Below are 71,261 nucleotides of genomic sequence, written 5' to 3'. Positions count from 1 at the left end.
TGGACACAGGAGCCTGGTGGGCTATAGTCCATGGAGTCGCAAGAGTCGGACACGACTTAACTAAACCGCCACCATCATCTTTAGCTAAAGTGAAAGTGTTAGTTGCTCAGTCGTGTCCTACTCTTTGCGACCCCATGGACTGTGGCCCGCCAGGCTCCTCTGTCCATGGGGTTCTCCAGGCAAGAATACTGGAGTGGATTGCCCTTCCCTTCTCCAGGGGATCTTCCCGAGCCAGGGACTGAGCCCAAATTTCCTGCTTGGCAGGCAGACAGATTCTTTACCGTCTGAGCCACCATTTCCCCCAAATGATACATTTGTACCTAGTGAGCACTGACCCCGGGCCAGGCACTCTTTGAAGCACTTTTATTGCCTGAGTAGCCTTGGGGTTCCATCCTGAAAACTCTTTGAGAATAATCTCTCTTCTGCTGCTTTTCTTTAAAGGCTAGGGCTCTACCTCAAATTTTTGACAGTTCTCATTTTCTCACCTCTTATTTCAAAATTTCATCGTGATTATTTTAAAACAGCAAACCCAGAAGGTTGACTGTGTCAATATGAAAGTGAAAGGCTCAAAGCATGTCTGGAATAAACACTCTGTTTTATTGCCTTGAGCCTTTAGTCCTCATGTACTGAAGAGAGACTACTCTAAGAGAAGTAAAAAGGAAAGTAAGAATTATATCTACCCTTGTGTTTGAAGAATTTGCAGTTCTTGTTAACTCATTCAAGCGCAGCACCTGCAATGGGAAACAAAGAATCTGTGTCAAAGCACAAGCCAGTGCCTCTCCATCAGACCAGGGGTGTGCGCGTGTCTGTGTGCGTGTCTGTGTGTGCATGACTGTGTGTGTGTCTGTGTGCCTGTGTGTGTGTGCCTGTCTGTGTGTGCGTGTTTGTGTGTGCGTGTCTGTATGTGCATGTCTGTGTGTGTGTCATGTGTGTGTATGTGTGTGCGTGTCTGTGTTTGTGTATGTGTCTGTGTGTGTCTCTGTGTGTGTGTGTCTCTGTGCGTGACTGTGTGTGCATGTCTGTGTGTGCATGTCTGTGTGTGTGTCTGTGTGTGCGTGTGTGTGCGTGTGTGCATGTGTCTGTGTGTCTGTGTGCGTGTGTGCGTGTGTGTCTGTGTGTGTGTGTCTGTGTCTGTGTGTGTGTCTCTGTGCATGACTGTGTCTGTGTGTGTCTGTGTGTGCGTGTCTGTGTGTGTCTGTGTGTGCGTGTCTGTGTGTGTCTGTGTGTGCGTGTCTGTGTGTGTGTTTGTGCATGTGTGTGCGTGTCTGTGTGTCTGTGTGTGTGTCTGTGTGTGCGTGTCTGTGTGTGTGTCTGTGTGTGTATCTGTGTGTGTGTCTGTGTGTGCGTGTCTGTGTGTGTGTCTGTCTGTGTGCATGTCTGTGTGTGCGTGATTGTGTGCATATGCGTGTGCGTGTCTGTGTGTGCATGTCTGTGCATGTGTGTGTATGCGTGTGTGTGTCTGTGTGCGTGTCTCTCTGTGTGTGACTGTGTGTGTGTGCATGACTGTGTGTGTGTCTGTGTGTGCGTGACTGTGTGTGTGTGTGTGTCTGTGTGTGTCTGTGTGTGTGTCTGTGTGTGTCTATGTGTGTGTGTCTGTGCATGTCTGTGTGTGTGTCTGTGTGTGTCTGTGTGTGTGTCTGTGTGTGTGTGTGCGTGTGTGCGTGTGTCTGTGTGTGTGTGCGTGTGTGCGTGTGTGTCTGTGTGTGTGTGTGCGTGTCTGTGTGTGTCTGTGTGTCCATGTCTGTGTGTGTCTGTGTGTGCGTGTCTGTGTGTGTGTTTGTGCATGTGTGTGCGTGTCTGTGTGTCTGTGTGTGTGTCTGTGTGTGCGTGTCTGTGTGTGTGTCTGTGTGTGTATCTGTGTGTGTGTCTGTGTGTGCGTGTCTGTGTGTGTGTCTGTCTGTGTGCGTGTCTGTGTGTGCGTGATTGTGTGCATATGCGTGTGCGTGTCTGTGTGTGCATGTCTGTGCATGTGTGTGTATGCGTGTGTGTGTCTGTGTGCGTGTCTCTCTGTGTGTGACTGTGTGTGTGTGCATGACTGTGTGTGTCTGTGTGTGCGTGACTGTGTGTGTGTCTGTGTGTGTCTGTGTGTGTGTGTCTGTGTGTGTCTGTGTGTGTGTCTGTGTGTGTGTCTGTGTGTGTCTGTGTGTGTGTCTGTGTGTGTCTATGTGTGCGTGTCTGTGTGTGTGTCTGTGTGTGTCTGTGTGTGTGTCTGTGTGTGTCTGTGTGTGCGTGTCTGTGTGTGTGTCTGTGTGTGTGTCTGTGTGTGTCTATGTGTGCGTGTCTGTGTGTGTGTCTGTGTGTCTGTGTGTGTCTGTGTGTGTGTCTGTGTGTGTCTGTGTGTGCGTGTCTGTGTGTGTGTCTCTGTGTGTCTGTGTGTGTCTGTGTGTGCGTGTGTGTGTGTCTGTGTGTGTCTGTGTGTGCGTGTCTGTGTGTGTGTCTGTGTGTGTCTGTGTGTGTGTCTGTGTGTGTCTGTGTGTGTGTGTCTGTGTGTGTCTGTGTGTGTCTGTGTGTGTCTGTGTGTGTGTCTGTGTGTGTCTGTGTGTGCGTGTCTGTGTGTGTGTCTGTGTGTGTCTGTGTGTGTGTCTCTGTGTGTCTGTGTGTGTGTGTCTGTGTGTGCGTGTCTGTGTGTGCGTGTCTGTGTGTGTGTCTGTGTGTGTCTGTGTGTGTGTCTGTGTGTGTCTGTGTGTGTGTGTCTGTGTGTGTCTGTGTGTGTCTGTGTGTGTGTCTGTGTGTGTCTGTGTGTGCGTGTCTGTGTGTGTGTCTGTGTGTGTCTGTGTGTGTGTCTGTGTGTGTCTGTGTGTGTGTGTCTGTGTGTGCGTGTCTGTGTGTATGACTGTGTGTGCTCAGTCGTGTCCAGCTCTCTGCTGCTCAGCCTGTGTCTCTTGCACCTCCTGCACCGGCACTAGCACCACTAGCATCACCTGGGAAGCCCCTCCCCCCATATACAAATCACTTTCTTGCTATAAATGTTAAGCTCTTACATTTAATGAACTTCCTATGATTCAGACCATCTTTCTTCTCATCTGTATATTAGTTTTGCTCCTCATTTTTTTTAAAAAATGGAAGTCCCTTTAAAAAAGAAAGAGGTCCCTCAATTCCGGAGCAGTCTGCCTTATGACACAGGAGGTTCGCTTGCAGTCGTGCCCAACTCTTTGCTACGCCATGGACTGTAGCCCACCAAGCTCTTCGTCCATGGGGTTTCCCAGGGAAGAGCATCGGAGTGGGTAGCCATTCCCTTCTTCAGGGGATCTTTTCAACCCAGCATTCGAACGCGGCAGATTCTTTACTGTCTGAGCCACCACAGAAGCCTTTTTCTTAACAGCACAGATGAGTTTAAAGAGAAAGCTCTTCACATGCTCTCAGGCAGAAGCCTAACCACTGAAGGGCTAGACGTGCAGGCGCTGACTAGTTCTCATCTTTGTAGACAGAAGGCAAACTTTAAGACAGAATGAAACCCAAAGGTGTAGAAGAATGTTTCAAAATCAGCTCCAGCTTAATCATGTCTATGGGCCCTGCATTTGCTCACCCTGCCTTCCCAGTTGTGGAACATAGTACAAACCCAACAAGCATTTGTTGGATGAAGAACAAATAGTCGTATGGATAAAGAAGTGAATCTTAATTTATTCGTGGACAATTAATAGCATCGGTTACTCACCGAGCAGACAAGATAATGGATGAATTCACATAATAGGAATTTGTTTTTAAATGATTTTTATAAACATTATCTGATTTGACACTCGCAGTATCCCCTTGAGATTTCATAGCTTGTATCATTTTCTCCAATAAGAATTGATGTTTGCTATAGCCCTGTTGACTTAAAAGAGGTATAATTATATTTTTCTAAGGAAGGCCTTCATCAGAGAACAACTGAGATAAAACACTGCAATCTCTTCACATATTTAAAGGGTGAGTACATTTAACTTGTTTTGTGTGATTCCCTAGAGCCTGTCAGGCTACAGTCCATGGAGTCACAAAGAGTTGAACAGAGCTGAGCACAATCAAGAGCAAGAGAGCCCTGGAGTAAAACCGGGGTAAGAAGCAGTAGATATCAGCAGATATTATTATTAACTTTCTTAACATACATGGAAGAGGACATGATTTGTGGGTGTGTGTATCTTGTAAGAACAGAAAAGTGATAAGGGAGCTAATGCTTATAGAAAGGCAAATTTTAACTCAAGGCTAGAAAGAACTTTCTAAAATATAGAGTTGTCTGATTCTTTTGTTAAAAAGCTACTTCACATTAAACTCCGCCTCATCAGAGGACTTTGCACAATCTCTTGTCTGTTGGGTCCCATGTAGACTAAATCATAGAGTGGAGAGTGGGAAATTTATGGTTTCTTCCAATTCTAAGATTGCCTGGTGACCTTCAAATCATAGCGCTTCCCAGGTGGTGCAGTGGTGAAGAGTCTGCTTGCGAATGCAGGAGGCACAAGAGACGTGGGTTCAAACCCTGGGTTGGGAAGATCCCCTAGAGTAGGAATCCTTCCTTGGTGGTTCAGATTGTAAATAATCTGCCTGAACCAAGTTCAGTCCCTGGGTCTGGAAGATCTCCTGGAAAAGGGAATGGCAACTCTCTCCATTATTTTTGCCTGGAGAATTCCATGGACAGGGGAGCCTGGAAACCTACAGTCCAGGGGGTGGCACAGAGTCAGACACGGCTGAGTGACCAACATTTCCACCTTCTTTCCTGGAGCAGGAATTGGCCCCCATTCCAGTACTCTTGCCTGGAGAATCCCATGGATTGAGGAGCCTGGTAGGCTGTAGTCCATGGGGTTGCTGAGGGTTGGATATGACTGAGCGACTTCACTTTCACTTTTCACTTTCATGCATTGAAGGAAATGGCAACCCACTCCAGTGTTCTTGCCTGGAGAATCCCAGGGACGGTGGAGCCTGGAAAGCCACAGTCCATAAGGTGGCACAGAGTCAGACACGGCTGAGTGACCAACACATCCACCTTCTTTCCTGGAGCAGGAATTGGCCCCCATTCCAGTATTCTTGCCTGGAAAACTCCATGCACAAAGGAGCCTGATGGGTTACAGTCCATGAGGTCACAAAAAGTCAGACACGACTGACCCCAAGCACGCTCTCCTGTATCACGAGGCATTCTGTTCCGTAATCTAGGGACTCGGCATGCATAGTGCCTCTGATGCTGCTCCAGTGGTGGTCCTCACCCTAATCAAAAGAGAGCATGATGGTTGAACCTAGAATTCTGAGCACTGGATTCAGGCTTTGAGTTTTTAAAATAATTGTTAACAGGATGAAAATATGAGGAATTTTCCCCCATTTGTATGGAAATCAGCAAGGGAGCTTTTTGAATTATTTGGTTCCCTTTTAACTCAGAAAAGACAAAGAAGTATTTCTACTCCAGACTCTATCTCTGCCTAACTTGTGCCCTCAACACAATGACCCCACCATCTTCCTGCCTGCAAGACCTCAGGCTTGCATGGGTGTGGACAGAGTCCCCTGCTGGCAAGCTCCCACTGTGAAGGGAGGGAGAGAGGAGGGGTACGTCTGCACGTACTCCTCCCAGGATGATTTGTAAAGATTCCCAGCTCATCCTCATTCTCAGCTAGCTCTCCCTCTCCACAAACATGAATTTATTGAGCATACGTTCTGGGTAAGACACTGGAGACCTCTTCACCAGTTGCATGGAAATAGAATAAAATTGAACACAAGAGCATTTTCATTTAGTTTTTCTTGAGTTTAAATACATTATTAAATTCTTCATGTACACCCATGGCGGATTCATGTCAATGTATGGCAAAACCAATACAGTATTGTAAAGTAAAATAAAGTAAAAATAAAAATTAAAAAAAGAGAAAAAAAGAAATATATTATTCAATTCAGGATTTGACTCCAGCCTTCCAAATTAATTTCCAATTTAAATCCAGACTGAAGAGAAGCTTTGTTCCCTCTGTAATAAGCAGAGAGATGATTAAGGTATGTTGAAAGATGTCTACTAAAGAAATAGTTTTTCTAGTCACCCAAAATTATTGGTTGAGTTAAAGCACTGGTGATCTCCTTGGGGAGATAATTGCAGAGCCTGTAAATCCTTGCAAAATGTTCTTTGTGTGTCCCACAGCAGGAAGGCCCTGGGGACCCAAGCATGCAAATTGGGGGGGTGGGTGGAGGAGGGGAGTCCCGACCTCCCCGTGGACCAGGCCGCCCTCGCCCATTTGCCTCTCCTGTCCACCCTCTGCTGCGCCCCCTCGTCCCCGGCCTCTGAGAACAGAGCTATGGGAAGTCTGCCTGTTTCTTTTTGATAGCGCCAATACGGTAGGTCTCCTCATGTGAAGGTGAACAGCCGCTTGAGTTTGCAGAGTCGGGCATCTACGTGTGGGTTAGTCACTCAGTCGTGTCCGACTCTTTGAAACTCCATGGACTGTAGGCCACCAGGCTCCTCTGTCCATGGGATTCTCCAGGCGAGAGTACTGGAGGGGGTAGCCATTCCCTTCTCCAGGGGATCTTCCTGACCCAGGGATCGAACCCAGGTCTCCTGCATTGCAGGCAGATTCTTTACCATCTGAGCCACCCAGGAAGCTGCATCTATGAAATCTCCATAACAAGTCAGGGCTTGAAATTGTTCCTTGACTGTCTGTAGACGTAGACGTGGCTGAAAGTGTGTCTGTGGCTTACTTTCTCCATCTGGGATGCACTGTTTCCTCTGGCGCCGAAGAGCACCACAGCCAGGGCGGACAGAAGACTCCAGGGAGCGAGCAGCACGTTCTCAATCGTGTGGTCGCAGCTCATCTCTTTAAAGACATCAAAGCAGAAGTGGGCATTCGCCACACTGAGGGAGCCCCTTCCCTAACCTGGGGTCCAGAAGGCAAAGGCAGAGGTCGACAGCAACAGAGGTGGAGGCCAAAACATTGCTCTTTCAGTTTGTCTCTAATGAGAGTGAGGATTATTTCTAGCTTGTGAACCCTAGATCCTCAAGCGGGGTCTTCATGGAAACAAAAAGAACACAGATTTTGGAGTCAAATACATTTCCAGCTCTGCCACGTTCCAGCTTTCTGTCCCTGGGCAAGCTACTTAAGTTCTCCTAGTTTCTATCGTTTCTTCTGCAAAAGTGGTTAAACAACAGTTTCCTTACAGGATTAGTGTGAGGATTAAATCACGTACTGTTTGTGAACCACCTGGGACTGCATATACTACGTGAACAAAGACGGCAGTGAATCTGGTCATCACTGGTGCCCTTGCTACCATGGTTCGTCCCTTCAGTTAAAGTAACGACAAAGAGGACAAGGCTGTAATATCGATCCCAATGGATACATAACCTCACTTGAGTCAAAAGTACACAAAAGGGACTGACTGAGTGAGAGAGCAAGGGCACACCATTTGAAACCCACTTCACCACTAGAAAGACATCGCAAAGTGCTTATCTCCCTTCAGTAGGCTGATGGCACCATCAACACATGTGATGGAGCGTATTATACATATATATGGACTGGCAATGGCACCCCACTCCAGCACTCTTGCCTGGAGAATCCCATGGACGGAGGAGCCTGGTGGGCTGCAGTCCATGGGGTCGCTAAGAGTCGGACACGACTGAGCGACTTCACTTTCACTTTTCACTTTCATGCATTGGGGAAGGAAATGGCCACCCACTCCAGTGTTCTTGCCTGGAGAATCCCAGGGACGGGGGAGCCTGGTGGGCTGCCATCTCTGGGGTCGCACAGAGTCAGACACGACTGAAGCGACTTAGCAGCATGGACTTCCCTGGTCACTCAGTGGTAAAGAAGCCACTGCAATGCAAGAGACCTGGAGATGTTGGTTCAATCCCTGGGTGAGGAAAAACCCTGGAGGAGGGCATAGCAGCCCACTCCAGTATTCTTGTCTGGAGAATTCCATGGAGAGAGGAGCCTAGTGGGCTACAGTCCATGGCGTTGCAAAGAGCTGGACATAACTGAAGCAACTGAGCACACACACACACGTGTGTGTATTTACATATTATTACTATTTTCTTTTCTTATATTACTATTTTCTTACATGTATCATAAAGATATAATTTGATGGTGCCATATGGCATGCAAGATCTTAGTTCCCCGACCAGGGATTGAACCCACACCCAGGAGTGGAAGTGCAGAGTCTTAAGCACTGGACAGCCAAGAATGACCTTATATTTGAAAAAATATATATATATATATATATGAGTTGCTTAGTCACTTCTGACTGTTTGTAACGCTATGGACTGTATGTAGCCCACCAAGATCCTCTGTCCACGAGGATTACAACTAAATCTTCCCCTATACTTTGTGAGAAATCATCACCAATTACGAAAATCATGGCAAAGAAGAAACAATTTAGTATTTGCATTTTTACCTTGTCTTCAGGTTGGTTACAGTTCTGCTTGGTTACAGTTCTGCTTGGTGAGCTCAGAGCTGTGTCTGCAGCACAGAGACTTACTCAGCACTCACAGCTTGCTCCTCCTGTGTTCTCAGAATTTCGTCCCACAGTCATTTCCCTTGCGTTGTGAACTGACTTCAAGTATTTATACAAAAGGGTAGAGAGTGAGCCAGCTGCTGTACGCATTGTAAAATAGACTGCAACCTTGGGTCAACAGAGTGACCCAAGAAATATATAGGAAAAAATGAAACATTTAATGGCATGGATTTTATGTAATAAATTAATTAGCATTTTAAAATTAGCTATAACGTGTATGTCTAAATCACTTGTGCCCCCTGGCTACAACAATTTATTGGTGTTTAAAAGCCAGAGAGAAGGAATGTTGTCTTGTATCAAGTTTCCATTCTGGCTCCTACAATGAGACCCAGTGAATGAAATGCTCTCCTGTCTGGCAGGGAGGCGACCAGGAACAGAGTAATCCTCCCTGAGTAAGAATTTCAAACCTACCCTCATGTTTTTCCAGTAGTCATGTATGGATGTGAGAGTTGGACTGTGAAGAAGGCTGAGTGCCGAAGAATTGATGCTTTTGAACTGTGGTGTTGGAGAAGACTCTTGAGAGTCCCTTGGACTGCAAGGAGATCCAACCAGTCCATTCTGAAGATCAACCCTGGGATTTCTTTGGAAGGAATGATGCTAAAGCTGAAGCTACAGTACTTTGGCCACCTCATGTGAAGAGTTGACTCATTGGAAAAGACTCTGATGCTGGGAGGGGTTGGGGGCAGGAGGAGAAGGGGAGGACAGAGGATGAGATGGCTGGATGGCATCACGGACTCGATGGACGTGAGTCTGAGTGAACTCCGGGAGTTGGTGATGGACAGGGAGGCCCAGCGTGCTCTGATTCATGGGGTCGCAGAGAGTCGGACACGCCTGGGCGGCTGAACTGCACTGAGCCTGATAAACACAGGGAGGACTCCCACAGGGAGTGCAGACCAGCTGTAGCTCCGACTCAGAGAGACCAGCGCGGTGTCTCAGAGTGCTAGCGAGGGAGGGGTCCTAGAGAGCATATCTTCAGAGACTTTCAGTCCCTACTAAGAACTAATTTTTATCCTGTGACCCAGGATATATCTTCAATACTGAACAAAGAATTTCACAAACAAAGCATTGAAAGCAGAACCTCCATACGGTCCAGGAGTTTCATTTCTGGGTATTTACTCGATTTCAAAGAGATAAGTGCACACCGATGTTCACGGCAGCATTATTTGCAACAACCAAGATATCACAGCAACCTAAATGTCCATGGATAAACGAGTGGCTAGAGAAAATGTGATGCTTATATGCAATAGGACATTCTAAGCTGTAAAGAGTGAAGTCTTTGGCCATTTGCAGCAGCATGAGAGGCCGTAGGCAGTGTTACACTAAGTGAAAAGGCAGAGAAAGACCAGTAAGCTGATCCCAGTCATAGAAGGAATCTAGAAGCAGAGCAAACTAAATGAAATGGAAGCAGCTCACAGTCACAGGAAACCGTTAGCCTGAGAGTGTTTCTCCTAAAGGTGTGCTTTTAAAGATTTATTTATGCAGAGTCCTTCCAACAGACTATTAGCTAACTCTAACTGGGTACAACTGCAGTGAAATCCAGGCTCGTGCACTAGCAACTTTTTATCAAACTGCACACGTACAACACACACACACACACACACACATAAAGACAAATGCTTTCAGTTTTAAAAACAGTGTCCAAAGTATAAATATATGCACAGGAATAGGAGGCTAATTAATAGAAGAAAAAGATCCAAAGCCACTTTTAAAAAAGAAAAGAGCGAGAATTTACATCTTTTGTATTTCCATTAAATGACTCTTGATTTGTGTAGGTTTAATCCCAGTGTTGAAAAGATCCCCTGGAAAAGGAAATGACAACTCACTCCAGTCTTCTTGCCTGGAGAATCCCATGGACAGAGGAGCCTGGAGGGCTACAGTCCATAGCGTCAAAAAGAGTCAGACACAACTGTACATCTAAGTACCCACACATGTGAGAGAAACGGACTTCAAAATGGTGCAAATCTTCTCTAGAGCCTCAAGGAAACATACCTTGAATCAGACTTCCACCAATTTAGAGAACTTTACATCTCTCATATGCAGTCCTGGGAAGAGCTTGGATTCAAGAACAAAAAGCAGGGAAGGGTGGTTCACAATGAGAAAGGACTTCGCAGAGACTGATTAATCTGTATAGATGCTGTTCCCCCAGAGACACAAAGAATGGTCGTTTTCCTTTTGGCGGGGGGAAGCAGTTAATAATTCACTAGCTAACTATTCATAGAACCAGGAAATTGTTTGGGAATGAATGTCTGGAGCATTGTTCAATAGTTTATGTGCTATTATTTCCTGTAAACAGTCTCTTAACCAAAGAACACTTTCTGGTTTTTCTTGCCTGTAAAGTCCCTGACCTAGAAAGGCTCTGATTAATAGCTAGGAGTGAAGGTGTGTGTCCCTGCCCATTGTTCCAGATGTTTAAAGGAACGTATCATAGGATGTGGTCACCCTGGAGCCTGAATTCCACAGAACTTGCACCGTCCAGTGGTCCTTGTCTCTTGCATCAGCTTTGCGCTGCAATGAATGGTTCCCACCCAGAATGTCCTCATTTCGGGATATGTGGCAGGGATTTTTAATGACCTGATATTTATCAGATTCTCATAAACGTTCATTTTCATTTCTTTACTAAAATTGTCCTTTTTTTGGCCACCCCATGTGGCATGCTTAAAACTCAACATTCAAGAAACAAAGATCATGGCACCTGGTTCCATCACTGCATGGCAAATGAAAAATAATGGAAACCGTGACAGACTTTATTTTCTTGGTCTCCAAAATCACTGCAGACAGTGACTGCAGCCATGTAATTAAAAGACGCTTACTCCTTGGAAAAAAAGCTATGACCAACCTACACAGCATATTAAAAAGCAGAGACATTACTTTACCATCAAAGATCCGTTTAGTCAAAGCTATGGTTTTTCCAGTAGTCATGTATGGATGTGAGAGCTGGACCATAAAGAAACCTGATCGCCAAAGAATTGATGCTTTTGAACTTCGATGTTAGAGAAGACTCTTGAGAGTCCCTTGGACTGCAAGGAGATCCAACCAGTCCATCCTAAAGGAGATCAGCCCTGGGTGTTCATTGGAAGGACTGATGCTGAAGCTGAAACTCCAATACTTTGGCCACCTGATGCAAAGAACTGACTCATTAGAAAAGACCCTGATGCTGGGAAAGATTGAAGGCAGGCAGAAAAGGGGACAACAGAAGATGAGATGGTTGGATGGCGTCACCGACTCAAAGGACATGAGTTTGAGCAGGCTCCGGGAGTTGGTGATGGACAGGAGCCTGGTGTGCTGCAGTCCGTGGGGTCGCAGAGTTGGACACGACTGAGCAACCGAACTGGGGTGGCACACAGGGTCTTAATTACCCAGCAAGTGATTGAACCTGTGCCCTCTGCAGCGGAAGCATGGATTCCTAACCACTAGACCACCAGGGACGTCTCTAAAATCGTTCTCTTTCAATTGAAATATAGCTGATTTACAATGTTTCAGGTGTCCAGCAAAATGGTTCAATTAAATACGGATTCTTTTCAGATTTCTGTCTATTATTATAGGATATTACAAGATTCATCAGACTGACCACACCGCCTACAGACTGTGAACTCCGTGACAGCTTCTTCCAGCCGAGAATGGAGCTCTTAGCAGCACCGACGAGCCTCGTCTGAAGAGGTGCACTTGGAAAGAAATGCCTTTAAAGGTGGGTCGCTTTTTAAATATTTGAAAAGCGTTTTGGTCTGTCTTTTCTTTCCTCCGTGCTTCCCTCTGCATTCTGCATCCTTTTCTCTCCCTCCCGGTGCACTGAGTGCGCATGAGCGTGTACTGCTTTGCCTAAATTACAATCCAAATTAGGCAAAAATTCAAAGGTTTTCTGAAATATATATGTTATGTATATTATTTGGGGCTTCCCTGGTGGCTAAGATGGTAAAGAGTCCGCCTGCAATGTGAGAGACCTGGGTTTGATCCCTGAGTTGGAAAGATCCCCTAGAGAAGGGCACAGCAACCCACTCCAGTATTCTTGCCTGGAGAATCCCATGGACAGAGGAGCCTGCAGGCTACAGTCCATGGGGTCACAAAGAGTCAGACATGACTGAGTGACTAAGCCCAGCATGTGTATTGTTTATATATATATGTGTGTATGTAAGCTTTTCTACTACACTTGATAAAAGTTTGCAAAAAAACATTCAAAAAAGGAAGAGATGGAGTAATTGGAAAACATAAACTAAATGAAATGGAAACACTGAATATGAAATAGAAAAAGTGGAACAAGCTAGATAAAAGATCAACGTATAGTCCAGTTGTTTTCAAACACGGCATAAACATTTGGCTAACTAAAAAATTTATGACATTTTGATTCCATTTTGACTTAGTATGAATAGAATGCTAGATTTCTAATAAAAAAATAGATAGGCAACAAGCAACAAAGGTTTGCTGTACATTACAGGGAACTACAATCAATATCTTGTAATAATCTATATGGAAAATATTTTCAAAAATAATATATGTGTATATGCATAACTGAACCACCTTGTTGCGTGCTGGAAACACTGTAAGTCAACTATACTTCAACAATATATATTCCGGAAACTTACAAGCCAAGAATAAATCTCCACATTTGTAAAAGACTAGTCACTCCAGCGTCACTGAAGCAGCTGTGCCCAGTACAATGCAGTTCTCGTCCTGGCTCACAAAGCCACAGGCAAGGAGCAGGCAGAAGACAGAGGGGATCAGAGGAAGGGCTCGTGACGCAATTAAGCTCTGAAAGTCAGCAGGTTACCGCTTTGTTAGGTAGCTTCCCTGTGGCTTTCTCTTCTCAGAAGTGCTGTTGGCACCTACAGTGAGGGTCAGTCTTATTGTTAGGCCCATGCGTGTCTAGCCATGGGTCTCCACATAGTCCAGGTAGTCTACTGGGACAGAAACTAAATGTTGGCGTCAGGAGATACGCAGGTGATTAAAGACGCGTACTGCCTTTCTCTGTTGGGTAGGGTCTGTCAGTCAGTGAAGCATGCACTGAGAGAAATTAGAAAAGAGCAGAAGATCACTGTCTTCTCTTAGAGAGCTCGTGCTTGGGGGAGTGTATTCTTAGAAGAGTTTATGTTATTCTTCCATTACAATACAAATTGTCAGAAAGTTCATTATTAAGAGAAATAATACCTAGCCATATGAAACCAACTGAATGCTGCTGCTGCTGCTGCTGCTGCTGAGTTGCTTCAGCCATGTCTGACTCTGTGCGACCCCATAGGCCGCAGCCCACCAGGCTCCCCCAACCCTGGGATTCTCCAGGCAAGAACACTGGAGTGGGTTGCCATTTCCTTCTCCAATGCATAAAAGTGAAAAGTGAAAGTGAAGTCGCTCAGTCATGCTCGACTCTTTACGACCCCATGGACTGCAGCCCACCAGGCTCCTCTGTCCATGGGATTTCCAGGCAAGAGCACTGGAGTGGGGTAGCCTTTCCCTTCTCCACCTGAAAGTCTAGATGACCCAAACATGAGAACATGTAGTATGTAATTATGAATTTGCCCAAATTTATAAGGGGTGTGGTCTTCCAGAAAAGTCTGAGGTCATCAGAGACACTTGGCGTCCATCGGTAAGCATGCTAGAGAAGGGGTGAGCCACGTGAGGTGCTGGAATGTGAGATGAGGAGACTCAGCGTAGCCAAGGCACAGAGAGGTTTGCAGTGAAGTCCAAGGCATGTCTTGACAGAGCACGGACCATCTCTGGCAGGCGCGTAATGTCTATGAAACTTACTTTCCTTATGAAATGAGAATACCAATGATAAATAATAATTTCCTCCTTACAGGTTTGTAAGGAGAGTCGAGAGGAGGTCTGAGGTCATTTTGTGAGTAATAAGCGGTGAGGGACTTCCCTGGCGGTCCAGTGTTAAGACTTTACCTTCCAGCGTAGGGGGGTGATTGTTTGATCCCTGATTGGGAAACTAAGATCCCAAATGCCTCAAGGCCAAAAACCAGAACATAAACAATAGAAGCAATATTGTAGTGAATTCAATAAAGACTCTAAAGATGGTTCACATCAAAAAAGTCTTAAAAAAGTAAAGTGAATAAGCTATGATTATGGTGATAATGAAGGTGATGACGGTATTTCTCCTCCTTTCTATTAAGAGCTGTGAGAAAAAGCTTCTTTCTGCTCCTTTAGAAATAGAAACTCCAAGGATGCTCTTCCCCTCACCTTAGACATCATCCCTCTGTTTAGGTTCGGTGTGTGTTTAGCAGAAGGCAGAATGCTCTCACGGAGCCGCTGATGGAGGCAGAAATGAGTATGTGTGGACAGGATGTGTTTTGTGAGTCGACCTGAGCGGAGATCTCCACGAAGAACATGAATGTGGTCAGGTTTTTGAACAATAAAATTACTATGGGTTAATATATGCAAATTATGTAGCCTTATGAATTTAAATCCTAATATTTAATTTTAAATTAGATGGTCTGCTTATGTAAGTATCTGTAAAAGTAACTTTTACATGTAGTAAAATAGCTACATTAACCAAATCAGATTTATATTAAAAAAAAAAAGCATTCTTTCTTTTAATTGCTTGCTTGGCCTAGAAAAGAGTGCTGGTAGTCCCACAATTCGTCCAGGGAAAACAATCACATGGTATAATTATTTTGTGTTTCTTTATTCTGATAAATAGAGAAAAAACAAACTACACAGCATATGAAATAATACGCTGTAAACAACAGCTGGCAAAAGTTAAAAGATACTAATTTAGTATTTGAAAACCTATGTACACATCAAATCTCTAGTAAGGAAAGGCTGAAAGATGTCAAGTCAAAATTATTGATGAACTATTTTATTGGTTCCCAATCCCAAATCCATAATTTTTAGCATCTAGATTAGATACTAATTTCAAATCAGATATATTAAAAGTAAATTCTGATGTCTTCTTATCTCAGCAAGGAAAAGTTATCCTTGACACTTATTTCCAGCAGCTGGATCTACTTCCTAGATATTTGCAATGAAACTAGAATATTTGTGATAACTACAGTCTCAAAAAATATCCCTAGGGCTGCTTCTACATTACTACTCTAACATTACAGGCAGAGCATTCCACAGTTCCCAGATAGTACACCCAGATCTTTGTGCAAGTGGCTATGGTGAAGACTGGTGGAAATCAATGTGGATAGAAAGACGATGAAATTAGAAAGAGGTGGGCCGGATGGTGGTAGAAATGCTAAGAGCAAGATCAGGACAATCCACCAGGTCAAGTCAAGTCACCCAAACCTCCTGCTGATCAGCGTTAGAAGGAAGTAACCGGAAAGGAGTCATCACATGCTTCCAGTTAAGCTTAAATCTCTCTCCTTGTGGTGGTTCCTTGATGTTGTTTCTGTTATAATAAAAGCCAGCTGTAGTTTCAAGGGCAAGAGACTCTGCCACTGAACAAGATGCTGTCGTCCTTCCTGATTATAAACAGGAACGGGTGATCAGCTCGGAACACACTGGACTCGGGCAGCTGCTTTTCCACGATGCTGCTTCCTGCGGCGGCAGTGGCCTCTGTGCCCTCCTCGGTGACCTCTATGTAAGACTTGTGCGTCAGCTTTGATATGTACAGACGGCCTCCTGCAGCTATACCAGAGAGATCAGCTCTGGATTCATCAAAGATATCCCTCAGCCCTAGGGCTTCCAAATAGTGCTTGATTTCATAATTCTTCTCTATCTTGAACTGAGGTAGAAACACTTCAACATACTGAGATTTCATTTTTCTTGGATTGGTCCAGTCCATTAGATTCTGAAAAGTCAGTTTGTTTTCAATCTGTAGAAATAGTTAGAAGGCAATTTAGAACCATATGTTTAAGAACCAGATGAAACAATAGCCTCAGAGGTATATGGTTTTCCATAACAATTCTCTCCTGGATATTTGCTTATAAGTATGTGAAAGGGTGCCAGGGGAGTCTGGAAATGGGAAATGATTAAAATAAATGGTTCAAATACTCTTGAATGAATCATGTTCAATTTGCTCTGCTATGACAAGGTGTGGTTTATTTGTATTGATATTTCAGGGCATTTCTGTTCTCTGCCCACATATTAACATATATAGACAAAGTGGAACAGTGAGCAAGTGAAGGAATTTGGGAATCAGAGATCATCAGGGGGAGAAAGGGACTCAGCAGTCATTTGAATCAGTGTTTCCGCAAGCCAGCGGAACCCCGGGCAGCCAACAGCAAGGAGCCCAGGGCTGTAGCCTCGGGGCGTGTGCGATCAGCACCCCCCAGCGCAGCGCCCACACTGGAAGAGCTGGGCACAAATTGGCTCCCCTAGTCCACACGTGCGTCAAGTGCAGCTCGAGACAACGTAGGGAGACGTGCCCAAGGTGCACAGCCTGGACCCTCTGTGACACAGTGCACGTGCGTGTGTGCCCAGTCGTGTCCAAATTGCAAACCCATGCGCTGTGGCCTGCCAGGCTCCTCTGTCCATGAACTTCTCCAGGCAAGAACACTGGAGTGGGTAGCCATTTCCTTCTCCAGGGGATCTTCCAGACCCAGAGACTGAACCCATGCCTCCTGCTTGACAGGTGGGTTCTTTGCCACTGAGCCAGCTGGGAAGCCCCTAATGGCAGAGTGCAGGCCACACATGTCTTTCCAACACCACTGCCCCAAAGTGACTCAACCTGAACTCACCAACTCCATAACACTGAGAATTGATCCTAGATTATTCCAGATTTATAACGGGAAAAGTTTTCATATGAGCATTGTTTACACATCTTGGATTAATAAATGAACACATGGGTAAGTGACTAATTCTGACAACTTGAAATCTTGAAGTTGATGGATGAGAACACAATCAAGGGTCCTAGACGTCTTCTTATTCCCCAGCAATGAGAGCAACAGGGTAACTTACTTGGGATAGGTCATTATCCGGCAGCATTACGTACATGCTTATACCACCATGATATCTGAGCTCAAGAACCTGCATGGGGGGGTCTTTAACGACAGACAAATTGAACTTCCGTTCCTGATGCATCATGGCCACCGCTTTCCCGGGACACTGAAAGTCAAGTTATTGGAAAAAACAGTTAAAGCCTGCCGTATTTCACTGATTGAGCAAATCCAACAGGACAGCACTGCAGGCTTTTCTTTCCAGTGGATTCTCCCCACCGTGCTGCCGGTGGTGGTCCTGTTGGTCCACATCTCGAGTGAAATCACAGACTTTGAGAGTAACTACCTGAGCTTGAAACTCACCAACTGCGTGACCTTGGAAAAGTTACTTCACCTCTCTACGTCTCTACACCTCACCTCTGTAATGGAGGTAAACAGTCTCTATTGCATAGGATTGTTGTGAAGCTTATGTGCCTTACCATAGCTAGCACTGAACATTGCCTTGCATTTAGTGTTTCATCTGAAGATGTCTATATCATGCCGTGAATAATTATTAAATAGCATTATAATTTCAAGTGATTGCTATAGATTTTTCTCTTATCTGAAGTATTATCCAGGCAAGTGTTATAAAAATTACTATTTAATAATAGGGTGTTGTAAAGCTTTTTTTTTTTTTTAATTCCTGTGAAATATTTGACAAATTAACTTGAGGGAAACACAGTAGCTCTTATCTTTAGGATACCGCTTCTAGATTTAGAAACATAATAGAGATACAATAAACTGTCTTTTCCTAAAAGATACTGTGATCCTGCAAGTTTTTCAGCATTTCTATAAAATCTCCCTTTACGAAAGAAGATCCTACTGAGGAGTATGGATAAATTTTATGCCTGAATCATGGGTTCTTCTTCCTCCGGAAAGGTTGTCCTTTTAGACCAAGAATCCAAACCCCAGAAAGAGCACCCATGACGCAGTAAGGAAAGAAGGCGCCTTCCTAGTGAGACAGGCAGGCGCCTTCTCACTGAGTCTGGAACCACGGGGGCTGAGCCGCAAAGTCTCATTTCAAGCTAGGGCAGGGAAGATTCCCACAGCTGAGTTATGCTGGAGAAAGATGGAAACTAGACTTCTTAACAAAGGGGTGATTTCACCAATTTTGGATGGAACCAAAGCTGTCAAGTGATATAGATTCTACAGCGTATTATCTTATAAGCTATATATTAGAGCTCTATTACAAGGGATATAGTCAGATTATTATAGGAAGATTATTTTAAACAATGTTATTATACCTTATGTTAATACTTACAGACTTTTTATTTGCACATACTCATATTTATTTAAATAAGCCATTACTTAGGAGCAAAATACAAACAAACAGAATGGAAATGAGTTAACAAATGCAGTCTACCAGAGGAGCTGAAGGAAAGAGTGGGGAATAAAAGCTCATTTCCAAACACCATTAGCGCTGTCAGCCCCAGTCATTAAAATTCTGTGTGTGCGCACTCGGTCACGTCCGACTCTTTGCAACCCCAGGGATGATAGTCCGCCAGGCTCCTCTGTCCATGGAATTTTCCAGGCAAGAACACTGGTGTGGATTGCCATGCTCTCCTCCAGGGGACCCTCCCTACCCAGGTGTCAAGCCTGAGTCTCCTGTACCTCCTGCATTGGCAGATGGATTCTCTACCACTAGCTCCACCTGGGAAGCCCCATTGCAATTCCGGGACTGTCTAACGCACTTCATCTTGCAAGTACACAGCTAACATCTCTATCGGACAGAGTTATGGTTTATTAGGATTTATTAGGTTTCAGTTTTTTCCCTTAGGATTTTCAAAATACTTCTATGCCCCTCTGTGTTCTCACAGAGGCACCTGCATTATCGACTTGCTCCCAAGTTGGGCTCTCCTTAGGACCCTGCAGTTAAGGACGCACAGCAGAGCTGGCCGCCCTCCATGCGGGTGCTAAAGGCCACCAAACTCCAAGTCCTCCTGGCGTCTGATCTACTCTGTGCTCAAGTTTCTTCTCCTTCCTCCCAAAGCGCTCCTCTCCCCACAGACACAGCCTGCTAGACAACCTCTTACTGCCCATCTCCTCACTCATCAGTCATCTTTGATTGCCAGGAGCTCTCAGCACTCCTGTGTCTAAAACTTCTGATGTGGAAAGGTGCAGAAAGAAGGTTTCAGTAGCCTTTTCCGCTATGTTTACACGTTAAATCTGGATTTCTGTGCTCCAACATGGAAGACTGAGGACCAAAAGGGGCTTGCTACTGCTGTGCAGCCGCAGTCGTGTCTAGCTGTCTGTGCGCCGTGGAGCGCAGCACTCCAGGCCCCCCTGCCCTCCATCTCCAGAGTCTGCTCAGGTTTATGTCCATTGAGTTGGGGATACCATCCAACCATCTCATCCTCTGTAATCCTCTTCTCCTGCCCGCAATCTTTCCCAGCATCAGGGTCTTTTCCAATGAGTCAGCTCTTCGCATCAGATGGCCAAAGTATTGAAAGGAATGTTCTGGGTGAACTAATGGAATCACTTGGTCTTACTTGTGAGAAAGACTGTGGGTTTAAGGTTCATGTGTTAAGACAAGGCAACTCCTGTGAAGCAAAGTAAAGGCCCTAACGTGGCACGTCTGACTACAAGGCAACTCCTATGAAGCGAGGTAAGGGCCCTAACGTGGCAACTCCTATGAAGCAAGCTAAGGGCCCTAACGTGGCAACTCCTATGAAGCAAGCTAAGGGCCCTAACGCGGCATGTCTGACCACAAAGTCTTTGACGTCTCTACTATACTAAGATTGTTGTGTGAGAGTGAAAGTGTCAGTCTCTCGGTCGTGTCTGACTCTTTGTGACTCCATGGACTGCAGCCACCAGGCTCATCTGTCCACGGGATTCTCCCGGCAAGAATGCTGGAGTGGGCTGCTGTGCCCTCCTCCAGGGGATCTTCCCGACCCAGGGATTGAACCCGGGTCTCCTGCATTGCAGGTGGTTTCTGTACTGTGTGGGTCACTAGGGAAGCCCTGTGAAGGCATCTTATTGGCAAAAACCTTCCTAAATTAACCAGAATTCCATACCTTGGGAGATCTGAAATGGCAATTTTGGGTCTGGCTCTTGGTGAAGGCTGACTCCCACTTGCCTTTGAAGTACACGGCGTTCACCAGCACCATCACAGCAGATGAGCTTATGGTCCCTTCATGAAAGACATCCCTGATTTTGCCTTTTGAAAAATAAGTTGAGAAAAAATGTAAATTTTAAAAAGCTAAAGACAAGATGAATATTTTTCTATCACATAAATAAAATGATCATGATATTGGTAATAATCTGTGATCAATTACTTTGTCCAGCACTTTCCATGTGCAATATTTGGTTTAATTCTCACAAAATCCCTGTAGGGAAGGCACTATTATTGTTTCTGTTGCCTGTTGAGAAATCTAGGGCATAGAAAAATAATTTGTACAAAGTCACATAAAACAGGATGCTGGCCCAAGAAGACCTTCCCTACTCATACTCAGAGACCTTCCCTACTCATACTTTCATACTCAGAGACCTTCCCTACTCATAGACACCAAACTGCCTTCATGTATTCCATTGATGAGGCCATAGCATTCCAAGTATAGTTTAAGGCCATTTCATTGAATGGGCTAATTCCTATGTTCCATGTTCACGAAAGTTTTGCTAAATGCCTTGCACTATTCTGGATACTGAACAGGACCCTATGGGGCCTTCCCTGGGCAGGCCCTCCCCCATAACCTCTCCTTTAGCCCCTCTCTTAAGTGCCCAGATGACAGTCTTCGACACACAGTTGCTGGTGGCACTAGTGGTAAAGAACTTGCCTGCCGATGTGAGAGAAGCAGGAGGCCAGGAATCTAATGGGTCTCCCCAGTGGCTCAGATGGTGAAGAATCTGCCAGCAATGCAGGAGACCCGGGTTCAGTCTCTGGGTGCGGAAGATCCCCCGGAGGAGGAAATCCACTCCAGCATTCTTGCCTGGAGAATTCCACAGATAGAGGAGCCTGGTGGGCTACCATCCATGGGATCACAGAGAGTCAGACACAACTGCAGGGACTTGGCACGCCCACATTTCCTGAGTTGTCTCGCAGATGTAAAAAACCTCCCCGGCACCAAATGGAGGATGGTAACTGCCTAACACCAGAGCCCATAGCCTCAGGCCTCTTGGAGCCTAAGGGCTGAGAATGCGAACCTCTGTGACACCACCCTGGTGCCTCAGCAACAGCCAGAGAATCCTCATGAGCTGACCGCCACTCCACAACTGCCCACCTCCCCTGGCTTTTAGAAATGCTTTGCTGAAACTCTTCCAGGAGCTCAGGGCTTTTTGGGTCCACCACAGGGACCACTTGCTTGGTCCTGCAGCAAACCTTTCTCTGCTCCAAACTCTGACGGTTCAGTTTGTTTGGCTTCACTGTGTGTTGGCCTCACGAGCCTGTACTAACAAGTGCAGTGGGGGCACCACCTTAATGCGGTGGCAGCGTCCTGGGGTCCCAGCCCTGCGCTCAGGGAGGGGAGGGAACACAGCGCCTATGGCCAGGCCACCTGCTTGAGCTGAGGGCAAGGTGAGGGCCAGGCAGAATTTCCATAAAGTTGGGACTCTTTATTCAAAACTTGAAAACTGTATTTGGGGAAAGCCTAACTTATTCTGATTCAATAGGAAGAGTAAGATTGGAAAGGTTGGTGGCAGGAGCCAGATAATTGAGCCTGGAAAGTCTGATAAGAATTTTTTGTTATCTTGAAGGCGATGGAGAAGCATTGTTCAGGATTCACTGAAACACAAAAAAGGGGGTAGTCATGATGGATCAGGTTTGCCTTTCTGAAGGATGACTCTGGCAGCGTGTGTAGGACTGAAGAGGGGGTGGAGGGAGGGGGTGGAGGACTTAAACCTACTAAGACCAGGGCAGTTTTGTTGGGACATTGGCATCATTTTGAAGTGTTCCTCCAAATAAGTATTGAGTCCATGCCCTCATCACAGTGAGAATTATTATACATAGATTTGGGTGAGAAAGGAAAAAAGGGAAATAAATTACTGCTCCAAATAAAGAAAGGATACTGGTAATCTGATACGCCAAAATACTTTAACACTGGAGGAAAGGGGACGATAAAGGATGAGATGGTTGGATGGCATCACCAACTCAATGGGCATGAATTTGAGCAAACTCCAAGAGATGGTGAAGGACAGGGAGGCCTGGCGTGCTTTAGGGTTGCAAAGAACTGGACACGACTGAGCGACCGAATAACACTAGGAAAGTAATTGAATAGGTTTGATTTATGAAGAGCATGTTTGGAATACATGGCGGCTAACGGTCAAATTAACTCTACTGAAGTAACGATGGATGATGAGCAAGTGCAGGCTGAGCCGGTGTCTTTCTATTTCCTGGAATAATTCTATGCCTTTGAATGTTTGCACTTAAGGGTGCAAGTTACATGTCTCATATTTCTGAAACAGAAACAAACTCAGCAAATATATATATATTGTTCAGAGTATAAATCAAGGCCATTTCTTAGGTAAAGAAATGACAAGCTTTGGAATCATTGACTAAGAAAAAAATAAATAAATTTCTTTATTTGTTTTGTACTAAACCAGACCATTAGCTGGAATTTCATTTTCAGCTGGAAAGAGACTTGTCAATAAAGAAATACGCTTTTTTGTGGAAGGAACCACCATTGCCAGATACGTAATTTTGATAAATGAAGAGAATTTAGAATTAATTTTTTTGACAGAGCATCATAGAACTGTGTGTGTGTGTGTCAGTCGCTCAGCCGTGTCCGACTCTTTGCAACCCATGGACTGTAGCCCACCAGGCTCTGCTGGTCATGGGATTTTCCTGGCAAGAACACTGGAGTGAGTTGCCATCTCCTCCTCCAGGGGATTTTCCCAACCCAGGGATCTAACCTGTGTCTCCTGCATTGGCAGGTGAATTCTTTACCATTGTGCCACCTGGGAATTCCCTGGACAGAAACTAGAGCAATTTTAAATGACAGCAAGCATTACTTCTGGTAAGCAGGAGCAGTTTCTCATATGTACAAGACTCCCAACTTTAAAACTGGGAGTTCTCGATATTCACGTATAACTGACAGTCTTGCAGATAAACAGGCACCGCACTCACCATGGGTCTCGTTTTCAATCCATTTGTTAATTTTGTATCTGGTGTCTTCCACATCATTTGTAAAGTCAACTCTTTCCACTTTGGCATTATATAATTTCTTAGCACACTCAATATAGTCCTATAAATATAAATGATATACAGCTCTATAAGTAATAAACACAGTTTTTGTTCTTACAAATCATCACCAACTAAGCACCATAAGAAATATATATTTGAAATTGTCCCCTCATTTCCACTACCTTACTCAAGGACTACGTTCTGCCTCAAAGGTGAAGGAACAGGCTGGGAGGGAGGACCGGAGAACTTGCAGTGGAAATCTCGGAGCAAGCACAATGAAATGTGCTGGAGATCAGCAGAGCCCGTGGCTGATACCACCCCCTCAGCCTCAACACTCTTTCTCACCATAAATATTTCAGGAGCCTCCTACCTCTTGCCCCTTGTTTGTGTCATCCTCTTCCTACTGAAAAACTGTTCAAGAAACCTAGCAGATATCACTTTAATCAAGTGATCAAAGATAACATTGTCAGCAATAGGATTAATCAAAATCCTGCCAGGGGGCAATAAGGATAATATGATGAAAATAAAACAACACCCCTGATGTTTTGTATCGATCAGATGGAGGAGTGATCTAAAGAAATGGTGAACGCCATTTTGCAACATATGTGTGTTAGCTGCTCGGTCGTGTCCAGCTCTTTGCAAACCCATGGACTAGCCCTTCAGGCTCCTCTATCCATGGGATTCTCCAGGCAAGAATACTGGAGTGGGTTGCCATTTCCTTTTCCAGGGGCTCTTCCCAACCCAAGGATCAAACCCCGGTCTTCCACATTGCAGGCAGATTCTTTACTGTCTGAGCACCAGGGAAGAATTTTACGACATATAAGAGTATCAAATTAACATTTTATACACCTTAGACTTACACAGTGTTATATGTTAATTATGTCTCAACAGAGCTGGAAAAAATATGACTCTAATTATGAAGAAACATCAAACAAATTCACACTGAAGGGCCTTCTAAAATATAACTAGTCTAAAACTGGACATAATGAATAATCATTGAAAGTGTCAAGATCCTTAAAGTCAAAAAAAAAGCTAGGGAACTGTTCCAAATTGAAAGATACTAAAGATACATACCAACAAAACACAATGCATGATTCTGAAGTAAATTATTTTGCTATAGGATGATGTAGTGATGGTTGGTCAGATGCAAAAGGACCCAAAGCTTAGCTGAGAATGACGGAACAGCGTGAGCTCCCGGATTATGATGGTTGCACTGTGGTTATGTGGGAGAATCTCATTGTTCGTAGGGTTACACCAAAGACCTCAGATATGATTAGTGATTTCCAGTGGTTCAGGAGAAATTTTCTTCTCTATAATACCTGCAACTTTTCTGTAAGTCTCAGATTAATTCAATATAGCTTTTCTTTTGAAAAGTAGAAGGCAGACCTAATAAGTCTTCTTCACTAATGGACTGTGAAGCTTAGGGAAAAGAAGAAGACAAATTTGACCCAAATACTTGGTGGATAATTCACTGAGAGGGAACACGGAACAAGAGAAGTCAGAGGACAGGAGGGGTGGTACATGAGAGTCTGGAGGCGCCGCCTGAGGGCTGGCAGGAGGCAGGTGCAGCCACAGAGCACACAGGGGCAGGGAGAGCAAGGCAGAGAACTGCACACTCTCTGAACACAGACCCTCTGCTTGGGTAAGAAAGTTGGCTGAAAACGGAACATGGCTGAGGACAGAAAGTTTACAGAACACTAGTATTTTAGGGATGCCTGGAGGAACAAAGATGAAGCAAAGAGGCTGAGATTAGAAAACCAGGAGAAATCAGTACCATAAACACGAGAGGGGAGCCTCGCTCACGCTGGGCACTATGGAGAGGCAGATAAGATGAAACTGCAAAGTGTTCATAGCTTGGGCGTCCACATGGAAGGCAGCAGTCAGCTCCATAAACAGGATTTCAGGGGAGCATTTAACATAGAAGCCAGACTGCGATGGATTGAGGAGTAAAAGGTGGGGAAATGGGCTCCAAGAGTACATATTACCCTTTCATTAAGCTGGATTTTTCAAGCTTACATTTTCAGTGTGAGAAACAATAAGGTGGGAAGGAGAATCATTAAGCAGCTTTAAAAAAAAAAAAAAACTTGAGAAAAAAGGTACCTTGTATATACATTTATTTGCTATGAGAAAGAAGAAGTAAGCTAGTAAAAGGCCGATAAAGAATATCGATGGGAAGGTAACACCAAGGAAGCGGGCAGGAGGCAAGAAAGCAGCGGAGGAATCGGCCGTTTAGGAAAACGGTTCCCGCTGAGCTTGATGGAAAGAGGGGGAAAGACCAGCAAATGGGTTGGAATACGAGTCCTGCCTCTATTTTCTTTGTCAAGTAGAGGACAAGGCCTTCAGCTGAAAGTGATGGAGGTGGAAAGCGCTTGTTGGAAACTGAGAGGAGTTAGGAGAGTTTTCACAAACGGCTGTCAGGAGTGAACACCAAAGCTGGCTGCTGGACCCCGCGAAGAACGCCTGACGGGCGGCAGGGAGCCGGCCGCGTCCTGGTGGTGGTGACTGCACGCTTCCCGGCTTCCCACCAGCGTCCCTCTGCAGCCGGGCGCAGCCGCGGGTGGAGTCGCCGCACTGATGCCACTCAGGGCTTTGTTGGGGGGAGAGAATGGGGAAGCAATGGCTGAGAGCAGTTCAGCGTAGGAATGAAGCTAGGCAAGGAGAGAGCTGATACGCTGAGGGAAAGTCGAGAGACCAAGAGAATCCGAATGGCTCGGCGCGGCTGGAGGGCGGGTGGGGCCGTGATGGAAGGCGGAAGCGCGGACGTTGCGGCTCCGCCGGAAAACGGGCTGCAGACTCCAGGCCGCCGCCGAGTTTCAGGGTGTGGCTCAGGTGTCTGTGCCGGTGTAGAGAGGCGGTCAGGAAACCGTGGAGGCAGAGTCATCCATAGGAACACTGGGTTCATTCAAAACAGGGGCAGAAGCAGGTGTGGAATGACATGCGCAGCGGTCCTACCCAAGGCACACTCAGCAAGGGCGGGGGAGGAGGGGGACGGGGGCTCAGAGACAGTGGGTGGTCTCCCGCGATACCATCCTTTTTCAGAGACTATTTACACATCATTGTCTCTATCAATTCCAGTGGAATATGCACCCTCTTATTCGAACCTATACTCAAATGCGAGTTAGAAAGTGTTAAAAGAGGAAATGTAAGAAGCTCGGAGATGGTCTATCTTTGTACTGATCTATCTGATTGAAATTTGATGATAGGCGCATTTAAATCAAAAGCAGTTTTTAGAAAAACTTATTATACTTATAAATGTTTGGAAAAAAAAAAAAAAGGCTCTCTTGCTTTCCGTGTTCTTGCTTAGATCTCACCTTCGCTGTGCTTCTGCGCACACTGCAATGAGGGTCGGAGGACAGAGCACGGAAAGCAAGAGGCTATAAACAGCACCGTCGCAGGCGCAGCAGCGTCCCGGCTACGCCTGAGGGCCCCTCAGGAGCCTCACAGCGCCTGTGGGAACTGAGACTCACACTGCGGCTGAACATCATGGCGGCCCCTGTGAAACTTGTGTAGGGTGCCTTTGGGAGGATTGAAAGCAGACTGACCTAATGCTTCATAGTTGACAGGCTGCCAAGCGATTCGGGAGTGGTGCTGGAAAGGGCAAAGAATCTGAGTGGGTGACAGACAGACGAGGCGTGAACGACTGGGTGGAGCGGAGAGCTGGAAAGGATGCAAGCGGAGAGCAGCCCAGAGGCGTCGCGGGGTGGAGTTGTACAGCGTGAGACGTGGGCCACCAAAAGGGAGAACAGACTTCCCGCAGAGAACCGGCCCCTGCGTCTGCCTGAACAGTGCTGCCAGCTTCCGGTGGTCGCCGCAACGACGGGGCAGGACCCCAGCACGCCAGAGCGCGCTCTTGACTCGCTGGTCTTTGGACGAGGAGAATTCAGACACCGTGCAGCAAGGCCAAGACTCAGTCTGCTGAGCTCGAGCTTCCGCCTCCTGCGTCGTCTTAGCTGCAGCTCTACCACTGGCCGGCCTCACACGGCTAAGTCTCTCACCAAGAACTCTTTTGTGAGTGTGTGCCACACGCTCAGTCACGCCCAGCCCTTTGCAGCACCCTGTCTGTGCCCACCAGACCCCTCTGTCCCTGGGATTCGGTGAGAACACTGCAGCGGGTGGCCATTCCCCACGCTGGGGATCTTCCTGACCCAGAGACTGAACCCACGCCTCCTGCGTCTCCTGCACTGCAAATGGGTTCCTTCCAAGCTGAGCCACTGGGAAGCCCCCTTTTACAAGTGGTCTCATTGAAGAGATAAGTAACTGCTGGGAGGGGAGATGGAAGGGCAAAGCTGAGAAAAAAGGGAGGTGAACTCAGCACTGGGATGAAGAACTGTCCTAGGAGACAGGAAACCCTAAGGAAAAGGGGACGATGCTGCCCACGAAAGTGAAAGTGAAGTCGCTCAGTCTGGCCGACCCGCTGCGACCCGTGGACTGCAGCCCGCCAGGCTCCTCGGCCCATGGGATTCTCCAGGCAAGAGTACCGGACTGGGCTGCCGTCCCCTGCTGCCCATGGACCCCCTAAATGCACTGTCTGCTCCCCCACCCCAGCTCTCGCTCCACGTCACTGCCAGTGGACAGGCTCCTCTGTCTTAGAGCATGTCAGTCTGGTGACCCTGAATATGTGATCACTCAGGTGAAGAAAAGCTGTACTTTGGAAATAAAGTGATAATATTGAGAAGGCATCTGGGAACCTAATTAATAGTGACAGGAAAAAAATATATCACCTTGGTATGGCCCCATGGAAAGGTGCAAGCCTTTATTCAGATGATAAATTGAGCAAGGCCCAGGTTCATAACAGAAATAACCGTCTAACATAGGAGCCTGCACTTACCTTTCGAATATCAAATACTTTTTCTGCAAAAAGTCCATTGGCAATGCTGAGTTCATAATCCTTGTGGGATGTGTTTATATCAGACAGAACTCTTTTCAGTTGAGATTGGAGTCCTGGCTGCTGTTAAAAAGATTTATAAAAAATTATTCTTGGGCTGTAAAGTATGTCTACTCTTTTTACACATGAAATAAAACATGTATAAAGTCATAAAAGAATTTGAACGCGATGATGCTTTTTCAAGCAGGAACAGTGCCACATATAGTCTCCCATCCTTCCTCAGAGCAGGGCCTATGGGCGGAGTTAATTAAAGGGTTAGTGAGATAAATAAATCACCTTAAAATAAAACTATTAACGGAAGATAATGAATTTGTCTAATGCATGTACTAAATAATTCATTTTACCAATGTGAGATGTAAGTTGACTGTGAATATCAAAGGATAAAACACAAACATTTAGCTCCACACTATCTCACCAAATTTTAGCTAACACGTAAGGAAAATATTGGCTTACTTGATAATTTACAAATAAATTATCAAAAATTGTATCTGGAATACCCGCAATACAGAAATCTGAATGAGACATGATCCTTTGCTTTAAAGGGGAGAGAACATAGAAATATATTAGTGAGATGGGGATTTTCCTAAATTGAGTCTTACAGTCTCTTTCTCTAGAACATATTGTCTTTACCTGAGTATCAGAAGAGTTTCCATGTCTTGAGAAGGTATTAAAGTGAAGCGCCTGTAAAAAGGCAACAAGGAGAGCAGTCAGCAAGCAGTGGCAAACAAGAAGAGAACTAATTTTTAAAAAGTGGAGATTTCACTGTTGCTGGTTGTGTTTGTGTATTTGTTTGTTAGCACGCAGGGCGGCAGTGACCTGCGTGACTGCCCTATTGATGTGTTTAGAACAAGACCAGTCACTGGGGAAAGCATCACAAACTGGGGAATTCGTGAATCACTGGCTGCTGCTGCCGCTGCTGCTGCTGCTGCTGCTGCTGCGTCGCTTCAGTCGTGTCCAGCTCTGTGAGACCCCATCAACGGCAGCCCACCAGGCTCCCCCATCCCTGGGATTCTCCAGGCAAGAACACTGGAGTGGGTTGCCATTTCCTTCTCCAATGCATGAAATCAATGGCTACAAAGTGAAATATGTTTAACAGTTTTGGTTTGCTCATTCCTGGGGATCAATTTAATAATTACTCACTGATTAAACCTGAACCAGAATCAAAAATAGTCTCATAAAAAATGAAAACTTTGCTTAATGAAACAGGAGGCAAGATTGGGGCTGACTACATATGCACCAAGACACAAAAGCAAGAGATTTCCCTGGTGGCCCAGTGGCTACGACTCTGTACCTCCAGTGCCAGGGGTCCCAGGCTTGATTCCCGGTCGGTGAACTAGGTCCCGAGTGCCACAACTAAGGCCTGGTGCCACCAATTAATAAATAATTTTTTAAGGCATAAAAGGGAAAACTAGCTATTGAGTATCTAGCAAATATTAAATAGGGAGCAAAACTGGGATTTGAGAGATATAATTTTTGATCCTGCAATTATTTGAGAGGCTTCCCTGGTGACTCAGTGGTAAAGAATCTTCCTGCCAAGGCAGGAGACATAAGAGACATGAGTTGGAAGATCCCCTGGAGAAGGAAATGGCAACCCACTCCAATATTCTTGCTTGGGAAATCCCATGGACAGAAGAGCCTGGCTGGCTATCATCCATGGAGTGACAAAGGGCTGGACACGACTGAGCAACTAAACAAACAAAAAATTACTTGAATTAAGCAGTTTGGGGCTTCCTTTTCCAGCATGGCTCTCAATAACCCCATTATTCTAATAATTGTCCCTATGCCCATCTTGATTTCTTGCTACATTTTATCTGCCTTTTTCCAGGCCCTCTGTCTCTGGGATCTGAAATGCAAAACAGCTCCGTTAATAGGAAGTAATAAAATGTGCCATGCGTGTGACAATCACTCATGCAGCCTCCTCGGCATGGGCGGGCAGTGCGCGGAGCAGCATTTAGCTTGTATTCCCCCGACCAATCGTCTGGAAGATCTGAATAACTGCCAGGCAACGGTGGATTTGTTCCATTGCCTCAGTTTGTGACTCCCAGAATCTCATTGGTTTAATTTTCTGTAAAAAGATGTAGCTTTGCCTTAAGGGACCTTTCGGGCTTTGTGTGTGAGGAGCTGGAGTAGGTAGAAGGTCGGAAGGACTGCTCTGATGCAGGGTAAAGAGACACGTATGGGAATTTCACTAAACCAATGTTACTATCAGGGCCTCTGTGAGAGATTTCTACTTCAAAGCCTCAGACCCCTAATTATAGCACCGTCTTATTAGCTTGGGGAGAACAGAACAGCTCAGAAAGGGATATGAAAACTTATAAAGGCTACTAGTACCATTGTTAGTCTTAAAATGCCACAAAGAGTTGGAACCTAGCCTCAATTTCTACATCCTCTTAATCCAGGATGATAATATGAGATGGAATGAGGGAGAAGGCAAAGTCTACAGCGCAAATTTGGTACACACATTAGTTCTATTGTAGATTTAAAATTCACAAATGAGGTCTTTGCAGACATCAAGGACTATGCCTGGAAGCCTGGGTGTCATTTTTCCCCTAGTTCTAGGCAGTTGTGGGGCAGGGAGAGCACCAACACCCTTTCTCGTCCTTCAGGGCCTTCAGGGATATTGTGGTCACCTCTTCCCAGCTGACCCAGTTGACTAGAATATTCCAGGGTTCGTAATTTTGGAATTACGACGGTTTTGTGGTCAGGTCACTGTGACTGTGATTAGTTGACAGAACACCGAAATTACCGATTTAAGGGACTTCCCTGAACATCCAGTGGTTAAGACGCCCCCTTCCAAAGCGGGAGCTGCAGATTCCATCCCTGGTCGGGAAACTACAATCCCACATGCCTCATGTGTGGCCAAAACACATGAAATAGAAGCAATATTGTAACACATTCAATAAAGACTTTATAAAACGTCCACGTCAAACAAAAAAAAATCTCAAAAAAAAAGAAATTGCTAATTTGTCACTAAGAAAGGAAGGTTCAACAAGGACCCTCCTTCCCATGGAGTTTATTTTGTAATCACAAGGGGAGGAAACAAAAGAATGAGTTTTATTACTTGGATTATGTTATTATGGGGCTTCCCTGGTGGCTCAGATGGTAACGAATCTGCCTGCAATGCAGGAGACCTGGGTTCGATCCCTGGGTTGGGAAGATCCCCTGGAGAAGGGAAAGGCCACCCACTCCAGGGTTCTTGCCTGGAGAATCCCCAAGTACAGAGGTACCTGGTGGGCTACAGTCCATGGGTCACCAAGAGTAGTTTTTTTAATTCTTACTGATTGGTAACATTCATGTTAAAAGTTCGCCTCTCAGAACCCCCAGAACTGAAAAAGGAAAGTTGCAGAGAAAAGGCTGCATCGTCAGTCACCTCCGTACGAGGTGGAAAGAAGCACTAGCCAGCTTTTGTTCACTGAACTTAAACTTGGGCAGCCCCGTTGCATATTTCCTTTCTAAAATAAGCCCTGGAAGTTGGAGGGTCCATTGCTATCATCTTTGAGAAAGATTTAACCAAGAGAAGGCTGAGAAAACGCTGAAAGTCACATTGATTGTTACGTGATGCTGTCTTTAGTAAAACGTATGTGGCTTTGTGGAAAAACCCTTTGAATGGTGTCTGCTCCTCTGAGTTCTAAACGCTTTGCTGACTACCTCACAAAAACAACCTAGGAATTAACTCAATTAACTGAAGCTCAGCAAGGAGAAAGGAATATTCTTTTTGACCAAAATTTCTGTCAGACTAACTTTTTAAATTTCCCGCTGCTAAGTCACTTCAGTCGTGTCCGACTCTGTGCGACCCCACAGACGGCAGCCCACCAGGCTCCCCCGTCCCTGGGATTCTCCAGGCAAGAACACTGGAGTGGGTTGCCATTTCCGTCTCCAATGCATGCAAGTGAAAAGTGGACATGAAGTCGCTCAGTCATGCCCGACCCTCAGCGACCCCATGGACTGCAGCCTTCCAGGCTCCTCCGTCCATGGGATTTTCGAGGCAAGAGTACTGGAGTAGGGTGCCATTGCCTTCTCCGCAGCTGTCTTTAAAAAAAAATTGCCCAAGGTCACCATTGGATAGATCAGCTATTTGAGAATATGTGGATGTACCAGAAACAGACTCACTTGCTTCTAAAACATTGTGTTTTTTAAATAATGAATGGAAATCTTATTTTATTAGTTATTAGATTGATTTTTCCAAAGTCAATGCCTGTATTTATCAGAATACTGACTTCGGGATAAGTGAAGCTTTATGGCAAGGTACTTTGAGCTCCCTTTCAGTTTGCTGACTTCAGACAAACAGCTCTTCCTCTTGGGGATATTTGGTGGTGTCTAGGGACACATTTTATTTTCACAATGTGGGAGAGGTGTGCGGATGATATCCAACAGGAAGGGGCCAGGGGTGCTGCAAAACCTCCTACAAGGCACAGGACAGCCCCTCAAAGAATTCTCTGACCCAGAAGGTCAGTAGAGCAAAGGCTGAGAAACTCTGCTTTAGAACAAGACCTTCCTGCGTTTACCAGCACAGAGAGGGTGTGACAACCCCTGCATAAAACCGGGGAAATGGTGCCAACTCCAGGGTTACTGTGAGCATCAAAGAAGATGCACGGAGAGCTTATCCTGGAGCCTGAGCCTGACGGAGCTCCCAGCTGGCTGTTGTTACCATTGCATTAGCGTGAGGAGCTCAGCGCACAGGTTAGGAACCACTCCAGCTCTGGGACAGCAGCATTCTTAGACTCTGCGGTTATTTCCTAGCATCAGTTACTGGTGGAGCAGTCCAGAGAGTGAAACAAGTCTTTCCAGCTTCCCTGACTGCACAAATAACCCTCAACACGTACTTAAGTGTGAAAGGTTACAGCAGGGATCCCTTCCCTCTTGCGCTGGTTTATGAACTAAAATAAGGGGAGGAATCGGTGGGCAGAAGGTTGGGCATCAAAGTTTCAACATGCAGCTCGGCCCCGGTATCTCACCTGCTGCTGACCCACTGAATTTCAATGGCAAATTCCTGAGCGAAGGGGGAGAAGCCATAACCTTTTTGCCTCCCTGCAGTCTCTCTCAGGGTAGTGGGCAGGAGTGAGTTAATAAGCTGTTTCTAAACGTGGTGGGGAGGGTGATGCTGGTGACATCATCCAGACTGTACTGTTATGTCATTCGTGGGCAGGTCACCAGTGCCTAAGCTAGGACTCCACTGGCCTTTCTTTTAGCTCTTCCTTCTCATCCATATTACTCAGGTGTGCGTGCATCCTCAGTCCTGTCTGACTCCTTGCGACCCCATGGCCTGTAGCCTACCAGGATCCTCTCTCCATGGGATTTTCCAGGCAAGAACACTGGAGTGGGTTGCCATTCCCTTCTCCAGAGGATCTTCCTGACCCAGGGATTGAACCCGGGTCTCTTGCGTCCCCTGCGTCGGCAGCAGGTTCTCTCCCGCCGAGCCGCCATCACTCAGGCTGAGGCTCTCTCCTTCCGTGTACACCTGGAATGTCCAGCAAAGCTCAAGTGCTAAGCCCCATGCCCGCAGTTTCTGATTCAGTAGGTCTGAGCTGGAGCCGAAGATTTTGCATTCCTACTGAGATCTCCAGGTGAAGCTGGCATGGGAAACCCACTTTGAAACACACACTAAGGCATGGTATCAAAGCTGCAGTTCTGGAAAGGTTCCAGCTTAAAGAGCAGGGATTGCAAGCCGCGTTCTTTCCTCCCCCTGGACGAGGTCCACTGAGAGGTCTTCCTTTACATGAGACCATTGCAGGGCAATATTCTCTTGGGAAAAGCTGTTTGCCCTGATGATCAATTACAAAAGCCACGGTTGGTGATGCAGTCGAGACTGACCTTATCAATCTGAGAAGCACAGTCACCCCTCGCACCCAAGCGAACCAGGGCCAGCGCAGTGAAGAGGCTCAGAGAGGAAAAGAACATGTTTTCACTCCCTTGACTGCTGTCGATCTCTCTGAACAGGTTGGAGCAAAAGTCCGCGTCTGCTGCAGCGAGGGAGGCCATGGTGAAATGGAGTGCAGCCTAGAGAGGGAGAAGAGAAAGAGCTCCGAGTGCGTTTCCTGTGGGTATTACACGGCTTCTTTTTTTAATTAGAGTGTAATCACCTTACAATGTTGTGTTAGTTTCCACTGTACAATAACGTGCGTGCGAAGTCGTCTCAGTCGTGTCCGACTCTTTGCAACCCCATGGGCTGCAGCCCGCCAGGCTCTGTCCATGGGATTCTCCAGGCAAGAACACTGAAGCGGGTTGCCATGCCCTCCTCCAGGGGATCTTCCTGACCCAGGGATCAAGCCTGCGTCTCACGTCTCCTGCACTGGCAGGCGGGTTCTTTACCACCAGCGCCGCCTGGGAAGCCCTGAATCAGCTGTCAGTGCACATATATCCCCCACCCCAAGTCTCCTCCCCACCCACCCTGTTCCACCCCTCCGGGTTATCACCGAACACCAAGCTGAGCTCCGTGCTGCACAGGAGCTTCGCACTAGCTGTCTGTTTTACACATGGTGGTCTACATATGATATTTATATTCATTCATTTTTTAAGTCCGAGGCTTCATTTCTTCAGCCTTGGATGTAACTATCAAATAACTCACAACAAAAAGGAAAAGTTCTTTTGGCCCAGCATTCTTGCTATCAAAGCTCTAGGGCTCTCTTCTGGCAACAACATTATGATACCTTTTTGAAACGACATTGATCTTCTTTAGCACGACGTTTCTATATTTCTGCTCTCATATTCACACCCAGGGCATAGTCTCACTGTTCCTGGAGGTGGACTTTCCAGCTTCAGTGGTCTTTGATAATTCTGTTTTGAGTCCCAAGCAAACACATTTATGGGACCTACTATTTCTCAAATCTCCCAGATTTCTAAGCTGAAATATAGCAGAAATGCTGTTGCTGTTTAGTCACTAAGTCAGATGTGACTCTCTGCGACCCCTGGACAGTAGCCTGCCAGGTGCCTCTCTCCATGGGATTTCCCAGGCAAGAGCACTGGAGCGGTCTGCCATTTCCTCCTCTGGGAGATATTCCCAACCCAGGGTGGGAACCCACGTCTCCTGCGGTGGCGGGCGTATTCTCTGCCGCTGAGCCACCGTGGAATCCCCAGAAGTGCTGTTACAGTAAAACAGATTTCACGTTGGACAGTCTGTTCAAGGGGCCATGTTTCAGGAAGAAAGACTGTGTGTTACATTCTCTCTCTTCAAATAATTTTCAAGACTTCATGTTGACTGCCAAAAACTCATAGTATTTAAATGAAATTAATCACTCTTAGGAAAGTAACTTCAAAAGCAAAACCATAATAATTCTTTCCAAATACTTATAGAGGAAATTACATTTAATAAAGCACTGTGGGGACATCAACATATTGATACAAACCCTCTTTGGGGACCTACCTGAGTGGTCCAGTGGGGGTCTGAAAGCTGTTTGGTAATTTCAGAATCCAAAGTACGAAAACACACTCTTCAGTACATTTCCCCTCAACCAAGTCCCGACTGTTCTTGTTGTTTTATAAATGCAGCTTTTACTATTTTACCCCCAGGTGGGAAAGGGACGTTTCATGTTTTTTAAAATTATTCTTTAAATCACTTTCTAAAAAAGCAATAATCACAAATTTTTATTTTCTAATTTTTTAGTCATCCTCTTGACTTTTCACAAAACTGTTGTCGTATTGAAGAGAAGAGAAGCTACCCAGGAATGTGTTCATTCAAACAATTAAGTACATACTTTTAGGGCTCAGGTTTCTCTTCTATGGCAGAGAAACCATACCAGATAAATAATCATTATAGCGAAACATCAGCCAAGAGCTTCTTAGATCTAGCGGTTCTCAAGCAATAGTTTTAAAATGACAAACTGTTCCAGGTAATATACAGTTAGATGTTCTCGTACAGACATGCTCATACTCTATGCAAAATGCCAAGAAGTAGGTTCCACTGCACGTCATTGCTTCTGTTTTTTTCTCTATGCAAGTGCTTTGTAGTTTCCAGAAATGAAAGTAAGTTTCATTCCCCTCGTCTGATACAAAGACTGAATCCCACTGCAAATAAGTACCAATATATATGGCTGAATTACTTGTTTTTCACCCTAAATTTCCATCAGATGACATAGAATTAATATTAGAAAATTAACATGCTACCAAAACTGACTTTTTTCTCCTATAATTTCTTTTTCCAGCAACTTAAAAAAAATTAAACACACAAAAATATAATTAAATGTAAACAAGTCATCAACAAACACTCAGTGATTTGGGTCCCAGTTAAATAACTAAACTGAAGAGGAAAACTAATCACATCCACATCCAGCTGCAGAAGACGGCATCAGCACAGTGCTCCAAGGATGCCGCTATCCCGTGCAGCAGCGAAGGAAAATTCTTTTTAAATCATGCAGAGACTTAAATTAATCTTTTATTTCACTAAAACTGCAAAAATGCTTACAAAACTAATATACAGATATGGAATTAATTTATAATTTTCAAGTTAACATGAATCAGATGCTTATGAAGGTCTTTAAATCCTAAACAGAAAATTTAAGGATGTCAAAGTCCAGGGAAGACTGAAGCCTATTCACTTACTTATGGTGCATTTCAACTTGAGAAATTTTTTTATTCCTTGCTTTCTTTTGTTAACATACTTTTTGTGTCAAACCAAACAGAATAGGTATGTTCTCAGTAAAGCTTTTTAAAAGTCTAATTAAAAAGTAAGAAAAATAAATTTTAAAGCATGAGGAAAAACCAGGGACAAACACTTTTAGTAAAACATGAAATTATATTGAAAATATTTCATGGATCTAAGCTTAGTATACCAAACTGATAAATTGTGTGCCTTATTGTTTGATCAAAATATTTCTTCTTAGGATAATTCTGTCTGCACAAGAAAAAGTAACCATGTTTCATGGTACATTACTGAGGGGAAAAAATGCCTCCTGTTTTTACTGAACTAAAGTACACAGAGAGGAAAAAACTGAAACTACAGTTGAACAGACTTATTTTTTACTCTTATCATGTAAGTCAAATGTAATGCATTCAAATCTTTCCATTTTTTTCAAAAACATAGTTTAAAATTTTGACAAATTCCTAATCAAATAAGTTGAGATAGACAATTAAAGCAGAATTCAATTCTAACATCAAGAACGTTTATACTCCAACATATAATGCCTTAAATAAGAACATCATAAATATAGAATTTTAGACTAGTCCATAATTCCCTGATCCTGTTTCTCTTCTCCAAGATGGAACAGGACGTGTTGGGTGGTCTCGGATGCCCTCTGAGTGGCGGGCGCCCCTATCCTCAGTGCCCCAGGGTAAGCGGCTACAGACAGCGGAGACGGAGGAGCTGGGAGGAGGGCGGACCCAGGGCCACGCTGAGGGACGGGCTCTCGACAGAGACGCACTCACTGCCCTCTCTCCCCACCCGCACTGCTCTCTGTCTCTGTGTCTCTCTATCTGTGTGTCTCTCTCTGTCTCTCTCTGTCTCTCTGTGTCTCTCTGTCTCTCTCCGTCTCTCTGTGTCTCTCTCTCTGTCTCTCTGTGTGTCTGTCTCTGTGTGTGTGTGTCTCTCTGTCTCTATCTCTCTGTGCCTCTCTCTCTGTCCCTGTGTGTCTCTCTGTGTCTCTCTGTCTCTCTCTGTCTCTCTGTGTCTCTCTGTCTCTCTGTGTCTCTCTTTCTGTCTCTCTGTCTCTCTCTGTCTCTCTGTGTCTTTCTCTGTCTCTGTCTGTGTGTGTCTCTCTCTGTTTCTCTGTCTCTCTCTGTCTCTGTCTCTCTCTGTCTCTGTGTGTGTCTCTCTCTGTCTCTCTGTCTCTCTCTGTCTCTCTGTGTGTCTGTCTGTGTCTGTGTGTGTGTCTGTGTGTCTGTGTGTCTGTGTGTCTCTCTCTGTCTCTCTGTGTCTCTCTCTCTGCTCTGTCTCTGTGTGTGTGTCTCTCTCTGTCTCTCTATCTCTCTGTGTGTCTCTCTCTGTCTCTGTCTCTCTCTTGTAAGCTGTCTGGCCAGACTTTAAGTTCTGAGCTTTGGAAATATTTACCTTACTCTCTTCATAGAGGAAGCGAGCCGCTGGTTGGATGAGTCTGAAAGAGTCTTGCGTTACTGTGAAATATAAAGCCTCTGACTCAGACACTCCCTACTTCCTTTTGTAATGACCGTGATAATTGGAAATAATGTCATTAAAATGGAGTTATGTTCAGGCCCTTTATAGTGCAAATTCAAAGAAGTGTGCAGAGTATTAGCTGCAGACTCGATTCAAAACAGTCAAAGCAGATAGTTTCTGATGAATCCAAGCCCAGCATGAAATTTTACTTAATTTGATGAGCACGGCGCGGTCTTCTCATATGGTATATGGTGGCTCAAATGGTATTTTGCGTATGGATGGTGTACTTGTCGTATTTACTCACTGATCCGTGCTGTGTGTGTCCAGCTCCTCGCCTCTGAGGAGCCGCGTCCCGGCGTGTGTGTAAAGCTGTCGTGGAGGAGCAGCAGGCAGTCCAGAGAAGAGGAGAAAGCAAGTTACTGGAGGGCAGAGAGAGTGCGACAGACGTCGCTCTGGCTGGGACCCAAGGGTTCGCTGTGCTCAAGGGAAGTAGGTGAGTGGGCTCTTTCAGAACGAAGAGGGCTTTACTCTACATAGTACTTTTTGTTGGTTTTGTTTCTGTTTTTTGCTATGAACCATTTTTCATTTTTAAAGACTTTATTGAATTTGTTACAATATTGCTTCTGGTATATGTTTTGGTTTTTTGGCCACCAGACGTGTGACGTCTTACCTCCCCGACTAGGGAATGAAGCCACAGCCCCTGTATTAGAAGGCGAAGTCTTTATCCCTGGAGTTCCAGGGAAGTCCCCACAGTGTCTCGGACCTTGCGTGACACATTATTTGCACATTCTTACCCTCCCAGCCTCATCTTCAGTGTACGCTTTCATGCTAAAGAGGAATATCCTGACCATTTGAAGTCTCCTCAGATGAATATCCTCTCAGGGGGACAGATGTGCTTGAACATATTGAACAAGACGGAGAGTAGCTACCTCCATCGTAAGAGGAATATGTTACTGATGAGAACATTAAAACAAAAGGGAAAAGTAAAATGATCAGCTCCAGAGAAAACAAGATTGCGCAGGGAAATGCATGTCGCGCTACACTTTGCAGCTGGGCTGTGGTCAATATCCTCTTATTGTGACGACTTCAGTGGACTTCCTTGGTGGCTCAGCGGTAACGAATCTGCCTGCCAATGCAGGAGACCCAAGTTCAGTCCCCACTTAAGGAAGATCCCCTGGAGAAGGAAATGGCAACCCGCTCCAATAGTCTTACCTGGGAAATCCCATGGACAGAGGAGCCTGGTGGGCCATGGTCCATGGGGTCTCAAAGAGTCAGACGTGACTTAGTGACCAAAAAACAACAGCGATTTCAATGTTGCTGCTGCTGCTGCTGCTGAGTCACTTCAGTCGTGTCTGACTCTGCACAACCCCATAGACGACAGCCCACCAGGCTCCCCCGTCCCTGGGATTCTCCAGGCAAGAACACTGGAGTGGGTTGCCATGTCCTTCTCCAATGCATGAAAGTGAAAAGTGAAGTCATTCAGTCGTGTCCGACTCTTCAAGACCCCATGGACTGCAGCCCACAAGGCTCCTCTGCCCATGGGATTGTCCAGGCAAGAGTACTGGAGTAGGGTGCCATTGCCTTCTCCGTTTCAATATGGAGTATTGAGTTAAACAAGATTGAGGGTGTATTGACACTGTAGGGATATTAGGAGGAGGTGGTACGGGACGGGATAGGGAACTGGACGTCCACAGGGTCCATTGTCCTTCTGTGAAAGGAAGGCAACAGATCATCTCTAAAAGTAAAACAAAAAAGAGCCACCTTAGCTTGTTACTTGGATGTCTGAAAAGATACAAGAAGCAACACCAAAAGCGACTGAGATTGGAGATAAGCATCCACCTGTGAAACCAATCCAACAAGCAGTCACTCTCCGATACAGTGGCTTTGTCTTTAAAAAGCAGTGGGGAGAATTGCTCCTGTTGAGTGAGAGCAGAGGGCGAGGGGGAGAGTGGAGGAGCCTGCTGCTTCTCATGACAAGCTGTGTGGTCTGCTTCCGACTCCCTCACCACCTAGACCATAGCAAACTCGAAACAAATGAAGGATAAAATACTGGCTCTGGGTTAAATCTCAGCTTGGCAGCTCACTGAGCTGTGTGGCTTCCAGCAAGTGACTTAGCTTCTCTGAGCCCCCGTTTTCATCCATAGGTAAGGTGAGGTGAAGTCGCTCAGTCGTGTCCAACTCTTTGCAACCCCGTGGACTGTAACCTACTAGGCTTCTCTGCCCATGGGATTCTCCAGGCAAGAATACTGGAGTGGGTTGCCATTTCCTTCTCCAGGGGATCTTCCCGACCCAGGGATCGAATCCGGGTCTCCCGCATTGAAGGCAGACGCTTTAACCTCTGAGCCACCAGGGAAGCCCAAGAATAAGAGTTAGTATCAATTATATTCATATTTTTATTTAAAATGTGTAGTAATATATTACATACTTAGGTTCTGCATACATGTATGCGTATGTGTATGTGTACATGCCTGCCCACCTGTGCTGTTGGTCGTGTCCGACCCCTCACCCCATGGTAGCCCTAACCTAACCGTGTCTCTAGTCAAAGCCATGTCCCCTGCGTCTCCCATGTACGCATATATTCACTATCGTCATATTCAAAGCAGGGTGAGTCCTCACTAATTTTAATTTCAGGGACTTCCTTATAGCTCAGATGGTAAAGAATCTGCCTGCAATGCAGGAGACCCGGGCCTCAATCCCTGGGTCAGGAAGATCCTCTAGAGAAGGAAATGGCAACCCACTCCAGTATTCTTGCCTGGAGAAATCCGTGGACAGAGGAGCCTGGTGGGCTACAGTCCACGGGGTCTCAAGGGGTCGGACGTGACTGAGTGACTGACACACACACACAGGTTTAATTCTCCCCTACCTGCCCTCCACCCTCTCTTTGCCTTTGTTACATTTTATTGTATATGTTAATACCATATAACGTAAGAAGTCAGATCACTTCAGCTGTTTTCAAGCAGGATTTTACCCTCCAAAATCAGGAAGTTTATCTCTCTAGTGTGTTATCTCCCTTCCTAAGGCAGATACTACAGTGGCTTCTTCACAGGGATTTTTGTCACAGGAAGAGTGTGGAGAGCCTTTAGGGATAATGAGCAGCCGTGAGTAAAAATTCCAGAGCTAACACAGTAGACAGAGAGCCCAGCTGGAGGTGGATCTGTGGAGGCAAGGACCCAGGTTACCCGCTGGTCCTCGCTTACCTGGGATTTTCCTGGTTTGAGCACTGAAAGTCCTGCCTCCAAGGGTTACCCTTGGTCCTGGTGTGGCGTCCACTAGAATGCATCCTCTCCTTTCAGACAGTGTTCCCAGAGCTTCTCCCGAGACCAAGGTGTATCTAGTCACCCAAAGCTCTGCTCCACACCAGGTCGCGGTCACTCAATCCAAACTATAGACACCCAGAACATATTCTGGACACCCGAAATTCATCTTCCTCTGCTCACTGATGCCCAAAATCACCATGCAGGGGACCTGAAGTCCCACCCCACAGTTAGAAGTAATGCTTAGGGAACCAAATAATTCAGGAAGGAAAGAATGCACACAGCACGAGCTCCTTGATGAAATGGTCCAACCAAGTAGTCATGTATGGATGTGAGAGTTGGACCAAAGAGAAGGCTGAGCAGCAGAGAATTGATGCATTTGAACTGTGGTGCTGGAGAAGACTCACAAGAGTCCCTGGGACTACAAGAAGACCAAAGCAGTCCATCCTAAAGGAAATCAGTCCTGAGTATTCATTGGAAGGACTGATGCCGAAGCTGAAACTCCGATACTTTGTCCACCTGATGTGAAGGATTGACTCACTGGAAAAGACTCTGATGCTGGGAAAGACTGAAGGCAGGAGGAGAAGGGGCAACAGAGGATGAGATGGTTGGATGGCCTCATCGACTCAGTGGACATGAGTTTGAGCAAGCTCCGGGAGACGGTGAAGGACAGGGAAGCCTGGCGTGCTGCGTATAGTCCATGGGGTCACAAAGAGTCCGACATGACTTAGCGGCTGAACAACAGCAAAAGCAAAACTGGGTTCTCAAGGGTGCTGATTCAACACTGGCAGGCAGACCGTCCTGAAGAAATGGTTGCCTCTAGCGGGAGGAGAAGAGGGAGCTTTGTGGCTGTTTGTTTTTTGTGAAAGGAATAAGTGAGGGAGACTTCAGAGATTCTGATCAGGCTCTGTTTGCATATACTGAATGCAATTTTATGTATCCAAGTTACCTTTCAATTTTTTAAAAAACAAATCAGAATATAAAGAAAGAAAATGCCTCAGAGATAGGATCACAGCTCATTGTCTATAATTGATAGTTGACCTATTCCTAAGAGCAAGCTTTGGTGGAAGATCGGCCGGGACCCTGAGCCAAGGCTGAACAGTGTGTCCCTGAGGTCAAGAATATGCTACTGAAAGACCAGGACTGACACAATGCACTCAGCAGAGACCAGGGACCCCAGCGCTCCTCAAACCAAGCAAGGTTTACCGAAGGGAATACAGGCTGACTCCCCTGAAGGGCAATTTTCCAAAGATGCGGCCGGAGAGGTTTCAGGCTGCTGCGTGTGGCCACCGGCTGTTTTCTCCACCTTTCTCCAAACTCAGTCAGGAGCTCACCTCTTGCTCACAACAGCAGAGACAGGAGAGGCGTATTTGAATATGCAAAACCATAACCCAATTCACACCGCCATCCTGGTACACAAAAGCAGTGATGAGAGTCTGGTCTCCTTTCTCACTCGCAAACCGATCCGAGTCCACACTGTCCACTTTCCCCATGCACTTAGGAAGGTGCACAGAATCAAATAGAGTTTAATGCAGTATTTTTTGTCATTCTTTAAACTCAGACGTTCATCTGGACCCTAAGCTGTTTCGGCGGGCTTCTCTTTGTACTGTTCTCAACTCCTTTCCCATCTGCTCTTATTCCCAATTTTCTCTTCTTGGAATTTTCAGAAGTGTATCTGTTGGGTTAGTCATCTCACCTGGCTTCTATAGGTGCTTGCCTGGATGAAGCAGCTTTAGCTGAAACTTGGGGTGTTAGTTCATTCTTGGCACCCTGCCAGCCTCTTCTCCACCCTTCTGGTCTGGTAATGGAAAGTTATATCTGTAACACCCAGATCCTCCCTGCTGGAGTACAGGCTAGAGCTCCTTCAAGGGGGTTTTCCCTTTGAAAAGTGGCCAGGTATGGGGAGAGGTGGGTTAGGACTGGCAGGTTGCTGACACCTTGGCCATCAGAGTGTGGGCGAGCACCCCAGGTTAGCATCACATTGCGCAGCACTGTGCTACAGCCCCTGCGTCAGCTGGGCCCAGCGCGTGCGCATGCTGTCTCCTTATTGTATCCAAGCCTATGTGACCCAGTAGACTGTGGCCCTCAGGCTTCTCTGTCCATGGGATTCTCCAGGCAAGGACACTGGAGTGGGTTGCATGCCCTCCTCCAGGGGATCTTCTCAACCCAGAGACTGAACCCACGTCTTCTATGTCTCCTGCTTTTGCAGGTGGGTTCTTTACCACAAGTGCCAATCACAAACCTGGTTCTTCTGGCTGAATATTTCCCAGTGCAAAGCCAGTGGTTACCCAGATGACTGAGTCCTCTGTTGTGAAAGCTATTAGAGTCACAAGGCGCCATCGCTGTACAGCTGCCTGTCAATTTTATGAGTTTCGCCCCTTTCCTGCCAGTTTATACATAGCCAGTGCTCATCTCCATGATGATTCGCAACTAACATAATAGCAGAGGAAACTAAAGTCACAAATAATCCCTGAAACCTAATTTTGATTTAGCATTTGCAGTCAGTTTTCTGATGCTTGTTGTGAGTATGGAAGATACAAGCTTAGAAATGGATTGTGTCTTCTGTATTCTGATGGCTGTGATCATTGACTAGAACGAGCTGAAATATTTTTAATTCCACATCATTTCTGCTACAAAGAAATATAAAGTAGGGATAAAGTCCTTTCAGGAAATAAAATGGCTGGTAGGTAAAAGGCAAAAGATCTGAGTGATATTCAGACAGGCTAACCCTTCTAGAACACTAAGAGTCAGCCACATTTAAAATTCTTCTCCCCATTGTTTCCTTCTTCGCTTTAATGCAGACAAGCCTCCCACACCTGTGTTGACAATCGTTTATTCAGAATTAACCAATCCCAAAGTGACATCAGTCCAGGAAGGAAACTCAGCAGCAGGGACTGGCAGGCCATATAACTCTCCTCCCTTGCGATACAATGGTGACCCAAATATGCAGAGGCCTTGCCAGCTCATGAGCACAGATGGAGGTCATGTGAATCGTAACAATCTGACTTTGACTGTCGTCTGTCCCCACTGACTTACCTAGGACTTAAGCCTGCTGAACTCTTTGAGCGTTGCCAGGGAAGCAAGATTGCCCATCAGCTGCATCCAGCACAAGGGCCTTCCACGTTTTCCCTCTGTTCTGGTTCCCCCATCGGCGTCACCCCTGAGGGCCCTCACGTTTGTCGCTGCTGCTGCTCATTGGGAGAGCACTGCTTCCTCGTTAAGAATGCCGTTTCCTGAGACTTCTAAGCTGGTCCATGGCTTCCACTGCACACCGCTAAGGCAGGGGGCCTGGGTTCCATCCTTGGTCAAAGAACTAGAGCCTACATACCACAGCTAAGACCTGGCATAGTCAAAGAAATCAATAAATGTTTTAAAAGAATACCATTTCCTGATCCCTTCATAGATGCCAAGCAGGAAGCCAGCACCTGCATTTGGTCCCATGAAGAAATGGGAAGAAGGTCCCTTTCCCAACTCTTATATTGATAGACAGACAGCCAACAGAGACACTTACTACACTCACTGTACCTTCAGAGCTGGTCATCTAAACAGTGTCTTTGCCTGACGCTATCCCTGGGAACAGATGAAACACAGGAAGAGGCTCCCCATCCACCCACTGCACTCAGAGACGCCCAGGCATAAACAGCCTCCGGAAGATTCCTTGTCTCAGTTAAACTGATGATTCTCAACAGGCACTCTGAGGGAACTACCAAAGCGTCCTTTGACCCGAATAGGCCTGCATTTTCTCGACTATTATCGTCTTTCCATTCTCTATGAAGGCTTTATCTAAAGGCTCTTCACCTGCTCTTCTCCCTAAATGAACTGCTAGCTGTTTCTTCTTTTTAAAAGCTGATACAAAGTGAATAAAAGTGTCCACCTTGCACAACAGAAAGATGAGAAATAAAAGGAAGTGGGCTGCCTAACCCAAAGTCATTCTTTACTCCAAAATTTCAACCTCTTGCATAACTAGGGGGCAAGTTTATAAACAGAGGGACCTCTCAGTGTCTGGTGGGGCACACACCGTTTTCACACGTGCTTTATCTTCATGCTCAATCTACAAGGAAGTGGGTTTTTTCCCCGCATAGCTTTGATGTCACGGCTGCCAATCTCAGGAAGTTCTGACTCTCCAGCTACCGAATGTGGACAGAGGAGCCTGGTGGGCTATGGTCCACGGGGCTGCGAAGGGTCAGCTGTGACTGAGTACACACAGACGGACAGACAGACATTGTTATAAGAGTCTAAGAAGTCTCTTCTTGCACCACGATCATGTCAGATTTTACTCTAGGACCTGCCGTCAGGTGAGTCCACACCACACAGACGGCATGCAGGCTTCTGCTTTCATAACTTGAGAAATACAACACAATTGTAATTGTCTTGTAATGCAGTTCTATAAAGTGACCCATTTAGAAACACAGGTCAAACTTGTTCTTTTCTGGGTTCCTTGACCTGGAATACATTCCCTAGTCATGGAATTCTCAAAGTGTGGCATGATGAGATGTTAGGATTTGCCACCAAAAATAGTCTTTAATTTAGAAAAATAACAGTGAGTGCATAAGGAACATGATCTTTTACAAAGGGAAGTAGCTACAGCATTCTTGGTCCAATAGCCACTAATTTCTGCCACAAACCAAAGATATCCCTGAAAGCTGAAGTTCACCTAGATTACGGGTCATCCGCCTGTAACCTCCTTCTCTGACTTTCTATTATTTAAAGTACTCTTCACAAATGCTTTATACTCCCAGAGCACCTGAACATAAACTGCTTAAATCTTGACCAGCAATCACCCTTTCGGTCATGCATGTGATGAATCTGAATGTTACCAAATTTAGCTTCTGGCTGTGACTTCGCCAGGATTATTTTGAACCATAATGGAAAATAATATGAAAAGAATATATAATATATATACATATGTATACATGTATGTATAACTTTTCTGTACAGTAAAAATTAACACAATATTGTAAATCAACTGTACTTTAATAAAATAAATTTAAAAAAATAAAATAAACAAAACAAACCTATTTTAGACCTGATCATAAATTTAAGTGCTTTGTTTACTAATCTTTAAATTATTAAAAATTAGACCAACTCAAACATAAAATTATTTTAGGTTGAATTTTTTAATATTTAAGTAATAACAGAAACCCTATAGAACACTTTATTCTAATCACCAATTTACTTTTTGGATAATGTCTTAATTGTTTCCACTTGTTAGAACATTATTTATGCTTGTTAAAAAAAATTAGTAGCAAGGAAATTTGAAACACAAGTTTGCATGGAGGAGACAGAAAATCTTCAACTCCCTGTAGCAATTCAGAAAAGTTGTGTCAGTATTTTGATAATGAAAAGTAAAGTTTCTTGTGATTTTAGTTAGGGTTTTCAATCTCTTTCTTGAGTACGATTTTCATCCATTCTTTGATTCTTTCCCACAAGCACCTATAAAGCAAGTCTGTAATCACAATTCACCGAAAGCCCAGAGTGATGGGATATGTTTAATGTAGGCCACAGAAGCTGATCCTCCACCCTTTCTTGTTTTGTGATATAATCTAAAAATAGGGATATGGCCTAACCTCATATACATCTCATCAACCTTTTAATTCACAATTCTGCTTTCATTACGGGCATGAGGGTAATTCAGTGTTTAATTTTAAATGTTCTACTGTTGTATGTATAAAACTCATGCTCAAATACAATCATATTGTAATGATTGATAAAGAAAAATGAATCTAGAATGCATCACTGAATACAGTGAATTGTCATCGTATTAAATGACTCTTCTAAATATTTGTACTCAAATAGGCAAAGATTAAGAAAGCCCTTATTTGAAAAACCAATGTTTAAAAGTAATAGTGTTCACAGCACTTGGCTTTAAAGAGAACAAATGCTCAAACCACAGAACAAGTAAATGCCAAATGCATTCAAACCCCAGGCTTCTCACTCGACGTCTTACAGATGCCGGGGCTCCACCCACGCTTCCTCCTGAGACGGGTGGGAGCCAAGTGGAGCCCGGACCACACCCTCTCAGGCTCCTTCACCGGCTCTGCCTGTTCACTCTGCGCTCTAAACTTTGATCCCGTGTCTCTTTCCACTTTTACTTCCAGAGACCTTACCCTTTCTCATCAAGTCCAAGACCACCTACCACTGAGGACTCCCATATTTGCATTTCCAGATCTCTTTTGACTTTATATTCCAGTGCCTACTTGACATCTCAGAGGCATTCCCAACTTCACCTTGAAGGTACTCAGAAGTGCCTAATATTCCTAAAAGCAATAGCAACAACAAACTCAGGCCTCTCATCATTATGTGAAAGCTGACAAATATCATTGATATTGCCTGAAATATCATCAACAAGGAGTATCTAAAACCGACCAGGCTTTCTTTATTTTTTGAGAATTATCATCATTATATTGTGCTCTCTAGCTTTTGTTTTAGGCCTGAAAGCTGAAGAACTTTGGATCACTCAAAGAAAAACAAAAAAAGAAGTGGAAAAAGATGATCTTGTAAACACCCAGGCATTCATTCACACGCCTTCACAGCAAGCCCCCTACATGTGAGTAGTTTCTGTTTCGAGAGTGCCTTTGTAAGTCCAGTCTGTTCCAAGTCCAACAAAGTTAGGTTAGGTACTCAACCAACACAATTGGGTACTAGTACTATACTATAATAGGTTTATAATACTTTCACACAAACAATACACAAAAACAAACACAAAAAATAAAGAAAAGCTCTTTAATCTTACAATACAGTGCCTAGGAGAGCATACAGCACAGAGCGACAGCTGGCACACGGGGCTGGCACACACACTGGCGTCTCTGAGAGTCTGCAGGTTTGTATGTAGGAGACTTACTGCATTCAGTACTATTGTGAAGCCCAGGGTAGAAAGCTCAGATGCAAGCCTTAAATATATGCAGGGTGTGAGTTACCTTTTTATAAGCACGAGGACTTGTTCAGCGGTTGAAGGCATTTTTCACACAAGGTCAAGAATAAAGCTGGTTTCCTGTATCCAATGTCACCCGGTGTGATCTCTGCTGCCACTCACTGCCACTGTGGCCTCAGAGACCACAGCACAGCCCCCCTGTGCAGGACAGAGAGCATGGGCGGAGCTCACAGTGTCCTCAGGGAGGTACAGCGGGCTACAGTGTTACCAGGCAAGGAGATGTCTGACTACAGGACCCAGATGCTAGAGGCGAAGCCGTTACAAAGGCAGATGAATGCTCACGACAAGCCTTGGGCTCCAGGGCTTCCCTGTCCATCCCGAGAGTCTGAGAATACCTGGAAGCCGAGAAGCAGCCAGCGCGCAGGAGAACAACACTGACCTCCTCCCACCGCCTCTCTGGCCTTCACTGCTGAGCTCCACTCCTCCAGCCTCCTCTCACCTGAGATTCCTCGCTCCTCCCACCTTGCTTCCGCCAAGGTTCAGAGAAAACATCCCAGACTTCCCATTGGCTCAGCTGCCACGGGAGAGGTCGGGGACCGACCGTAGCAGCGGCGACAGCAACGCAGACCTTCCCTCCCAGGCTGGACTAGGAGGAAACGCTCGGAAGGAACAGCAAGGAGGGACACCGAATAGGCTTCCCTGTCCAGCTCAGGAAGGCATGAATGAAACCCAACACACCGCAGAAACAAGACATTCTAACAACAGTCTTTTCACTTTCCCTCCTAAACTGTGTGCCTGGAAGTGGGGCAGGTCACAGGTGAGGGAGGGGGGAACAGAGCCAGCAGAACTGAACACGGGGAGCAGATGAACACGAGCACAGGCCATGGTCACGAGGGCCAAGCCTCAGGCGCGGAACTCAGGCCACACTGCCCTCCGTCCAGGGCCGCGGTCGGATGCCCGAGCTTTATCCACTCCCAGGGAAGTCATACCTAGGGCTCAGCGCTGTCCTGAAAAATTAAGCGACTCGAGCCCCAGATCTAACGATAAGCTTGCAACATGTGGTTTTTACAAATGACACACGGTGATGCGCGACTCTGGAGAAGTGCTGGCAATCCACACACACGGTGGAGACCACGTGTGATGAGCCGCGCAGCAGGACGCATCTTCAGGGAGGCGCACTTCGGGCGGCAAAATACAGAGGGCGCGGCGTCGCGGAGATTCCAGCTCCTCTCCTCGCACCCATGTGACTTTCCGCAAGCTGCTTAGAATCTTTATGTCTTGATTTGTTCACTTGGAAAAAAATGGGGATAATTTCAATAAATTTATGGTTGAGAGGATTATAGGTAACATATATGTAAAGTACTTGAAATATAGTAGGTATTTAATAAATGTAGTTATTATTATAATAATAGACCGGGACAATCCTGGAAATTCAGGGTGTGTGAGAACTCCACCGATTGTTTTTCTATCTCCATATAATTATTCAAGGTCCATCTCAAGTCCCACCAGTTCTAACACCTTCCATATATCATAAACCCATACTGATTTCTTTCTTTCTTGATAATATGATTTTATGATATATTTTATGAATTTTCCTTTTATTACATGGAATATTACATAGTCACTACCAAGTCACTCCTACAAGATCCTTTCCACACTGGTTTAAAATTCCCTTTGTATCCAACACGCCATAAGACACCTGGTAAGCATGTGATAAACAAGAACTTAATTCATTGTGGTTCAAATAGTATTTTTTTTTGGCCAGACTGTAAACATAATTCGTAAATACCTAGGCATTACCTGAATTATTTTTTGGAGGAAAAATGTTTCGTTTTCATATTGTACTATCATCTGTACAGAAAATGAAAATCCTAGCTACCTCACAAAGCTACTGTCCCTTTATCTAACCCTAGCCTTCTGACAGATGGCACAGTAGTAAAGAATCTGCCTACCAATGCTGGAGTTGAAGGTTTGATCCCTGGGCCTGAAGATGCCTTGGAGAGAGAAATGGCAACCCACTCCAGTATTGTTGCCTGGGAAATCTCATGGATAGAGGAGCCTGGCTACAGTCCATGGGGTGGCAAAGAGTCAGACATGACTTAGCAATGAAACAATAACATGTCTTATAGAAATGACATTCCCTTAATCTCCCTACCACACATACACACTGCGGACACTGAAAAAATCAGGATCATTGCCAAGGCTAGACTTACGAAATAGTGAAACATGTACCCTTTCCCTCATGCTCTCTCATTCAAGTGCCCAGCACGCCCACTAAACCCGACTTCTGTTGTCATCCTCTGACCACTAACAAAAGGTGTTCTTTCATAAAGCAAGTAGGGGTTTTTGTCTTTATTTCTTAATCTGAATCTGTTTCTCAGCATCACTTTCCCAGAGAAACTTTCCTTAGTCATCCCTCTAACTGTAAAGAAAAGAGTTTGTCCCTCCGTTAAGGATTTCAACATCAGGAGTAACCGGACAAGTTTTTTAAGATATAGCTCATTATATCCCAATGTAATGACTAGTAAAACCATTTCAAAGCTGTGTGAAAAGATGAGGTTTGAAGACACAAATTTAATTATCACCCCCTCATCTCTCCCCAATATAACCTTAATAGAAATGACACTTTAAGAATTTAATGAGAAAAACTCCATCACAATGATAAGGAAGTGAGTTATGTAAGTACTGGAGATGTTAAGACAGCCAGAGTTTACATGCAAACAGCCATCACAGAGAGTAGTGAGCTTGAGGGAAAAAGTGACAGAGGCCCTGCCGCCCTCCCAACCTGACCAGGAAAGCAGAGGATAAAGGCGGCGGGCGGACGGGCAGCATTTCCGGCTGGAAGCGGCCTCACGCAGGTTCTCTTTGGTTGCTGCAGACTGGTGGAATTCAAGGACAGAGAGACAGTGCGACCTAGGAATTCAGCCCCCAAGGGGGGACTTGCTGAGACAACAAGACACGTCTTTGCAGCGAGTAGTTGCCTGACAAAGACATGGTCTTGGAAGCAAGGGGTTACTAGAAGCTGCACATAGAGAGACATCGTTGGCAAATTTCGGGAAGAATGAATTCCCAGGGTGGCCCTGTTACTAACTGGTGAATAACACAGTGTTTCCCTAGCCAAAACAGGTTAAATGCCTGGCCACAGAGGACCCTGCATCGGCCTCAAGGCTTCAAAAAACAAGCACCACCAGGGGAGGAAAGCAGAACAAGCAGGCCAAGACAGGGGAATGACGGCGCAGAAGCGAGCTCTGCTCACCAGGACCGGCACCCGAGAGGGAGCCTCATTTCCACTCAGAGGGCCAAGAAGAAAATCTTGAAGTATTAAAAAAAAAAGTTGACCCTCTTTATTTTTATACAAGTTTTAGAATCAACCTATTGATTTACAAAGACATACACACAAAAATGCTGGGTTTTGATTGGCATAGCAAATGTAAACTGTAAAGCTACAGTAATTCAGAGAAGCGCTGCCGCTGCTGCTGCTGAGTCCCTTCAGTCGTGTCCGACTCTGTGCGACCCCACGGACAGCAGCCCACCAGGCTCCCCCGTCCCTGGGATTCTCCAGGCAAGAGCACGGGAGTGGGGTGCCATTTCATGCGAGGACACACAAATAGACTGGTAGAAGAGAACACTGCTGGGCCCAGCCGCCCAGTCAGGACCAGCTCTTTCCCAACCCTGAGGGCTATAGCCTCCCAGGCTCCTGTGTCCATGGGATTTCCCAGGCAAGAATGCTGGAGTGGTTGCCATTCGCTTCTCCAGGGGGTCTTCCCGACCCACGGATCGAGCCCAGGTCTCCTGTGCTGCGGGTGGTCTCCTGCATTGTGGGCAGAGTTTTTGCCAGCTGAGCCACCAGGGAAGCCGCCAGGACATACCAGGGAAGCCAGAAGTAGACCAACCAGCTCCGTCCTGCTTGAAAACAATGGCATCATTAGGCGAAGGTCCAGGCAGGAGAATGTCTGTTCACTAAGTGTTCTGGATCAACGGGGTGTCCATAATTTTAGTGACGTCTGACCCCTATTTAACTGGAGTCACGGAATAAATTCAAACGGATAATAGGTCTTAAGGGTAAAACACTAAAACAACCAGAAGATTAAAAGGAGAATATTTTAATTAACTTGGTTTAGACAAAAATTTCTTGATCACAGAAAGCCTTAGCTATAAAAGAAACGATTGATAAATAGGATTCATTGAAACTGAGAACTTCTGATCTTCCAAGAGACACACTGGAGAGAACGAATAGGCAAGCCATATACGTGTGGGAGCTGCTTGCAACAAATCCTTCTGACAGAGAGCTGCCATGCGTAACGCCTAGGGTTCTGTGAATCAGCAACTGAAGGACGACATGGCAACCCACTCCCGCATTCTAGCCTGGGAAGTCCACGGCAGAGGAGCCTGCGGGCTTCAGTCCACGGGGCCACAAAAGAGGCGGACACGACTAAGCGACTCAACAGCAACGACTAGCCCGGGATATGAGGAAGGTCGCGCCCCAGAAGCACGGGTTCCCACGAAAGAGGAAATCCCGTTGTTCAAAGCGTGTAGAAAGCATCTCCACACCATTAGACCCCGGGGAAGCGCCCGTTAACGCCGCGGTAAGGTACCTCTACCCACCCACTAGAGCAAGTGCTGTGAATAGGACGAGTAATTCCAAGAGTCTTCAGGAGGTGGCGCGCTGGAGGCCCGCTGGCTGCCGCTGGAAGCATAAACGGGAAAAGCTGTTTTGGAGAGCCCTTTGGCCACGTCTTCCGAAGCCGGTCTTAAGTCTGTACCACAAGCCAGCTGTTTCCGCCTGCTTTCAATGTGCGTATATCTGCACCAAAGCAACCGCATACTCTTTCTCTCATCACCGCCCCCTCTGTATTTAGTGCCGGACTCTCCGGAAATCCAGAGACCTCAAACTATTTAAACTCAGCTGTGTGCGAGCAAAGCTTGGCCTTCAAATCTCCTGCCACCACTGCGAGTCTAGAAGATACACGGAAAAAATCAACAATGTCTTTTTCCCACGTGGTGCATGAAGGCGGGTACATGGAAACCCAAGAGAGAAAGCAACCCTCAAAAATTATCTCAAAATATCATTTGGTAAAGTAAACCAACTGAAAACCATACAATCATTAGGAATTGTTTGTACAAATCTTATTGCATTCTGTAAATGAATACTGACTATACTGAATACTGGATATATATCCAAATTATATAGAATGCAAAAATCAAGTTTAACATGATATAGGAGATATGATAGTTTTTAAAATGAAACCTAAGCTTATGTGTATTATATTCTGGAAGGATATTGGCATAATTTTAACAAAAGTTAGAGTTCAGGGAAGAATTACTGAGTTTTTTCATTATGATTACCTATCATTTCTAATGTTTATACCGCTGGGTAAATTTTTGTAACTACAGAGTCTCTTTATATTTTCATTGGATTTAGAAGTGTAGATTCTATTCCATTAGGAGTCTTGGGTTCGATTCCTGGGTCAGAAGAATCCCCCGGAGAAGGAAATGGCAACCGCTCTAGTATTCTAGCCTGGAGAATCCCATGGACAGAGGAGCCTGGTGGGCTACAGTCCACGGGGTCAGAAAGAGCTGGACACAGCTGAGCAGCTGAGCGCACAAGTACGAGCATCCTCTCCCATTAATGATTGTTGACATTCACTTCTGGCAGTTTTTTTCAGAAGGTAGCCTCTCACTTTAGAAATATTCAAACTGAGGTTCAGAGAGGTCTGGTTAGGAAATACAATCACACTTCAGTAAAAAAAAAAAATTATCCAAAAACCCATCAACAGATAATAGCTGTGCATTCTGCTTTCCTTTATGCCCACTGCAGCAGAGAGACTGGGGGTCACGTAAGAATGAGAATGAGGCCAGCAGCATGGCAGTCTGGCCAAAGGGAAAATGGAGAGACACGTCAGAGCAGAGACAAGCACTAAAGTCTGTGGGCAAAAGCTCGAGGGGCACAGGGTTGGCACAGCCTCAGCAAATCTCAACAGCACTCAGTAGCTACAGAGGAGTAAAAGGGGACTTGACAGTGGAGAAACCTGACAATGAGCCAAGTGGCAACATCACCAGCAATGAGCCAAGTCAGCGTGACCAACCCCCTGATACGCTGCTATCAGGACACTTCATTTTTCTGATTCTTTTGCCCAAAATGCACAATCTCACTGCAATTAAGAGAATACATTGGACAAATGTAAATTAAGAGACGTTCTATAAAATAATGCATCACTTCAGAATATCAAAGTTAAGAAACTTTTACAGACTGAGGGAGACTAAGAAGAAATAACATCTAGTGAAAAATGGGTAAAATTCAAGTAAGATTTATAGTCTAGTAAGTAAGGCTGTCCCAGCATTAACCTCTTACTCTTGATGTCTATACTATGGTTTGTAAGATGTTAAAATTACGGAAAATAGAGCGAGCAATATAAGGGAATGCTTTTTTCTGTTTGCAACTTTTCCATTCAGAACAAAAGAGATTTCTTTTAAAATAAGTGCTTACAACATGATGAAGAGAAAAAAACCTTAAAATTTTTGAGTCCCTGCTGTAAGCCAGACACTGTTCGTGGACGAGGCAGCCAAGCCCCACGCTGTCGTTTCCTTGGTAGAAAACGCACACGCTGAGCAAACGAAGGGGAAAGTGGGGCTGCTGACTACAGACGGAAAGCATTTGATGGCCAGCGCATGGTAAGCGTTCGCAGCGCTGGTTGGAATAGCTCATGAACTGCTTTACCAGCAGGATTCAAGGGTCACAAAACCAAGATCTGTCGTGTGCTCCCCTCGCCTGCGGCAAACCCTTCCATCTGGTGGTGAGATGGGGGCCTGCAGCAATCTATCTACAGCCTCGCGGTTCCTGCCTGTTCTCCTGGAATGTTTAGGGATTCCAAGGAAAGTTATGACCAACCTAGACAGCATATTAAAATGCAGAGACATTACTTTGCCAACAAAGTTCCGTCTAGTCAAGGCTATGGTTTTTCCAGTGGTCATGTATGGATGTGAGAGTTGGGCTGTGAAGAAAGCTGAGCGCTGAAGAATAGATGCTTTTGAACTGTGGTGTTGGAGAAGACTCTTGAGAGTCCCATGGACTGCAAGGAGATCCAACCAGTCCATCCTAAAGGAGATCAACCCTGGGATTTCTTTGGAAGGAATGATGCTAAAGCTGAAACTCCAGTACTTTGGCCACTTCATGCAAAGAGCTGACTCATTGGAAAAGACTCTGATGCTGGGAGGAATTGGGGGCAGGAGGAAAAGGGGACGGCAGAGGATGAGATGGCTGGATGGCATCACCGACTCGATGGACGTGAGTTTGAGTAAATTCCGGGAGATGGTGATGGACAGGGAGGCCTGGCATGCTGCGATTCATGGGGTCGCAAAGGGTCAGACACGACTGAGCGACTGAACTGAACTGAAAGCATTATAAGAGGCTCTGTGGCAGAAGCTGTGTTAGAACCTAGGTCTGTAAACTGCCAGCCTAACACTTCTTCCAACGTCCACAAATGTGCTGAGTAGAGTTACAGCAATAGTGCAGAGGGTGGAACTTGGATGCTGTTTCGGACCCAGGGACGCGTCTCCTGCTTCCACAGGCGGATGGTTCACCACTGCACCACCTGGGAAGCCACACAGTCAAGCTGCGTGGGCTCAAATCTTGGCTCCAGTTAGCAACCTTAGCAAGTTACTGACATTCTCCAAGTCTTGCTCCAAATGACCCAGTAACCTGGCATCACATAACCTTGTGGGGATCCCATCGGTTTTAAAAACTACTTCAAACAATGTCTGGAAGGTAGTAGCTCTTCACTGACCTTAGCCCTCCTTCCCCATAACAGCCTTCTCACAACGCCCAATGGTCATGCCTGCTCTGAAGTCTGTCTTCTCTGCTGAAAGGTAGGATTTTGAGGACAAAGATGGAGGCTCTTTGTTATTCACGCTGCACATCTGTGTCTTAACATGGTGCTTGGAGCCCAGTGGGTGCCCACGAAATGCTTCTTCAGGAACTGGATCAGGATATCCATGGATAACGAAATGGCAAAGGCATTTCAAAGTCTTTCACTCTGAGCAGCAAATCTGGCGCTGGCCAGAGGCGCACGTGCCCTCGGCCTTCCCTGGTGGCTCAGCGGCGCACGGTCCGCCTGCAGTGCAGGAGCCGAAGGAGATGTGGTTTTGACCCCTGGGTCGGGAAGACCCCCTGAAAGAGGAAAGGGCAGCCCACTCCAGCGTTCTTGCCTGGAGAATCCCATGGACAGAGGAGCCTGGTGTGCTACGGTCCCTGGGGTCACAGACCTGAACACGACTGAGCAACTCAGCACAAGCACACCCTCTGTACAGCGTGCAGTGCACAGGAGCTTTATTCCAAGCTCAGGATGCCCAGAAGCAAGCATGAAGCAGCCACCTATAGCCAGTTGTGCGAGTTGGATACCTAAGCTAACTTTGTTGGGCTTACAACTGTGCTCTGGGAATGGAACTTATCCGTACGTAGGGGACTTACCAGAGCGTTAGGGCAGGGAAACCACATAACTTAGCATTGAAACCGGAGCACGAGGACAGCGGAAGTGAGCCGGGATGGAGCCGGTCACACCCGGACCAAGACCGCCCCATCACCCAGGCTCCACAAGGGACAGCATGCGGAGAAGGAGACAGAGTCCTCAGACGCGGGACTCGGACGGGGGATTTCTCCAGTAAAAAGCCTTTGTTTCTGCCATTCCATTCAGCTCCTGAAGTTTTCTGAGGGAAAAAGTGACAAGTCAAAGGTCAAGAGGAAAAACTGGATTTATCAGTAAATACACAAATCTCTCACTGCTGGCCCAAATACTGTTTTGTTTTGCTTTTTTTCTCTCACTTAGTCTTTTAAGTTTGCAGGAGTTTAACCTGGAGGAGACACCCTGAGCAGAGGTGCCTGTGCAAGCTGGCCGCTGATGCGCTGGGACTCAGAGCCTCGGGTGATGCTATTTACAGCGCGCGGCGGCACCAGGCTTCCCAGGGCTGAGAAGTGCGGATGTGAATGCATGAGGCAAGCAGCTATTTTGTCTGAGTCATGTGTCCCTGACACCAGTCTGGAGGCTCAGTGTTCCTGCAACAAGAGGGGGAACAAAAGACCATTGATAAACTCAGAAGAACTTCCAAGTATCAGAAGGAATAGAGAGAAGCGCAATGAAAACGAAACACCATCAGAGAACCCCTGACGAGAACGTAGAGACCTTCTGGGCTTCTTGGAAGCCAGGTTAGGGACATGCCCTTCCTACTTTGTCCCCCACTTCCTTTATTTTTACACTCATAGTCTCTAGCTTTTAATTAATAGCAGTGGTTTGGAATCATTTCGGATTTTTGGAAAAACTGAGCAGAGAACGCAGAGGTTCACGTGCTCCCCTCCCCTCCCCGCAGCGTCCTCAGCTCTCAGCCCCGCCGTTAGCAAGACGCATGGGGCACAGGCCGTAAGCCTGCATTGTTTCAGTTACTGTCAGTAATTAATCTGCTTACTTAATACATTATTCTTAACTAAATTCCATAGTTTTCCTCGTGTTCACTCCGTATTTCACATCCTCTACACCTGGCCGAATGTATAATGGCGGCGTCCTCCAGTCCGGCGTCGCGCAGAATGGTTTCACAGCTTGACGCGGGGACACAGGCTGCTTCCGCGTCTCGGCTGTTGCAACAGATGCCGCAGTGAACACAGGTGTGCAGAGATCCACTCATTCCCTTTGGATACGTACCCAGAGTGGGATTGCTGGGTCATATGGTGGTTCTACTCTCAAAGTTTTTGAGGAACGTGCTATTGTCAATAATGGGTGAATCAACCTCCCACTCATGGTGATCAAGAGCTCCCTTTTATTTAAGCTTTTGCCTCTTGAACTTTTGTCTCTTTTTGAGGACGGCCATTCCAACAGGTGTGAGGTGACAGTGTGATTTTGATCTGCGTGTCCCTGATGATCAGCAATGCTGCACACGTGTTTGCGTACCTGTTGGCTACGCGCATGCCTTCTTTGGAGAAATGCATATTTAAGCCCTTTGCCCATTTTTTACTGGGATGCAATTGACATTTAACATTAACTCTTTGAAAACAAATATCATGTATCAATGCATATATGTGGAATCTAGAAAAATGGTATAGATAAATTTATTTGCAAAGCAGAAATAGAGACACAATCAGAGAGAACAAACGTGTGGACACCACGGAAGGAAGAGGGGTGAGGAGGAAAGGAGATCAGGGTTGACACAAATACGTTATTGATACAAGGCATGAATAGGTAACTAGTGAGAACCTACCAAATAGCTCAGGGAACTCTGCTCACTGTTCTGTAGTGACCTAAACGGGAAAGAAATCCAAGGAAGAGGGAATATATGCATATGTAGGTTGGTGCTGGGGAAGATTGAAGGCGGGAGGAGAAGGGGATGACAGAGGATGAGATGGTTGGATGGCATCACCGACTCGATGGACATGAGTTTGAACAAGCTCTGGGAGTTGGTGATGGACAGGGAGGCCTGACGTGCTGCAGTCCATAGGGTCTCAAAGAGCTGGACACAAGTTGGTGACTGAAAAAACCGCAATGGCTGGTTCACTTTGCTGTACAGTAGAAACGAACACAACATTATAAAGCAACTATACTCAGGTTTGAAGAAAAATAACTCTGTGAGAGAGTGAAAACAGCTATGTTCTCCACACTTCAGCACTGGGTGCTCGAGGAGCTCCTGGCTTCGCACAGCAAAGTCTCAAGAGTGTGACCCCCTCCTCTGCACCCAGAGACTGGTTTAGTCACTGTCTCCCCAAGTCCTATGTCTCTGCCCAGGGCCCATTGGTGCTTTTGCAGCCCTCTCAATTGGTGATCGTCAGCTCAATTCCCACCCCTTCAGGGGACTCTGAGGTTCTGGAATGGAGGCTGTGACTGGACACTCACTCTGAGCCTCTGTCAGGGAGGGAGGTCCTACAGCCCGGCCTCAGTCACCCCCCACCCCCATGCCTGGTCCCGCAGCTCCTCTGAGCTCCTGTACAGCACACACCAGGGGCGTGAGAAGGACTCAGCATCCACCAGACAGATGGCCGCCGCTGTCTTTCCTAGATGTTTAAGGTGAAAAGTAGATGCCAAGAAACAGCGTATTTTTTCACACCCATCATTGTTGCGCCGTGGTTCTCACAGTTCTGCAGTTGAAAATGCTGGGTCATCCGTGAGCTGGGCCGAGGCGGCTTCTTGGCTTTGTGCCATGTGACAGGCGCACTCGGTAAAGGGCCCAAGATCACGCGCAGCCCCTCCAGTGCCGACAGGCAACGCCACGTGGTGCTTTAAGGAGGTATCCTTCCGTCTCATACTCTCTGGAGACCACTGCTCGCTTGCTACTTTATATTCTATTATTAAATAAGGGCGTCCCCGGTGGCTCAGTCACTAAAGAACCCCCTATAATGCAGGAGATTGCCCACAGCACAGGAAGCCCGGGTTCAATCCCTGGGTCTGGAAGTTCCTGGAGAAGGAAATGCCAATCCACTCCAGTATTCTTGTCTGAAAATCCCGTGGATGGAGGAGCCTGGTGGCTGCTGTACAGGGCATCACAGAGAGCCAGACATGACTGAGTATGCGCGCATCCCTCAGGCCCCAGTAGGGAAGTTGGAGCCCATCCCTGTCCGCCACCACTGGCAATAGTAAGATGTGGCCCATCAGTGCAGGAGGGAATCAATGGGGGTCTTGGACTGACTGCTCTAAGACAGCATAAGAGAAGGGGGATTTGAGGGACTCTTCTGTGTTCAGCCCTCTGAGAGAGTTCTGGAAGGAAGCACTCATCAAGATGACACTGTAGAAGGCAGTGAATGCATTATGGGCGCTGTTATCTGGTCATCACTTCACGTTATCACACATAGAAATTAAGGAGGATTTCTTTTTCAAAAAATTGTTCTTATTTTGTTTTTTGGCTATGTCTAATAGCATGCCGGGTCTTAGTTTCCTGACCAGGGATCAAACCCTATGCCCCCTACAGTGGAAGCTCTGAATCTTAACCACTGGACTACTAGGGAAGTCCCTGAGAAATTTTTCTAATGAAATATTCTGATTGATGTCTGGTTTTTTCTGTTGTGAATTTTACTTATTGCATTATTGTGAATATTGAGGGCTTCCTGGTGGCTTAGCAGTAAAGAATCCACCTGCCAATGCATAAGATACCGGTTCTATCCCTGGGTTGGGAAGAACCCCTAGAGAAGGAAACGGCGGCCCACGCCAGCATTCTTGCCTGGAAAGTCCCATGGGCAGAGGAGCCCGGAGGGCTACAGTCCGTGAGTAGCAAAAGAGTTGGACGCGACTTAGTGGCTAAGCAACTAAACGCTACTGAGAAAGAGAAGGAGGGAGGGAGGGAGGGGAAGAAGGGAGGCTCTGATCCAACTTAGAGCCTGAGAAGATTTAGCCAAAGATTCTACTAAGCTGTGCGCTGAATCAGGCTTCCACTTACCCAGTCTTTTCTCACATGTATTGAGTCGCTGCAGAGTGCTAACAATCCTCCAAGAGTTTAAGGCGTTTCACGTATTTATTATAGTCAATACAGAATTCATGATGTTATATTTACACATACAAGGAAAATAACAGATTTTAGGATCCAGCCAACGTTGAAGCCCTTACATCGGTCTTCCGAAGGTAAAGTGACCACTTAACCAAGAGCCCAGTGACACAGACAAGTCGAGAAAATCTAATCTTCTAAACTATGTCCCACTGGCTGGATCATATTACCCGGACAGCACTTGAACGAGGCCCCAAAGATGAGAGAGCTATAGCTTCTTCTGTGATGACCCTCGTCTGAGGCTTCACCAACTCATGAGATAAGCTAGGAGATGTCCTGGACCCATTTTTCAGAGGAGCAAACTGAGGCAGGGAGGAGGGTGAGGGATGGCCCACTTTTAGCCAAGGTTGGGCGCTGCACGCCCTCGGTGACCCTGAGCCTTGCTCCACCCTCTCTGCTCAGGGAGAGGCCAGCTTGCCACAGAAGAGAAGTGTGTTGGTGCCAAAGTGCTTGATGAAGAACAGGAAGGGGTGGTTTGCCACGAACTGAGCTCGGATGGGAAGTCTTTTTACTACCAGGACGTCCCCAGTGGCCGCGGCTGCCTCCGTGCCCTCCTCGTTGACCTCCACATAGGACTTGTGGATGACCTTTGATACAAAGAGGCCCTTGACTGGTGATATTCCAGAAAGATCTGCTCTGACCTGGCTGAAGATGTCTGTCATCCCGAGGGACTCCAACAGGGAATTGAGCTCGTACTTGATCTCCAGTTTGAACCTCGGGAGATGCACTTCCACGTCCCTCCGCACCATGTTGGACGGGCTGGTCCATTCCTGAAAGGCCTTCGAGTTCAGCTGCTTCTCTACCTAAGAGGCAAGACACGGGTGGAGCCGCGAGAGCTGGACGCAGGCCCTGCAGGTTGCACGCTGCTTGCTTGCTAACTCTCGGCGTCAACAACTCAGCATCAGCTTCTTCCCTGCCTTTAAAGCGTGCCCAAGCCCTGTCTGAAAAAACAAAAACCCCATGTGCGGCCACACCTCCCCTCTTCCCCTGTCTGCCTCTCACTGATGCTTCGCAACTAAACTTGTCTATGTGTGTCCTACACGCTTCTGCCTCATTTCCTCAGCAGCTAGGCATCTCTTAAACTCCCTCTATTGCCGTGAAGTCCTTGGGCCCCATTTCCTGGATGAATCCAACCATCTCTTCTGGGCGCGCACACCTGGAACGTGAGTCACGTCTCCTTCATGAGCTGGTTTCACCGCTCTAACCCCAGGTCCTGCCCGCATTGTGCCAGAAGCTTCTGAACCCCGGATGTACTCTGCCTTCACCCAGCAATGCAGTTCCTGGGTCTGTGCTCCGATTTCCCCCCAAGCAGTCTCACAACTCAGACCTCTCACCCTACATCCAGTTTCAAGAGTTTCTGAAGCCCTTCAAACTCTACCCTTGGTCATTTGAAACTCTCTGTTCAGACCTCCCTGCAGCTCCAAACCAGTATGTTAAATCAATCTATCACAAGAGTTGAAAAATTTTTGTCACTTTTTTCCCCATCCTGACAGTATAAAATCAGACATAAAATAAAGGCGGTTTTCATGCCTAAGCCTCTCTTCCCCTGTACTTTTCTGCCCTGATCCGAGTTACCATGACTTCATGTCAGACCCACCTTGCTACCGCGCACTTCTAAGGCCCTGGCACGTGTCCTTTCCTCTGGCTGAGCGACAGGTGCTGCCCTTGTTCCACCTCATCTCCTCCTTATCTGGAGAGGCTGGCATCGTGATGGCTCTGTAGGGTACCTTCCTGATTTCCTCACTCAGCTTTGGACTCTGCGCTTCCACATGGCTTTCTGCAGGGTCTATCACAGCACTCCTTACACATTCAACTCTGTGTTGTAACCTCAGATTTGTCTGTGTTTCCAGAACACAGCAGAATTTTTAGCATGCTGTAGACACTCAATGTTTGGTGTATGAATGAATAAATGAACAATTAAATAAATGAATCACAATTCAATAAAAACCACTTCTGGGATGTCCCTGGCAGTCCAGTGCTTAAAACTCCACACTTCCAAACCCACACACTTCACAGCACAGCCCAAAGGTAAAAAAGATCACTTCTAAGCTGCTTCCAAGTGCTCGGTGCCCGCAGACCTCCAGAGGATTGAGCTCCCCTGCAGTGACCGCACCTCTGCCACACGTGTTCTCACAGCCGGGGCTGTGCTGCTCTTCCTAGAGCTCCAGAGCACACACCCCAACACAGGGACGTCCAGAAGACTTCCCTGCTTTCCCAGCCTAGGGGTCGAACCCAGGTCTCCCACATTGCAGGCGGATTCTTTACTGCCTGAGCCACAAGGGAAGCCCGCTATAGAAAGGGGTTTCCCAAATGCCCAATGACCAGTCTGTGTGCGTGTGTGTGTGCGCGTGTGTGCGCGTGTGTGTGCACGCGTGTGTGTGCGCATGTGTGCGTGTGTGTGTGCGTGTGTGTGTCTGTGTGTGTGCGTGTCTGTGTGCGTGTCTGTGTGTGCGTGTGTGTCTGTGTGCGTGTGTGTGCGTGTGTGTCTGTGTGTGTGCGCGTGTGTGTGCGTGTGTGTATGTGTGCATCTGTGTGTGTGTGTGTACTGGTACCACAGGCACTTCTGCCTCCAGATGCCCTTTTTTTAATGTAAGAATAGATTGTTCTCCCTAAATACATCGTCCTGAAGTCAAGGACTTCGGGATGTCCACGCTTTGCTCTCACAGCACCTGGGCAGAACTGCTGAACCTGATAGAATTCGTGACTGGCAACACTATATGGTCATGAAATATACATCGTGTGTGTGTCTGTGTGTGCATGTGTGTGCGTGTGTGTCTCTGTGTGTGTCTGTGTGTGCCTGTGTGTGTCTGTGTCTGTGTGTGCGTGTGTGTCTGTGTGTGCACGTGTGTGTGTGCGTGTGTGTGTCTGTGTGTGCCTGTGTGTGTCTGTCTGTGCGTGTGTGTCTGTGTGTGCACGTGTGTGTGTGCGTGTGTGTGTCTGTGTGTGCGTGTGTGTGTCTGTGTGTGCGTGTGTGTGTCTGTGTGCGCGTGTGTGTGCGTGTCTGTGTGTGCGTGTGTGTGTCTCTGTGTGTGTCTGTGTGTGCGTGTGTGTCTGTGTGTGTGTGTGTGCATGTGTTTGTGTGCGCACACACACCTGTGTCCTCACTGCACACTAGCATTCTCATACCCTCACCTGGTCTAAGTCAGCCGTGCCCACTGGAAGCAGAATGATCATGCCGAGTGTGTTGTTGACATAGGGCAGCTCCAAAACCTGCATCTGTGGTTCCTCGATGAGGGCCAGTTTAAACTTCCCAGTCTGATACATCATCTCCACAGTTACACTTTTACCCTATGTTTTTAAAACAAAAGGTTGTAATTAGATGGTACAGTTACATCTGTGTGTGTACAGGTACGCATACTGATTTTCCTTTCAAAGGGTAACTGCATTAGCACCAGAAAGGCGTGGGTGAAACAGAAATGACAAAATGCACCCTGTATTACATTGCTTTGCAAAGGTTATAAGTTTTTTTAATTTTAAAATGTCTGTGTTCAGATAATATACATACTAATAAAAATGATAACATATATGTTTCCCCAAAACAAAGGCAAGGTCTCTAGATGAAGTGATTTATGTGGGAAAATGAGATTATAGGATCATCTCCTTTTTTTGGATCTGATTAGAGACTTTCTGGGAGAAAAATAGTTCAACTAACTTTGCTGTGTTTCTAGAGAAACTATTTGCTAGAGAAAGCGTGTCTGGGAAGAATGTAGACCCAGAAGGACAGTAAGAAAAGGATGGACTTCCTTCTGTTCCTGATCACCCTGTTAGGCGCCCTGTGAGAAAGGTTACCATCACTTCATGGGAGCAACAAAAACAAAATTCACGGAAACACAAGGCCTAGAACCAGTATTTCCACTGAAACTTTCTAAATTATCTTTAATGGATATGGCATTCTCCAAAATTGATCATCCACCTGAAAATAAAATACTCACCTTACTTAACTGAAAAGGGGTTCGAAACGTTTCTCGTTCCCGGAATTTACTCTGCCATTGTCCTTTGAAATAGATGGCATTCACCAAGACCATGACGCAGGAGGGCTCAATCGTGCCTTTTCCAAAGAGGTTAGTGACTTTCCCTTGTAATAAAACAAAAAGAATAAATACTATATTTGGATTTGAACTTAGTAGAGAGTTGAAGAGTTACAAGAAATTTGGAGCCTTTGTTAAGGCTAATTACAGATTTGAGATGCCAGAAGCCTTCCCTCATCTGAGGCCATAACACATGCTCTTGTCAAACGAAGTTTATTTCAAAGAATATTGAATGCTTTGTTACCTCTAATCAGAAGCTGGCATTCAAGGAATACCAAGCCTGTTAGCTGTGAATCAACCAGTCTTGTAGCTAGTCATACGTTTCTTACACACGACTGCTTTTTGCAAAATTCTAGAGTCATCCCTACAGTGTGCCAGTCGCTCAGTCGCGCCTCAGTCTTCGCGGCCCCTGTGCTGTAGCCCGCCAGGCTCCTCTGTCCACGGGATTTTTCTAACCCAGGGATCAAACTTGAGTCCCCTGCATTGCAGGCAGATTCTTTACCATCTGAGCCACCAGGGAATCGTTTCCTGTGTCTTACTTTTAATATCTATCAGGCTTTATAGTTACCAGTACCTCACCAATTGCAAATATGTCACCTATTCCAAAGATCCACTGGACCTTTCCGTATGCTAAGCTTAGTGTATCACAAGCATATAAGCCAACATTTGAAATAAAAATGTATCTGAAAAATCAGGATTTATAAAACTATACCAAGAATTTCTTGCTGTAAATATATTGATCAAAATGGAACACCAAGCCCTCTTGGAGCATTTTGGAGTGTTGCAATTTATAGCATTTTTTTGGAATATAATCTATCATACAATATGAAACAAGGGTATATGAAATATCAGACTCTAAGCCTGATGAGAGCTTTCATTTCTATTGAACTTTTGGACCAAACATAATACCTAGCATGTAATAACAATGATGAACATCATTTGATTATATATATACATGTGTATATATATACACAAATGAATGGATAAATAAATAAATACACAAATTAATGACAAAATATCGGTAACAGTCTAAACATACACAGCATGTGGGTCCGTGATGACAGACAGCACTGATCAGTCTATGCTCAAAAGCTTTACAAAACCTTTACGTGCCAGGCATTATTCTAGGCACAGAGCCCCAAACTGAGGCCAGAGCACTAATACAAACAAACGCATCTAGCTTCCTCCTTAACGTTAACTCAGCAAGTTTATCAACACAGCTCAAATAAAGTTTGGAGACACGTGGTTGACTTATCCTCACCATCAGTTTTACTTTCAACCCAAGCATTGATGGTTTTCCTTGTTTCTTCTGCAGACCGTTCAAAATCAACAGTTTGCAGCCTGGCTTGATACAATTTCTCAGAACAGTGTAAGTATTGCTGTAAAAGAAAGGATAGTTGCATAACACCAAAAAAATAGTATAAGGAAAGTTACTGCTTAACTGGATTTTTTTGTGCCTGAATCCAGGGAAAGCTTAACTGAGAGTAAAATCTGGCCCTTGACCCAGTTCTTGCCCTGAGCTGCATCCAGCTGCAGCTGGAACATGCTTACGTGACTGCTCACAGCCCATGACAGCTCACAGCAGTGGGAGTTTTTCCAGACAGAATCCTGGGATATCAGTATCTTCTGACACAGACCAAGACAATCTAATGAAACTAACGGGGAGCTTCTCAAGTCAGCTCCTCATGTCAGATGTAATCATCATTGTCTCAAGCCAACATCTATTTACAATTATGCCCAGATCACGACAGCTTTGAGGGAGAGAAAAGAACGAGAGAGGGGCCCACAGTTGTTAATCCCCTTACTTCAGGTCCTCTCCGTAAACGCTCTCTTTACGCTTCTAGGGCTATAGAAGAAAATACCTCCGAAATATCTATGATACCAAGATGGGCCACACTAAGTTGCAAAAACTCTGATAATCCAAATCTTGTTGAGTATAAGATGTAGCCTGCAACCCAGGCTAGGGAAGAACATTAGGAATTCAAGGCTGCATCTCGCTTCACCCAGCTGACATTTAGGTTTCCTTGCCCAGTCGCTCAGTCATGTCCAGCTCTTTGTGAGCCCCATGGACTGCAGCACAGCAGGCTTCCCTGTCGCTCACCATCTCCAGAGTTTACCCAAACTCATGTCCATTGAGTCAGGGATGCCATCCAACCATCTCATCCTCTGTCTTCCCCTTCCCCTCACGCCTTCAATCTTTCCCAGCATCAGGGTCTTTTCAAATGAGTCAGCTCCTCTCATCAGGTGGCCAAAGTATTGGAGCTTCAGCTTCACTCCTTCCAGTGAATATTCAGGGTTGATTGACATCTAAGTCACACTGGTCAAACCAAAGCTGTGTCACTGAATTTAGGATTTCACCTCACTCACTGCAGGATAATATAGCATTTAATATACAGGAAGATGAGTTTAGATAGGGTTCAAATCTAGGCTTTGTCACTTTATGTCTGTGGCCTTTGTAGAATCTGCTTCATGATTGTAGAATTGATAACAATTTTCTAACTACATCTTACAGGACCGTGTAAGGAATAGATGAGATTAAGTAGAATGACCAGCACGTAATAAACACTCAGTAAAGCTGTATATGCTAATGCCATTGGAAAGTGGCCTCCCTAGTGTTAAAATTTGGGAACTGGAAAGAGCGTAGTCTAACCCTCTCATTTTACAGGTGAAAGAGATTTGTCCAAAGTCACGCCTCAGTGGGAACAGCTCTCTTGGCTCCCAGCTCAGTGTGCTTTCCATTAACTCTCAACATTCTGCCATTAGGGACCTTTGAAAAAGAGATGAGACATACGTCTTGTTTTCTTTCTGGTTCATAAGGGATAATTATTACCAAATTTGTTTTGTGCTTCATCCTTGACCTTACTCTGGGACAACATCGGCTGTTTGCCGGAAGTTACGTGACATTTCACAACCTTAAATAGGAGTTTGGTAAAAGCCATTTCACTGAGGCTCTATCTCCACTCAAATGTAATCTCTTGAAGATGAACATCGTGTGACCCTTCTTACCCTTCATTTTATTTTATAATGTGAAATTCAGAGGGTGCCAAGAAAGCTGTTGACCTCTGTTCCAAAGGGACTCACCTCATGGAATGCCATCGCCTTTGTCCCGTAGAGTCTGTTGGCGATGCTGAGGGTGTAGTTAGAGTCTGGCCGATTGATCTGGGAGAAAAGGGCTCCTAACTCTGAGTGGATCCTTCCAGCTCGGTTGCACTGAAGCACCAGTAAATAAAGAATGGAGCATTAAATTGCTGATTTCTTGCCATTAGAGAGTATAAATAATGTGAAACAATAACCAGACAGCAAGACATCTGCCTCTGAATAGAAGGGCGGTGAACATGAGCAAAGCAGGAGCTGGCAAGCCGAAAGCCTTCTCCTTCTCCAGACTTCCTCTCCCGCAGTGACCTCGGCACTCTGGGACTTGGGCTGCAGACCGCGTGCAGAATTGTGAACTACCGCAAACACACATGGGCTTGTCGGCTCTCGAGGTTTAATCCAAAACCAGACATTCTAATGAAGAGATCCTAGTGGGGCTTCTCAGAGTGACGATCCGAGTTTGACTGTTGCCTTTGAACCTAAAGAATCATTTTCCTTCTCTATCGGTCATGCTCCTTCCAATGTCTTCATTTTCTGTGATCACTTAATCAAATACTGAGCTCTTTATTGAACTGACCTGACACACCCATCTGTCCATCACAGAAGCAATTCATTTAAGCATGTGGCTTTTTAAAAATTTATTTCTTTTTTAATTGAAGGATAGTTGCTTTGCTGAATTTGCTGTTTTCTGTCAGACCTCAGCATGAATCTGCCACAGGTACACATTTATCCCCTCCCTCCTGAACCTCCCTCTGCTTCCCTCCGCATCCCACCCTCTGGGTTGGTACAGAGTCCCTGTTTGAGTTCCCTGGGACATTCAGCAAATTCCCGTTGGCTATCCATTTTGATATGGTCATGTAAGTTTCCATGTTACTCTCTCCATACATCTCACCCCTCCTCCCCTCTCCCCGTGGCTTTGATGAATCTGAATTCATGGAAACTGTAGGGTTCATGCCTATATTGCCCAAAGTGAATGTTCCCAAACTATGGGCTCTGATCTCCTAACAACAAGGGTCCGTGAGGCAAGCACTCTATGGCACTAGGCATCACAGTCAAGCATATGCGTGGCAGTTCTATTTGATTTTGACGTCAAAAGATACCCTTTTCTTAGAAAGAACAGAGACCGCAGCTCTGGAGCACGCGGTTGGGTGACATCAGGCCCTGTTTTCCTGCTATAGAATTAAAAGGTAAAGCATCGGGTCCTGTCTCAGTCCCCTCATTGGCCTGAAGACCTGACCCTACGTAGAAGAGCCTGGCGGACTCACCGTGGGGCACAGTCCATAAGAGAACAGCAAGCTGAACGAGGACGACAAACTCGGGTGATAAAATCTGGGGGCTTCACTGTGGTTGTCACTATCGTAGCGTTAATCCTATCGGCCAGTCACCCTCAGGAGGATTAAAGGAGGAAACCGAGGGTCCATCGCTCGCACGCTTATGAATCAGTAAAGTACTCTGCCACTCAGCGCCTGGACTGCATTATTTCTTGGTGCTCTTTTATCAAAGAGCATTTGACAGCTCAGCAGAGATATTACCATACCTTAGCCAAGTCCTTGAACTCTGGTCCTGATGATTCCACAGTATGATTAAAGTGAAGCACCTAGAAAAAAATGAGATAGATTGGCATCAGAAGCAACGTACAGTCTATAGAGGCTGAAGTTTTTCCACTTCAGATAAAGACCTAGTAAGAACTAATGTGTAATGATGTTATATTCCAAATCCTGAACTAAGCCTTTGCATATCTTACTTAATCCTCCCGACAACTTTTAGAGTAGACCCTATTATCCTCATTTTCTGCTAGGGAAACTGAGTTCATGAGGTTAATCCACTTGGCCCGACCCGCACTGCCTGTCTGGCCCCAGGCCCTGAGCTCTGGCTCACAGACTCCTCGGCCCCTCCGCCACTGTCTCCAGGCCGGCACTGACAGCTCCTCCGGGGCTGCGCAAATGCTGCATGTTTTCCCAGTAAATTATTTATTTAAATGTGAGAAAATACTAAAAGCGCATCAAAATATGGAATAAAGGACAAGCAATAATAAGATGTGCAAATAACCTGGGAGTTGTTAAGTGATATCCTTCCAGACTTCTCACAGGAAAAAAAAAAAAAAAATGCTCCTCTGTCCATGGAATTTCCCAGGCAGGAATACTGGAGTGGATTGCCATCTCCTCCTCCAGGGGAATCTTCCCCACCCAGGGGCCGAGTCTGCGTCTCTTGCGTCTCCTGCCTTCGCAAGCGATCTTTGCCATTAGGGCCGCCTGGGAAGCCGTATATACACACACACGTATACAGACGTGTGAATGCATATGTACGCATGGACGGCGGAAAACCACTGCATATCAGCTGTGTTGCCCGTTCTCTCCTAGTCTCAGTTCAGCCTCTGTTTCCCCATCTGTAAAATGGGGATAACAATTCCTACCCCTAACACACAGGGCTTCAGATACATAAATGAGCACTGTAAAAAACTAGATAACTTTTAAACAGTCTTTTTTTTTTTTACTGAATTTGGCCATTTTTTTAAGCTCCATTATTTTTTCATTTGGAATATAATTATTCTACAATACTGTGTTAGTTTCTGATAGAGACCCATTTTATTGTAAATTAAACTTGTAGAGGGCAAGAATCGTACCGTATACGTGTTCTCTGGCATGTTTAAATCACTGTAAGGATAGACCATGAAAGCAAATTTCAGTCATTTATGTGTGAAAGCGCTGATGGCAAGAAAGAGATGGAGCATGGCACGCATTGTGGTATTTGCACCGTAATGTACAGCTTTATCTCAGCTATCAGAAGTAAGAAATATGCTTTGCCCACATGTGGTTCTTCTTTCACAAGACGGCAGCGTTTCCTGGGTATAGAGGTGAAAGTCATCCTGAGGAAGACCCCAGGCCACCCGGGACTCCTGCTGTGCCCAGTACCTTCTCCATCTGCGCTGCGCTGTCCCCTCTGGCTCCCAGGAGGATCATACTGAGAGCATAAAGAAGACTCAGCGGGGAGAAGAAGACATTGTCTCCTGCGTGGTTAGAGCTCAGCTCCTTGAACACATCCAGACAAAATTCAACGTTTGCTGTGCTGAGGGAGTCCATTTTAGGCAAAGCCCTACCTGAGAATGGAAGGGAAAAAAATATCTCAGATGTACCTGGAGGCAAAGCTAATATCGAGCATTCAGTTATGA

General features: G+C 45.8%; 2 protein-coding genes across 5 annotated transcripts in view; both read right to left on the bottom strand.

Annotated features, from left to right (window-relative positions):
- On the bottom strand, positions 15,089 to 38,338 carry SERPINB7 (serpin family B member 7). 3 transcript variants are annotated; one of them, XM_005697316.2, is made up of 8 exons: positions 38,274 to 38,338; positions 34,106 to 34,291; positions 28,925 to 28,975; positions 28,238 to 28,357; positions 23,353 to 23,470; positions 20,309 to 20,451; positions 17,278 to 17,424; positions 15,089 to 16,192 (listed from the first exon to the last, which is right to left on the bottom strand). In XM_005697316.2, the coding sequence occupies exons 2-8, from the start codon at positions 34,271 to 34,273 to the stop codon at positions 15,794 to 15,796; spliced, it is 1,146 nt and encodes a 381-aa protein (XP_005697373.2). In that variant the 5' UTR covers positions 34,274 to 34,291; positions 38,274 to 38,338; the 3' UTR covers positions 15,089 to 15,793. The 3 variants fall into 3 exon arrangements, with proteins under 3 accessions (XP_005697373.2, XP_005697374.2, XP_017895302.1); XM_005697317.2 differs by having other exon boundaries at positions 28,238 to 28,354; XM_018039813.1 differs by lacking the exon at positions 38,274 to 38,338 and adding an exon at positions 35,655 to 35,674.
- Positions 60,932 to 71,261, bottom strand: part of SERPINB11 (serpin family B member 11) — a 17,780-nt gene continuing 7,450 nt past the window's right edge. Inside the window, exons 2-8 of one of the 2 annotated variants that reach the window (XM_013974466.2) lie at positions 71,005 to 71,189; positions 69,630 to 69,689; positions 68,081 to 68,209; positions 66,261 to 66,378; positions 64,904 to 65,046; positions 64,104 to 64,259; positions 60,932 to 61,774 (exon numbers count right to left, since the gene is read on the bottom strand). In XM_013974466.2, the coding sequence (XP_013829920.2) occupies positions 61,370 to 61,774; positions 64,104 to 64,259; positions 64,904 to 65,046; positions 66,261 to 66,378; positions 68,081 to 68,209; positions 69,630 to 69,689; positions 71,005 to 71,172 (1,179 nt within the window). In that variant the 5' untranslated portion in view covers positions 71,173 to 71,189 and the 3' untranslated portion in view covers positions 60,932 to 61,369. Of the gene's footprint in view, positions 61,775 to 62,557; positions 62,810 to 64,103; positions 64,260 to 64,903; positions 65,047 to 66,260; positions 66,379 to 68,080; positions 68,210 to 69,629; positions 69,690 to 71,004; positions 71,190 to 71,261 lie in introns of those variants that run through there. The other variant, XM_018039347.1, reaches the window with a different exon arrangement.

This window comes from Capra hircus, chromosome 24 (genome assembly GCF_001704415.2).
Source record: "Capra hircus breed San Clemente chromosome 24, ASM170441v1, whole genome shotgun sequence".
NCBI lineage: Eukaryota > Metazoa > Chordata > Mammalia > Artiodactyla > Bovidae > Capra > Capra hircus.
The sequence above is the reverse complement of the archived record's forward strand: the minus strand, read 5'-3'. Positions and strand labels throughout refer to the sequence as shown.

Bases quoted from the DNA above. Each gene is read 5' to 3' on its own strand.
- SERPINB7 (XM_005697316.2), bottom strand. From the start codon at position 34,273: ATGGCCTCCCTCGCTGCAGCAGACGCGGACTTTTGCTCCAACCTGTTC. The intron at 28,976-34,105 runs GTCAGTCTCGAC...GCCTTTTTACAG, and splicing joins GTGCTTCTCAGATTGATAAG to GCGCTTCACTTTAATACCTT. The intron at 23,471-28,237 runs GTAAGTGCAGGC...TTATATTTATAG, and splicing joins AAGTATTTGATATTCGAAAG to GACTATATTGAGTGTGCTAA.